The sequence below is a fragment of the Hippoglossus stenolepis genome, chromosome 2, assembly GCF_022539355.2.
Source record: "Hippoglossus stenolepis isolate QCI-W04-F060 chromosome 2, HSTE1.2, whole genome shotgun sequence".
Lineage (NCBI taxonomy): Eukaryota > Metazoa > Chordata > Actinopteri > Pleuronectiformes > Pleuronectidae > Hippoglossus > Hippoglossus stenolepis.
The window spans coordinates 25962358-26034446 of NC_061484.1; the positions used below are offsets into that span (position 1 = coordinate 25962358).

A 72089-nucleotide genomic window follows, 5' to 3' on the forward strand; every position below is an offset into this window, starting at 1 on the left:
ACGGCACAAAGTGAACCTCCTTTAGTTTCAGTCGCAGCTTTGAGAAAATAGAATCATCTATAGTTCATGTGTTATATATGAGAAATACTCAAATCCAACGGCTGCACCATTCCAGCATATTTAAAAGATTGCTAGATTGTTTTTAAATGACATTTTATAAACAGTGATCCCTCTGATTTCATCCCCAACGTATTTGGAATCTCCACGTGCTCCAGTAGAACTATTAATATAAAACCATGTTTGAACCTTTCTTGTGTTTGTAGAGTCGCACCAGTCGGACCAATGAGGCTTGAGAGATTAAAGATAAACTCCCCGGTTTGATGTCAGAGCCTCCAAATCCCCAAATTTCCTCCCAGATACTGTTACTGTTTTGAAACTCAACACAGTTCGGTCTGAAAACATCAACATTGCTCTTAGGCATCATAGAAACCATGAAATATCTTCAACTGTCTAATAAAACTACATTTGATGCTTTTGAAAGTAATAAACTTTTTCATAGTTTGAATATGAAGTAACATCTGCTCTCAATATCACATCGTTTGGACCAGAACAAGCTTTTCCAAAAGGCAAAAGATCCTTTAGTCTTAAAACAAAACCCAGAGTCCACAGCCACAGACTGAATGGACGACCCGTCTCCACTATTTAGTGATGAAGCCGTAACATCTGTGATCACGATGTTTGAGCCCATTTTGTAGATCATCCAATAACTAATTAAAACCAAACCTACTGGAAAAACAAACACTTAACTTGACCAAACGCCTGTGAATCCTCTGAGCGGAACCATAAAGTGTCGTCGGCAAACAGACGCACTCGAGACGAACACTGCCGCAGAGTCGTCCTCCTGAATCCCACCTGCACGCGTGTTGACACTGAATGAATCCCGTGTGATGAGAGCTAAACAAACAGGTTGACAGCTCGGTAAACTGAGGATGGATGTGTCGTAAACCTTTCACTGCGCCGGGCTCTTGTTAAAACGCCGTGAGAACCGTTTTGTCCTGGTGTGTTTATAGACGCCTGGAAAGAGGAAGGTCGGATGTTTGTCTCACAAACAAGGCGACGAAGGTAAATCTGTTTGGGTCGCCATGGCAACAAGCACCGCCGAGCTATCTCTGGACTCCGCATGTTTCAGGCGAATGCCAGAACTGGATCATTTTAAAAAAACAGATGTTTTTTTCTCCTTGGAAATAAGAACTGCTCGGTGCGGACTTGTTAAAAATCAATCTGGCCAAGTCCCATGAGTGCGTGCATGTGTTTGAAGCCTTGCACTTTCCAAAGGTTGAGAGGTAAAAGTGAAAAAACAGGGACCGGTACTGCTAATGCATGACGGACAAATGCTTCTCATTACAGAAGATGAAGTGGGTCTTGCACAATGACACAGTTTCACTATCGGACCGATCACCTGCGGCTTTCCAGAAGTGGAAAGGGCCAAAGATTTCTGTGTTATGACTTCAGGGAGACGAGAGTCCGACCAGATCTCACATGCACGTCTCTTGATTGCAGCAACAAACCTCCATCCAAGTTGATTCAAGGCAGAACTTGGCAACGGTTCCCAAACGTCTGAGCTGGAACCTGACCCTCAGGGCGGCTTTTCATCAGGGGGAGAGTTAGAGCGTGCAGGCGCAGTTTGCAGAGTGGATTCAGGGGGAACTTTCGCCTTTTCTCTCTCTTCTCCCCTCTTTCCCTTAACTCTCAGCCGTCCTCGTGGTCAGTAATTAGCATGTAGCCATTGTATATACTCTATTTAAAGAGCCAAAATTATCCACCGCTGGGAGATGGAGGAATGTGCACGCCATAAACGAATCACGCATGTGTTTCTCTTCCCTCCTCGGTGCAATCAGGATAATCAAGACTTCGATCATATAAAACGGCCCCGAAGCAGCAATATGTTAATACTTGGTGATGACTTTCTCTCTGCTGTCTTGTGTTGTAACAGCTGTGGTTACAGCACACAAGAGGAAAAATAAACCCCCTCTGAGTCCAGTATGCAGCACATTTCTCTCCTCTCTCTCTCATCCTCTGTTTTTCTTCCTGCTCTCTCTCCTCTTACATCTCTGCAGCAACATCCATTGTTTACTTTTGCGTGCAACAGGTCACGTATGCACTTGAAGTCGAGAAAAAAGGTAGAAGCACAGTAAGTGTGAGACTGCGAGAGCCCAGAGACGCGTGTGGAGTTTTTTATGTAAAGTTTTCCCCCAAAGCAAAAGATCAGTAATAAAATAAAAGGTACAGAAAGTTAGTATATCTGTAATATCTGTATTCTTTTATTTTTTGATTTTAAATAAAAGCAACTGTGTGTGTACATATATACATCAGAGAGTTGATACCTGACCTGAGCCGGGTTCGTACTCAGGGACGCGTTAACGCAAACTGACAAACTCACCGTATTGCCAACGTTTGCAAAAACTTGCTTCTCAGTCTCTGAAGCAGATACAGACGTGAAATTTAAAATAATCATTGGCCTAAACATTTGGGCTTTCATTGGAAATCACTTCCTTGTCATCTGTACATTTTTATAAAAAGCAACAAATCTGTCAAACTGGCGGAGATTCCCCTTCTTCATCCTCCTCCTCCTCCTCCTCCTCCTCCTCCTCCTCAATCACGTCTCTTACAAACTGAGCCTCGGTCATCAGGCCCATCGCACTGGATCTGAATCTTACTGTTATTTTCATACTGTCCACTCATCTACTTTAATCGTCAGCCATTATCTGAAATGCTGCTCTAAACACTGCTTTGCAGGCGAAGAGCGCCAACAAACAATCTACATTTCCCATAATGCATTCCACCTCTCACAAGTATTTCAGCGAATCACGATGTATTTCACATGAAAACATTTAACATTGTGCTCTAGAGGGAGAAGCATGTAAACGTGGCACCTGGTATTTACACATACATGTCACATCCGGTCTTAATGGGTCGACTGCATCAGAGTCAGAACAGAATCCCTGTCGGGTTCATTCACACTCACTAAGTCACTCACTCCTTCACTCCCACTCTCTGCCTCCTTCTCTTTTCTTACCCTCCACCTCCTTGTGTTACACTTAATAAGCTCTAAAGCAGAGGCGGCGGAGACATGTTGAAACGTTGGGCCCGGGTTCAGATTCCCTCGTCTCTCCTGCCAACGCAGAGTCCCGGCTGCGAGCAGCGTTCGATCCTGCGTAATTCAAACACGTGTACAAACATCCTGCTAATTAGGTTCTAATGACACAGGCACATATGTGAAGGGGTAATTATGGTCATTTCATGTGTTGACAACACACACAGAAGTGCACACAGAAGTGCACACATACACATGACAGACAGGCTCCAGACATGGCGTCAGTGGAGAAGCAGAGGGAGGCGGACGGAAAAATACTCTACACAAGTGATTCACAACCATGTGACTCTGAGGCCCAGGAGCCGGCAGGTTTACACCAAACACCTCAGAGTTAGAATGATATGAACTTCAGCCACAAGAAGGAAGATATCAATCAAATCAGCTGTTTAGAATTTCCACCCTGTGGTTTTATGGTCAATAGCTTCAGTCATCATACTTTTTTTATCCAGTCTCATGTGAGGTCACCTTGACCTTTGACCTTTGACCACCCAAATCTGATCTGTGACTCTAAGTGACCAATTGTGCCAAATTTGAAATTCTCCAAAGGCGTTCTTACGATATTGCGTTCAAAAGGAATACATTCGTGAAGTCTCAGTTGATCTTTGAGTCCAAGTGAAGGTTTGAACCAAATCTGAAGAAAGTCCTTCTTGGTGTTCTTGAAATATCATGTTAACAAGAATGGCCCCGATGATTCTGCGATGGCACGACACGAGAGCGGCGTTGAGTTCAGTACTTAAACCGATGAAACTGTTTTTGAGGAGTTGTGCAGAAACATTATAAAACTCCATAGACGGAGCCCAAAAATGTAAAAAAAGCACACTTTAGCTTATTTTATTGGTTTGGAAAAAGCCATGGGGCACAGTGCCGACCTATTTCCACATCACCAGCACCACAATCATTATTCTTTGGGTTTTATTGCTTTCACTTGACTTTCCACAGCAGTAAAGAAGCCACAAGGAGAAATGAGTCAAAGAAAGAAGAAGTGTTACACGCTCTGCGATGAACTTTAACATGCTTCACAACACTGACAGATATTAGTAGTTTTTAGATGATGGTTGTGCGGAGACAGAAAGAGACAAGGCCATGAAAATAAAGTGACAACAAGTCAGTCGGATGAGTAAAAGGCAGAAAAGGTGAGAATAGATAGAATTATAAGGGAGAATGAAAACAAGAAACCAGGTAATATCCAGGACCCATCAGAATAAAGAATATTAAAGACATTGATCGAGACGTACTCAGTTAAAGCTGCACTTTCATACAATACTCAGTGATGGTAAATAAAGGGGGACGTTGTTGTCAACTTCCTCCTGTTGTAGCTGCAAAAGCCCCAAAAGGATCAAGGTGATGCAGGTTTAACTGTGAAAACTTACAAAGGCAGAAAACCTGAGGTGAAAGACAAATTCTGACAACTTCTATTAACAGGTTGCCCACGAGCAAGGCGCCCTTCCTTCAATCGGTCGAGGTTGGTTGACAGTGGATCAGTCGCTGCCGGGTGTGAATATGCGTGACTGTAAAACAAGGCGTCTGTGTTCAGTCAGTTTGAACCGGAGCGGCTGCGTCTCGCAAATCTCACCTCCCTGTCACCACCACCCCCCACCCCGGACCCCCAGCCCAGTTGTGTTTACACCACGGTGTCAACATCTGTGTGCGTTTCACCCAAACAACGGCTGCAGCCAGCGCGCCACAGAGCTGTGATGACGGCAGACGTGTGCTGCAAATCTGACAGGAGAGGAGAGAGAGAGCAGGACCCTCTTAACCTCGACTCACACTGCGCGTGCACACACACACACACACTTTAATCAAGTCTACAATGGGAAGCACGAAAGTTTGAAACACTCACACCCTTAATTTATGCCAGTGACATTTAAGTTGGTCGTAAAGATGACACACACACACACGTGTAAACAATAAAACCACAAGTGCTGGATGACAGGTAGTCACATCACAGTCTAAACATGTTGTCATCAGAGGACAGAGGAGGATGCAGACGTTGTGACGTTGTGCCTCAGACCAGTTTGACATTATTTTAGCCTTTACTGTCTGTCATGTGGTAGATGTCGTTTTTTTTTTAAAAAAGGTTTATAAAAGTAAAACCTTTATATGACTCAAAGTTTATGTCCTCAAAATATAGTTGAATCTGTTTCTCAGTAAGACACTTTTATAGAATATAAAATAAAAATTAATAAGCAAGGAGGAGGCAGAGTCACTAATCCAGATGTTTTGGCTTCAGTCTCAGGAGCCGTCATTCATCGTTTCCACTGGAATACATCAGAATATAAAGCTTGAGTTTAATACTGTCTGTCGCTTGATTAAACTTGTATTAGGTTGAACTTTAATCAATGATTTTGAAATTTTTATGATCATAGAGGAGGCGTTTTATTAAGAAAACTTAATCAAATGGAACCTCTGAAATAGACAAATTCAACTTGTATTCAACTTTTATTGCTTTTGTAGTTAGTCGGCTGTGACGTCTTGTTTGTTGTTTCAGCATAAAAGTTCCTCCTGCGTATGAATTTCACATGTTTGTTTTAAAGCTCATGTGCACATCCATTAATGATGATACTGAAAACCCCTGGCGCCCGTGGAAGTGGCTCATGTGTGTTGGTAATAACTATAAATAACTATAATGTGACGTACGACTACTCTGGACGCAGCGAGTCGGAGGTAAAAGGTCATTTTGAGGGTTGTGAGGTTGTTCAAGGCCACGCTGAGCTGCACTTGTAGCACGATTCCCACGCCAAGGGGACGCCGCTTATTCAAAATCACCCAAAATGCAACTTTGGTCGAGATAAATGACAAAAGTTCAAAACTTCCACACATTTTTTTTCCCATCATAAAGAGGTTTCCACTTGTTCTCCATGTTTTGCCGATATCTGAAACCACATTAAAGAACCTGTGATCTTCCCAGTTCACAATAAAAAAGAAAAATATAATCTGGAATGCAAGATACTGAGGGGATGAAGAATGTGGATATTTATAAAGTTTAAAGGCGGAGACCTACAGAAACATCTTAATAAGAACACGGTCACTGTACAGTAGAAGATTTACAGAAGTTTAACCAACGTCTCCGTCGGCAATTTAAACATTTATACACATCTGAAGTCCAAATGACAGAGTCCACGCACCAAAATGAGAAAGCAAGAGAACATATATTCTTATTGGGCTTTCTGACACCTAAATAATTTTAAATAATCTATTCGGAATAACACACAACAGACTATTTCCACTCCGGGTAATGAAAGACCCTCGTGTCTTTACGCTTTCATGTTCCTGTAATTAAAGACAAATTGAGGAAGAATCTGAACACGAGGCCGTAAAGCGTTGGTTAGTCTGGCACGCCGCTTCGCTCAGAGTCCAGTAATTAAACACGACAAAATAATGGAGAAGAAGAAAGATGATGATACTAAAATAGACGGAGACGACTTTCTTCACAGGAAAACATGAGAATAAGACTCTGGTTGGTCTTTAAGTTTCTTCTGAAGACCCAATTCTGCAGACAAGCCTCCAGAGGCCATGTTTGAAAACGACTTTTATGATCCAATTAAAAAAGTTAAATATTTGCGCTTTTTACAGTTTCTCTTTTGGTTAATGATCAAGTTTCCTTTTTTTAAACTTTTCTAATCTTTTCAACGTTCATCCTCAAATCTCTGAATCTATTTTCACTCTTTAGACGTTAGAATCTTTGATTAATAGACCAGGAGACGTGCTTCAGGTCGTTAAATGCAATGAGTTTCAAATAAGTAAAAGGAAAAACTGAAATGTTGTGTTTGTCTCATCCAACAAAGACTTAAAACGAGTCGCTGCAGCTTCACTTTGATTTTCTTCTGTCGTCCTCTGTCAGCTGCTTTTACTCTTCCCCCTTTCCTCTGGTTCCAGACAGTTTTTCTTCTCATACCAGTTCATCATTGTGGCTGATTTGTTCTTAATCAACCTCCCTGGTTAAATAGGAGGTTAAAAATATGTGTCTTAAAAAAAAAGATGCATGTGGAGCAGGACCACACCTGCAGCATGGGAACCATCAGACTGGGCCGGGTCGCGTTCCTGACCCAACACAACAGTTCTGGCTCGATGCTGGGACGATAAATCAAACACACCCACCCTCTGCAGCCAGAGACATGTCGGCAGCTGCTTTGGAAAACCTGTGATTGCAGTGACTGTAGAAATAAGATGAATTTTTCATGGTAGACAGAGAAATAGAGATTATTTTGTGTTCTTGTCCAGGCGGGGCTTCCTGACAGAGGTGAGATTAACTGAGATTATGATTGTGTGAGCGGAGCATGGGAAGTCCCTCTGGAAGCTGCTGCAAAGTTAGAATGAAAACGATCAAAGAGGTAAATGGTGACATCGGAATTAAACATTTCAGGTTGTGGGTTTAGAATTGTGGTAGTGAGTCATAATCAGACTATGCTCTGTAACATGGATTATTCTGAATTACACCTTTACACTATATAGCATACGCACACACGCAATAACCTGAAAATTATCACGTAAAGTGCAGAACTAGTAATTTGCAGCTACAGAGTTAAAATGTACCCTCACTATTTCAACATTTAGCAAAACATTACATCACTTTTACATTTAGGATAAATTATATGTATAAAAAGGTCCTTATGTAATGTACATATACTTATTATATACACACACAGCTACTTTAGTCGAGTTCAAAATCATTAAAGCACATTTTGTCTTTGGTCTCCCAGCAGCCGCCTCCTGGTCTCATAAGAATCATCCGACCACGAGAACCCAGGACTTCACCCTGATTTCCTCATTTTCACAGCAGGAATATGAATCAACCCAAAACCTCTAGATGTATGTTTTACCAGGCTGAACAGAACTCCTCAGTCAGCTTCACGGATCTGAGGGACACGTCTGCAAAACATTAGCAGGCATGAATTTGTGTTGTGTTGTCTGTCATTGTGTTTCTGTAGCGGGGTGAGAGAGATGGAGTCGAGCCAGAGCATCAGCCAACCGGCTCTGGATTGATCTGGAACGAGCATGTGGAAGACATTTGGTCAATCTGGAAATCTGAGCCTAAATCTGGGGTCAGGCTTTTAATAGTGGGCGAGTCAGGGAACATCTCCTTGACCCCCCGAGATGGACTTAAATACACATACGTGCACGCTCACCCACACACTCGCACGTGCACACCCACACCGCTGTCGGCCCACATGCATGTGGCAGTGATCTGGAACCCCAATTAGCAGAGGACGGCGGTGGAAGGAAGGGGAGGGTGAAATTGGACAAGAGGTTCCTCTGATTGAGGGGAAATGGGAAACAGACAAGAGCCGATCCTGCCCTTTAGCCTCTCACTCACTCACACACACACACTCGGAGTAGATGATGGTTGCTGGATCAGTAGTGAAATATGTCTGAGCTGGCACGCTGCTCGGTGCAGGTCTGTCCCATGTGATTGTGGCCCTCCGGTCCCTGGATGCCAATATGCGTTGGTCCGAAATGAAAGTGAGTTTGGAGGCTGTGATTAGAGAATGAATCCCGGACTGATGTGAAGTGGATTAGTCAGTCCTGCCTCTTCTCTGCGCTCTGTGCTCTCAAGGCACTCAGATGACGGGTGGAATAAGCTTTTCGTACAGCTTAGGAGCCGACACTTCTGCATCTACACAATTACCACCAATGAGGAGGTGGAGGTCAAACCTTTAAACACAACGTTCTATGGCAGCGTAGAACCAGATGAGTAGAACCAGGTTGAAGCGTCAGCCTCCTTCCTGCTGGAGTGCCCTTAAGCATTACAGTGATGTCTGCCAGCACCAGGTTGTTCTGCAGTCAGCCGTGTTCTGTGGAGGAGGCAGCGGAGAATCGCTTTAGCAGCAGAGTTAAAAATAGCTGCAGGAACATGTATATAAAGTTAACACGGCACATCTGTGGAGCAACTGACTCGTGCAAAACTGCCAAAGCTTCAGGTGGGAGATAACGATGCATTCAGGATTTTGCTCAAGCTTCCAAGATGTAGACGTCACATGTTTGTGGCTGTAATGTCTCCGCCTCTCATTCTCTGCTGAGGAAGTTTAACAGACTCAAAAAAACGTGATGATAAACGACCTCAACTGAGACGACACCAACAAAAGTCTGAGTTTTAATCCCTGCGGACTCTGAAAGTGTGGTGGTTGTATTTCTATATTCTGGCATTTATGTATTTTATATAATTATATAGACCTTTGAGTCTGAATTAAAGCTGAACTACATGTAACATACATTAAAATTTATATCGCACAACCGTTCAAAAATGTAATAAACTTTTAAATCTGCGTTAAAGGGAAATTTCGGCACATTATGAAAGAAATATTTGCTTTCCCACTTGTTGCGTGAGCAGAACGATCCCGCTCATGTTTGTCCATTAAATTTAAAGCCACATCAAACAGACATTTGGCCCAAAGACTAGAAACAGAGAAACAAACTGAAAATCTCAAATCTCGACAATAAACGCTCTGCATTTCTTTCGCTTTATCTTGAAAACAACAACAGTTTCACAGTATTGTGCTGTTTACCAGACGATCTCTCCGAGACCAAACACAGCCACTGACATGAAAGAAAAACTTTGCTGGCACTTAAATCTGCTGTTTTTCACAATAGTTTTTTCATACAGATGAAATAAACAAGATATCAAGAGTTCATTTGTGAGTTGTGAAGATGCTGGTACGTGCAAAACAGGCAGCTGTGTCCCCATGTTTTCAGTCTTTATTAGTTAAGTGTAATAAACAGTCTCCTGTCAGGGCACAAGCTTGGTCAGTCTCCTCTGAAAGGCATTGATCGTTTTGGACAAAGACAAAAGTGACTGAAGTAGTTTAAGTTCAAATTCTCACGGGGATCCACGTGTCAGAACAGAAAAGTTGTCAGATAAAAAAACTCGGGGAATCGGTGTAGAGGGTGGACTACCCAGGCCAGGACTCGTTTCTTTTATCATTGTCAAAAGTTTCTCCAAAATCTTGTCCCTCTCTTTCAGATTCTGCATCTTCACGTGCGCATTCTATCTAATCGAGATAAGGAAAGGCCAGGGAAGGTCAGCCATGAGAAATCAAGACCCTGACTCTGCTCATGAAATGTGCAGCTTGAAGGAATCATATTCAGAACTTAAGATATCACAGCGTCAACACTGAGACATTAAGCCCCATTGATTTGGGTTATGTACATTAAGAAAACACTTTTTCTTGTTTGCAGGTCGTTCACAAGTTAGAAGGATTATTCACCATCCAGGTGTCGTCCTCTGTCTCGCCTTCCCCCCCGGGACGAGGAGCCTCGGGGCCCGTCTCCAACCTCAAGTGTCCTCAAGACCCCGCGTTCCCACTGGGAACAAAGCGGACAAATCCCAGGCTTAGAGCTGTCCACATAAAACAAACCCTTCTCCCAGTGAACAGATGAGCAGCACTGAGGAATAATCCTGGTAAACCAGGCTTAGGATGGGCTGCTTCCACGGAGCCTCCTAAATCTCACACACACTTGTCACCAGCTGGGAGACGACCACACGCTCTACAACGCAGCTTCCTGTCACAAATTACAACGAGCCTTCAATCACTGTCTCTCTGCAAATACAATTATCCACCCGCCTGTGATAGTAACAGAAGAGCACCAGTGGAGCCTCTTTGTGCTGCAGTGAGAAGACGTTTGTACTGTGCTGCTAAAGTGAAAAACTCCATTATCGCTCCACATGATGCCTTCCAGCTTTTCCCAGTTACTCCCAGCAACCAGCTGTCAGTCACACATGATTGACAGCTGGGACCTGTCATGCATTTGTATGGCTGAGGGTCGAGATGTGTTTCTGCCTTCATGGCCACACAAGGTCAAATGAAGTCTTTACGCTGGTCAGGCCGGACGAGATGTAAACTCCTTTTATTGACTTTTGATAAAGTCTGACTCTCTGCAACAGAAGCTGTCACTTCATCATGTTGTGAAGGACTTTGTTGTTTGTCTGTTCCCACTCACAACTCAACATAACGCAAAGCTGTGGGTTTGAATCCTGAGCTTTTGGGCCAAAGCCGTCTATCTAACAAACAAGTGAACTTTTCAGGAAGTTGTTTTTGGTTTGGTGTCCAATTTGGTTTGGAACGACTTTCAGCCGCCTGAAAGGAGGTCAAAGATTATTTGTGCCCTCAGAGGAACATGCATTCGTTTAATTAAAGAGAGAAGAAACAGAAAGTCACTTGTGTCAAGATAATTACAAGAGTGAATGAAACGCCCGTGAATAAAGTCACAGAATAAACTGGAGCACATTCCTTCGCCAGGACTGAATAATCTATACATGATTGTGTAGTTCTTATAGTAGAGATATAAAAGGAACCAGAAGGGAGGTCGGAGAGGACATTCCTCCACCAAGGCTCATTCTATTACCTAGATACGTCCAATTTTAAAGTTATCCCACCAAAAGAAAAACACACAAACAGACCCACAGTAATAAAAATATATTCTTCTAGGCAGAGCTAATGAAACCCCCTTAAATAATGCTACAGGATAAGGAAAAGCCAGTCGACTGATAACTTAAATTATTTATTTGTCATAAAACATTGTTAAATAAAGTGAAAACAAACATGTGATGGTTTCATCCCTCCACCAAGTTTGGTTAAAAACACTTTTGCACTTTTTGTGTAATCCTGCTAAAACGGATAATCTTAATAACCAACACACATTTCAGGCTGAGTTAAATATTGTGTATGTATATAGACAAACGCACACTTGTACCACACAACAACATGGAGTCGCTGCAGTTCTAGTCGTGTAGTTAGGTCGGACCATCTGGTCGTAACGACAACTTAAATTCTTCGATCTGCAACAAGACCAATGCCACCGACTTTCTTAGTCATTTTAAAGGGGTTCGGTTCAATGTAGCCCCCCGGTCTTTTTTCCCTGTGGCCCCCAAAGTCCCTTGAAACGCTCCTGCTAACCATCATTCCACCTTGATTAATTAGCTTAAGGCTAAAGTAGCACAGTGACCACACGTTGTTTAGCAGGATAAAATACTGATAGTTTGCAGTGTCATCGTTTACGTCGATAATGGAAGAACTAGACGTTAATTTATTATCTTCACTCAAACTTTGAATCACCTTAAGTCACCATGAGGTTTGTCCACATCCATGTCACCTGTCACGGCTCCAAACCAGGAAGTGAGATCATCCAATGAGCTTTAAAGAGCAGGTGACCCAGACTGTACCATGTTGGTGAGAAAACAGGGGAGTTCGAGGTGAGGAGGTAAAAAAATGACTGATTCTGGGTGAGGAATATTTTTTTTTAAGGAGGAATTATCAGAGGCAGAAAAAGCTCTGGCATGAACCTAAACTGCTTGTGTGTCAAGTTTTATTATCATCTGGAGCAATATTTCACCCGTAAACCGACACATGCTCTGTAGTTGTGGAAAGTTGAAGCTGTTCAGTTCCAGCGGAGGAAAGAACATTTTTGCCTGCTTGAAAATAAAAAAGCGTTTTATGGCCCATTGTCCCAGTTGTTGTGGCCTCGGAGCGAAGCTTTCCCTGAAAATGTTGCAATCTGTCCCTCGTAACCTAAAACAGCAGGCGGGCAGATGACTTCAAGACCTCAATGTTTAACAAATTTAGTTGAAAGTTTCGTATTTGTTAAGTTTCTATGACTTGTCTTTCATCTTTTTTCAGTATAATACTGTCGCTTGCATAATACAAGTCCATGTCCAATATGTGAGCGGGTTTTGACAGCTTGTTTGACAAAAAATACTTTGGAGTTTTCTCTTTCACGAAGAACATTTTATATTTAGAAACATTAACACGCGAGAGAGTCCCCGGTTCTTTCTATGAGGAGTTTGCTCGTTCTCCCCACGTCTGCATTGGTTTTTCTCCATCTTCGTCTCACGGCTTCTCCGATATTCACCAGGAAACTTCTTAAATAAGAATAATTCTACCAGCTCTTCTGGTTCAGGAGGCCGGGGATCGTTCAAGTTGTGTCTCAGTTCAACCAGTTCAACCACAGACATGGAACAAATCACCACGTGTGGCTGCAGAGGGCGCTGTTGCTCTGTAAAAGTTACAGAGCGTTGCTTTCAAAATATCAAAAAGGCATTTTTTAAATGAAGAAAAACAGATGCAAATAGAAAAAAACACACTTAACAAATTAAGAAAACGACTTCATGACACATGACAATGAAGTTATGTAAGTCTGTTACTCGTCAGTGGTGATGGAACTTCACAAAGCACTGAACTACAGCGGGTTCATCACTTTTTTTGGGTCCCCTGGAAACATTTCCATTGTCGTTTCTGTATTTGCAGCGCATGTGTGTCGTCAAATTGATGAAGTTGTTTTCTTAATTTGCACGTATTTTCTATTTGCATGTTTTCTACAGCTTTCTTACATATTGATCTAGAGCTGCAGCTTTAAGCATTTCCAACTCGCATGCTAAAAGGAACAGATAATATACTGTGGCAAACTGTAAAACACAACCACTGGTCTGTTCTGGCTGCCAGTATGACTTCATATTAAATCATAAGTCTCCGTTGGGACGCACCACAAGTCCTGTTTGTGAAGACTGACCACTTTTGAGTCTGAGCACAGCTGGAAAGCCCCTGGTCTGAAATGTTCCCGATGACCCTGACACACGCTTCTGTTCGCTCACACTGTGATTAACTGGGAGGCCGGAGACATCAGATAGTGGGAGTGTGAGCGGGTGAGTGGCAGAGTTAGAGCTGCAGCCCATCATGGCAACACTGTCCTCTGTTGGTGAGCTGCGGCACTGCAGGTTAACGTCCACAGTTTAAAAACTACTTCACTGAGATAAATGAAATAACACTTTCGATACTTGAGCGTTTATTTAGAGTTTTCTTGCTGCCACACACGGATACAAGTCTCAGTCTGGATCTCACAGAAACAAATATTCACAATCATGGTTCCCACTTTGTACGTTTTCATTCCTTCATAAAAGGAATATGTGCTCAGTCAACAGTACTGCAACGTGTTTATCCAAGGACCTCATGAAGTGGAAATGTGTAACACACGATTACATGTCCTGTTACTTCCTCAAGAAAGGATGTGATTCGCCAAGGAGGGCGTTTGTTATTAAGCAGGATTACACAAAGCTACTCAAACGTCCATGACATATTGTGGAGGGGATGACTCGAGATAGATGCCACTAAAGTTCAATGCAGATCCAGGAATTATTTTTTTAATTTTCATCTATTTGTCAGAGAATAATTCATGGATCTAGATGAAAAAATAAATATGAATATTAAGGAGACTGATATTTATGTGTGTGTGAAACTTGGTGCAAATCCTGATAAAATATTATATTTAAATCTGGTATTAAAAGGGGACTTGGCGGAGGTTTGCCCTCTACTGTTATTCGAGTTTTAGAGGAAACAGAGAATCTCCCAGGACAAAACACAAACTCCCCATTAATTTACCCAGATTATGAGAAAGTACCAGTAAATTATTAAATATTTAGTTAACTCTAGAAGAAATAAGAGTTTGTTGATTTTCAGAGACATTCTTCTGAAAGAACCGTGAAAATCTTAACGACTGGAAAAACTTGGAGAAATCCAATAAATAAACCCATGTAAATATTCATTGATTGTATTGGCAGCGTTATTCTCTACAGTTGAAGAATCGAGTGCTGTGGAAAGAATGTTGACGCTGAGCTGATTCCCTGTCAAGGTTCAACTAGAAAATCAATTCAGATGTAATATAATGAGAAATAAATTAAACGGACCTTTCCAGGTACTTTCTAAACAACCTCCATTGATATATCAGGTTTCTACAACACTGTGGTTCCAATAAACAGTGTTAGAGATTAAATAATAAAACAGTACTGGTGCAATTTACTTCCTCAAACCCTTTCAATGCGTTATTGATGTCAGTAAAAAACTGTCCTGGCTGACTGTAAATTCCTGTTTCGCCATTTTCCTGGCTCATCTGACAGGGTTTTATTGAACAGAGTGACGGACTGACGCCTCGTGACTCGAGGGGCGGGGAAGTTTCAGTCAGCGGAGTTAGAAGAACAGAGTTCAGCCACAACAGTCGTCCGTCGCCGTCGCGTTTCTCGTCTTTGTCAGCGCAGCACCTGGGTGTGGTGACGGACCAGTGGGTGTGTGGGTGGACGTGACATCTACGTGGCCTGTTTGCCGAGCACAGATTCAACAATGTGCGACTGTGTCAACACAAAACTCCCCAAGCCTCTCTCTCTCTCTCTCTCTCTTCCTCCTCCTTGCTTCATCCCCACAGGAGGAGCGGGCGTGCAGGAGCAGTCAGTGGATTTATGTTCTTCCTTCTCTATGTTTGTTTTTTTTTACCTGTGAAAGAAGTAGAACATGTTTTAAAATTATACAAAACTGAAGCAAACTTTAGTTACTTTAGAGTTTGAGCTAGCTAGAAGTAGTTATATCTTGAATTTCTATAATGTAAAACTATGGAGAGTATGAAGAGATGGACGACACCCCCACACTATATAGAAATTAAGCCAAAATCTATTTTTTTATATATAAGCCAGACCTATCCTGCCACCAGCCACCAGGGGGCAATTGAGACACTTTGGCTTCACCTTTGGGGGAGCTGTCATATAACCCATCTTTATATATGGACCAAGTTTCCTGTGGTCACTACTACTTGAAGTAAAGGGAAGAGGATTTTTGAAATATGTTTGTTAAAAGTTTAACGCTGGACAGTGGGAACATGAGTTTTCATTAATTTAACAGTTTTAAATTATGTTTCAAAGCTGAATCATCATCTGTCACTGAATCCAAAGAGAAGCTGGGAAATCTTCATATTGTAAAGTTCACAGATTTGTGTTTCCTCTCGGATTTTAATGACATTTTGAGTCCTTGTATAAAAATCACTGCTTAACTTTAGTTCGCTCTGTTCACAACAATCAAACTCTGTCGTCTTTAACCTCACACCTTCTCTGCAGCGACACTAGATCCATTCCTGGTCACAGTTGCTGTTTAAACTCACTAAAGACTAAAGCCTGTTCATGTTAAAGATAGATCAACAAGTCTATTGATGAAGGAGTGAAGTGTTTAAAGCTCCCACCTGCAGCCTGAGTGTCAGCTAAACATTTTCTTTAGTTTAGAGAAGAATCCTCCCTCCTCCTCCTCCTCCTTCTTCTTCTTCTGCTGCTGCTCTTGCTGTCCCTCCTCTGAACTGGTCCCCTTCGCACCAGATCCTGGAGCGCCGCTGCCCCCTCCTGGACACAGACACATGCACATGCACTGGATCAGCTCAACTACTAACGCTACAACTGATGGCATCACGGGACCTGAGAGCACAGAGACTCTGACTGGTTCTGTCTGTGTGTCCCCCCTCACACACTAGGCTGGAGAAACGTCTCCATGTAAAAGGTGGAGTTGACCCTGACCTGCTGAAGGGTCGACGCCGTTGACGGATCCCTGCACGTCCGTCTCCTCCTCAGCGTAACTCAGCAGCAGAGAGCGCTGTCGACGCGTCAGCTTCCTGCGGCAAAACAAAACAGACCAGAATTCAAATATACAAATACAAGCCGAGTATGTAGACACATGTTTATGATTTCACTACAACATTATGTGAGACATTCTGGGTATTTTGTAGTTAGCTATACATATCAATCTAAAACCACAAAGATTACTGAGTAGCTCCACAGAGATTTCTTGCATCTCTTTGTGTGTGCATCTTACTTGGGGACTCGTATCTTGATGTGAACGTAATGATCTCCGTAGCCGTAGCTGTTCATCCTCCGAATACCTTTCCCCTGCAGCCGGATCACCTGATCGGCCTGACAACTGCTAGGAATCTGAAAACACACACGACGAACGCACATCAGCGATTTGGAAGAAAAGCATGTGGTCTTCATTCAGCAGGAAACTGGAAACACCACATCACTGCCATACTGCTCAAAGGCCCTTTCGGATACAACGCCCCACTGTGCTCAGAGATCCGTTCTTGTTTTCTCTGCACTGGCCAAAGTGTTAAATCTGAGTGTGAAACCAATACAAAGAAAACATTCAGCCATGAGAGGAACGCACAATGAAGGAAAAGCTCATCTTGTATGTGTTTCAAACTCTATGATACGAGTTTGCGTGGGTATCGAGACCCGTGGAGCGAAGCTGCAGGATGGAAACACATTTCAAGGCAAGTGGGCACATCAGGTGTGTTTTAACTCTCAGGTAGCTTAGTAAGTTAGTACTTAGATATTATGTGTTCCCTCAATAGCTCCAATGACCTATTAACATTTCTTAATTGAGGTAATGAGGTAAAGATTTCATAGTTTTCATTGACGTAGTTCCTTCAACTCAGTTGCCCGTCACAACCGACTCGTCGAATCTATCTAAAAGCTAATGTTTTATCATTCTAAGGGGAAACCTGAGAATTGAAGCTGTGTATCATCATCCACACACTCTGCTGGTTACTCACCACCATACTGATGGTTTGGTAGAGGCCCTGTGCGTTGGCCGTGCCCCCCAGGATGGCTTGAGCTATAGAAATGGGCACGTCCGAGTGGATGTCTGCTCCACTGCGCTTGAACACTGGACTCCTCTGGACCTGCACACACACGTTTTTACTTGTAACACATCAAATTCAGTGTCTCCTGAATGCTCCAAATGGAATAAATACATATTAGAGTGAAATTGTATTTAATATATAGACATGACGGACTAATAACTGGAAAAACTTACCCTAAATGTAATGAGGATATCTCTTTTACCCACTGGCATGCGCACTGTCTGACCATCTTCCACACCTGTGAGCCAATTATCAGATGAATAATTTTTCATAATTTAACGGCAAATTCATGCCTGGACCATTTAAAGCAAGATGCACAGATTCGCAGTTTTTCACAAAGATTAAAAAACACCCAGAGGATCGATTCGTTTAGCACAGTTGTCAAAGACATTAGCGTAAAGTCATCAGCTGTTTCCCTCCAGGATGAGAACCTACCAGCAGGTACGGGTACAGTGACCGTCTGCCTCTTCTTAGTCTGACCTGACCCTCGGCACAGAGCGCAGGGCGTGGTGATGATGGATCCCTTCCCACCGCAGCGTCGGCAGGTGCTGCGCATCAGGAAGGGACCAGTGTTGATCGACTCCTGCAGGGGGCGACACACACAGCGATGTATGGATATGCTGAGAGAAAAACTGACCGATGAACAGATTGAAGTGCCGGTGTCCTGCAGACGACCTCACACACACACACACATCTGGCTCTGGAACTCACCATGCCAGTGCCGTTGCAGTAGTGACACTGTGACACCTTGGTGCCCGGCTCACTGCCCTTGCCATCGCACCTTGTGCACGAGTCGTCGATGTTCAAACTCAGCTCTTTATTCGCTCCCTTTGCTGCCTCTGTAAACGTGAGCTCCATCACAAACTAGGGGAAAGACGGAGACACGTAAACTGATATTTTTTATTATGTTTAACTACTTATTCACTTAATTGACAGTAAAAAGGTTTAAATAACAAAAAACACAACTATACATTAAGGTTAAATCTTAAAACCCTGTAGATGCTAATGGGTTCTTACCTCTGGCCTTTGTTCGAACATGTTGTTAATATCTCCGAAGCCCATTCCTCCAGTGAACTCTCCAAAGATCTTCCTGAAGAGCTCCTCAGGATCGATATTCGTGCCCGCGGCTCTGTAGTACTGCTGCTGGCCGGCCCCGGCTCGACTGGGGTCGAATCCCGCCGCTCCGTACGTGTCATACTGCTTCCTCTTCACCTCGTCGCTCAGCACCTTCACACAAGAAGAGCAAATCTGAACAACCTGATGCTGCTGCTCATCTTCTATCTTCTTCTCGTCTTAGAAGTGGGGAGGATATTCTTGACGTTTTTTTTTTTTTTTTACCTCATAGGCTTCAGCCAGTTTGGCGAACTTCTCTTTGGCGTCTGGGTCGTCTGGGTTCGTGTCCGGGTGGTACTTCTTTGCCAACTGATGAGAGATGATTTAACATGAATGAAAATGCAGAGAAAAGAGAGAGAACAGACAAGAGCAGGGATTCAACAGCTTTTTAAAAGTCTCCCTCACGATCCTGTTGCTTTATTACATCTCAACAAAACTCTTTTTCAGCCACATCCCATCTCTAAAGTGATAAACGAGAAACTAGTTGACTGTGTAGATGTTAAACGTGCGTCTCTGACCTGGTAATAAGACTTTTTGATGTCCTTTTGTGTGGCGGCGCGGGAAACACCCAACACCTCATAGAAGTCCTGCTTGTTTCCCAGCCTGCTGCTGGTGTGGAGGGATCGGCAGGTGGTGACATGAGGGAATCTCACCGCTGCAGAGAAAAGGATGTAAAGAGGAGCTTCAACATTCAAAGTACTGATGCTGATGAGATGCCTGAAATATTAAATCATCATTTAGGATAAAACTAATTACACTAATGTCTCAGCACATCATGCAGCTATGGCTCAGGAGTAAGAGCAGGTCTTTCATTGCTTCCTAACTTGTTTCCTTTAGCATAAGAAACTTCAGACCATAGAAATAGTCGTAGTTGCACCGGAGCAGAGCCACATGAATATAAAATTAACAGAACTACTGTTTGTTTTTCTGTTATTCTCATAACGTGATCCAGAACTGATGTGAATCCTCAAGTGATCGTCTGAGCTCCTGAGATGATTTCTCTGTCACATCCGGCCAGTCGACAACAAGCTGGTGGAACTTATAGTTAAAAACATCATCATAACAACTAAATACAAATATAAACATGATCAGAACTAAGTACAAATATAAAAGTCATTTCAAACTCCTGATTGTGGAATGGACACACTAATATTTCCCCCCTTCTATAAGGTTTTCTTCATATTTATCCCTCACGTCATTATATTATTTCACTATTAGTGTGTTTTAATTCTTTTATTTCTTTCTATGAGCTGAAAACATCTTCTCTCAGGACGTGTCATGTCCGTTGTGGACATGAGACCTGACTTTGACTGTCAGAGGACATAGTGTCAAACTGTCTGTTTCTTCCTTTCTCTGCACCCTGGTTCTCCTCTCCTAACTCCTTACAGTTTCTCCTCCTTTCCTTTCCTTGACCCGGTCATGTTGTTCCATTAGTGTGAAGGAATAAAGAGATGAAGACAGTTTTTAAAAACGCAGCCTCCAGATGATGTAACATCAGCTGATCTCACATCAGTTACATCAGACCCACGGGACCTTGATCTCCACTGTGCGTTTCCTCCAAACTGCACGTGTTCACGTCACGTCCGGACAAGTGAACGAAGTGATCAGATCTCAGCGTCACTAACTTTGACTGTGATGCTAGCACCGTGCAGTGTGTGATGCTAACACTTAGCATCTCACCCGTCTCTCCCCTCAATGTCACCCCGCGTCCGGGTCTCCAGGAGCCGGGGCTGAGCGCCGCCCCTCCCCGGAGAGCCGGCGGAAGCGTGCCCGAGCAAAGCCCCGCATGTCCGGGGGAGACGACGAGGAAACGGCCGCTGCGGTTCCCAGAAGAAACAGCTGCTGTTAACCAGCGTGTAGCGAGCCGGGCAGACGGGGACGCCATTTCTGCGTCACTTCCGGTGTGAGAGCGGAAGCAGGAATCACCAAAATAAAATATCGCTATGACGTACTGCTTTCATAGTATTTATAGTATTCATAGTACTTTTACCACAGTAATACTTCTATAACTGTGGGTTTCCATGTTATGCTACTTTATATCTGAAGTAAATTACATTACAGATGCAAATATTGTGTTTTTGTACAAATACATTTAAACAACAAAGTCTTTTTCGATTTCTGACTTCAAAGCATTTTAGTGTAGTAATAAGAAAACAGGAAATAAGCATTTGCTTTATTCTTTTGATTTTTAGGGTTTTTGTGTTTTTTAAGTATTTCTATTCATGTGTTTTTTATTTGTGAGGCACTTTGCAACTTTGTTTTTGAGAAGTGCTTTTTGAATAAAGATATTCTTCTTGTTATTATTATTATTTTTATTATTATTAATAAGTTGGACAGTTACACAGAAATTAATGATCATCACTTGAAATGCAGATGATTCAAATATTTTAAAGCACAACTCAGAATTTCATAATTTCAGATTTTACTCATTTCAGTTCCTGTAAAATAATCACCTGATCGCAGGGACTGCAGGATGAGAAGTTTATTTCTATAAAGACAAAACGTGTTGTAGCAGAGAGATTATTTTTAAATGACCCTTGCTTGTGCACTTTAGAGACAGTAGGAGGCGTTAGTGAGCTTTAAACGACAGACACATCAGTTTAATGTACTTGATTTAATTTGGAAACATTTGTAATACTTGATAATAAGATGTTGACATAGCAACAAATATAAAGACATATCCCAGGACTCACTTTGCTCCCTGCAGTGGTCAGACTCACATTTTCTCAGAGCTGTGATGGGACATTGACCTCTGGGTGCGAGGGCGAGGGTTCAAAGGTCACTGAAAGGGTGGTGGGGCGAGAGCCATGTTCCTCTGCATCAGTCGGGTGTCATGACATGTTTTGTTCATCACAGCGACTGAAAACTTTATTATAAAATGTAACAAAATTTCCCTTTAGCTGAAGAAAGGTTTTCACAACACCCACAAATTCATTCAACCAGTAATAATCTGTTGATTTTAAAAGCCAACGAAGCAGCAGCAGCGTGGAGGAATAAAATCAAATTTACACAATTTCTCTCATATTTGTTGAACAACAGAGCAAAGAGACGCAGTCCATTGAAGTGACAGGACGGTTTGACAGACAAAGAAAAGCAAAGTAGAAAGATCAAGACTTCCGTGTTACGTCGGGGTCTTTACGACGCGGACACGCTGAATGGATGTCAGCGAGTGTGACCTGATGAAAGAGAAGCTCGCTCTCGCTTTCTGCTTCCCTGCCATCTCTCTCTCATTCCCCGCCGTCTCCACGACGACCTGCAAAGCAGCATCCCAGCTGTGTTTGTCTGTGTGGAATCCAAAAAACCAGAGGAGGAGGCTGAAACTAGACACTAACTAATGTAAATGTCTTATCCCAGTTAAGATGCTCTGACCTCCAGTACCTGACTCAGATATGTAATAGTGTGTGTGTGTGGATGTCAACAGGTTAAATATAATAAATGATGCAGGATTTCGGAGATTTGAAACATCATCTGAAGCTTCGCTGTTCATCCGCTGGTCAGTCGCTGCTTTTTAATCTCTCCATGCAGCTTTGGAGATGGAGGGTCTGAGGTCAAGTCAGATCAGCGGGAGGTGGGGCAGCGGTGTCAGTCTTCGCTCAATCACGCACACGCACACGCACACACGCACACACACACACACACACACACACACACACACACACACACACACACACACACACACACACACACACACACACACACACACACACACACACACAGTCGATTCTCTTCAGAGGACATTACATTGACTTACATTGATTGCCTGGAGACCTTCTCTAACCCTAACCACAGTGACTAGTTACCTAACACTAACCAGAATATTAACCTAAACTTATGCCAACTTTAAAACATGTCTTCACCTTAAAATCGAATGATTTACATCAAGGGGACTAGTTATTTGTCCCCATAAGTAAGACAATTTAGAAGTCTCCAGTTTGGCATTCTGTCAAACGCCATTTGAAACCAGAAGTAACCATATTTGGAGGAGCCAGGGGTGGAGCCTAACTGAGAGGGCGAGGACACTATACCAGCCTACACCTGCACCCATTGGACGGTACAAGCTGTCATTCACACTGTCCCAAGGCCTATAGAGCTTTATTTGACTCTAAATGGACCATCAAAAATAACAGGAACATTAAAACGTCAAAGCTGTATGGAAGAAGACTTGAAACCAGAGATTGAGACATAAGCTCATTAGGAATAAAATGTATTGACGTTAAAAATCAAATGAGAAGTAGCGTCATCTCTTCTCATAGCTTTCTATAGAAATAATGGTCTACGTCCATTTTTATATACAACTTATGCTGAAAACATGATTAATATCTTTCTCTGTGCTTTCACTGTCTCACACACACACACACACACACACACACACACACACACACACACACACACACACACACACACACACACACACACACACACACACACACACACACACACACACACACACACACACACACACACAGAGAGTCATAAGGCACAGGGTTCAAAGCGGTGTTGCTCTGTGGTTGTAATTAGTGTGTTAGAGTTATGAGTTATGGTACCAGAGCTCCATATATCAGCCCAGCTGTCAGACCCCAGTACGGCTGCTTCTTAACCTCGAGCCATAACACAGACACACAGGGACACGCCGTGACTGACCCACATTGTTGCTGCTGCAGCTCAAACAAACGCACAATTGTGAGGAAAATACGATGTTTTGGCAGAACGAGCCACATACGTCAAAATTCTGACGTCAACCCCCGCACATCAAGACGACATCACACCGCGGTCACATTATACCGTGGCTAACGGATATTTCTCTACTCTGATTGGCTGGGAGACGTGGATAAACTTCTAATGCAAGTGTTTTTAATAGTAAAGTGACAGCGGGGCTAAAGCTGTAGGTTATACGCAACCGAATGAGAACTGTTACCCATCACTCGGATTGAATTACTGACAGGGGAACAGGCTTGAGTGATGCTACAGAGTCCAGGGATATTGTGGCTGAGGAGCTTGCTGAGCGTGGAGGTAATGGGGGGGCTCCTCAAGCAGCAGCAAGGGTTGGACGTAGGCAGAAGAACACAGGTAGTCAAGGTGTTCCAGGTGGGTTAAGGTGTGGAAAGAGTTTTTGTTTGAAAACACAATTTTTTTATCAAAAACTTAGTAGTATGGAGTTCTGGTGGAGAACAAAATGCAGAAGAACCAGGAGGTCACCAGAAAACCCACAGTTCTCACAATCCCGACACTTCTCTTGTTTAGTCTGGTACTGTCGTCATGTTCTACTGGCATCAAGTGAACCCTCCACTCTTCCACACTTTGTCTGAACTCGTTGTTTTGACTAAATCATGTGACTGCAAACAGGCTCTCTGATCTGCCATCCGCTCCCTCCGGCCTCTGGGACATGGTTTCATGCCACAAACTAGAACGGTTTGGGCCAAATTGTCTCATTTAATTCAATCAAGCTGCACCAACTTGAACACACTCATAGATATCTGTGTATAGAAATCTGTGAAAATCCCAAAAGACACATCTCGCATATCCTGGATCCTCCCCTTGGTCCAGAAAAATGTAACGGGTTCTTTCTTGGCTCATGTCTCATCCTTCCACCGAGTTTCGTGGGAAATTTGTTCAGTAGTTTTTCCGTAATCCTGCTGACAAGAATCAAACAAAACAGCAAACAAGCAGACGGGGTGAAAACATAACCTCCTTGGCAAAGGTAGCAGACACGAGGGATCAGAGAAAACCAGAAACGATTGCATAACCTCTTGCACATGACCAGTCAGTGTCCTGCTACTGGTGTGCATGTCCAGATGAATGATGTCAGCCAGAGGAGGCTGCACATCTCACATTCATCTTTCAGAAACACACAGCAGCTGCTATCGCTCCGGGGCAGAGCGAGTGTCAGCGACGGCGAGCGAGAGCGAGCAGAAGCGAAACGATGTCCAGCGTGACACTCCACACTCGCCTCTGTTGTGGAGATGATGCAACTGTTTTGGTTACAGACTTTGCCACTGAATTACTGAATTGTCTCTCAGTGTCTGTCTGTGTTCATCTACTCCCACGGTTAGCGATGGTGCAAGAGGAGACTGAAAACTAAATTTGTCCGAATTTGTGTGCAGACACTTTAATGACCTCTGTCAAGGAGATAATGTGCCACTTTGTCTTTCTGTCTGTGAGCAGGATTACACAAAAACTACTGGTCGGATTTCCACAATGGAAGGATGTGGTATGTTCCATGGAAGAACCCATAAAATGTTGGCGCAGATCTGAATAAATAACTTTTTTTTTACTTTATTCTGCAGCATTTCTCACAGAATTCCGATTCAGATTCAGACAACTTTATTGATCCCAAGGAGGGATATTAATCTGATGAGTCCCATCGAACCAAAGTCAAATCCAATTATGTTTTTATTATAAACCTGCTGCTTGCCACTGTTTTGAAGCTTTATCTGCCAAGTCTGGCCCCGGTGAGTATGAACACAACTGCAGTAATAACCATGAGGTCTGACTGTCTGCGTGGACGGTAAAAACTAAATGGATGAGCTGCACACAGCTATACAAGCAGCGTGGAAGCAAAACCAAGAGATGTGCTAGGTTTTTATGAGGAGGGTCAAAATGTTGTTTGGTTCATTATGAAGCTATGGCAGGACAAATTAGAATATGATGAACCCCCACACAAGAGTCACTGCATTGAGGTGTGAGACAGGGAATAAGAGGTTTGTCCTCTCAGAAGAGTCTTTCCAGTTTGTTCTTTGTTAGCAGGATTATATAAAAACTACAAGAAGATGAGACTGAACAGCTCATGCAGATTACAGGCTACTGTACACTATACTTTCAGAAAGTGAGAAGTTCAATGATTTCAACAAACTTGAAATTACTCAAGAGGAAACAGAAAGAGTTTGGAGAGTTGCTGCATTAACACCAGCCGCTGTGAGGGTGAGACCTGCCTTTTAGCACCAACATGACACACATGACTGCTACGTTTATATAGAAGCTTAGTGTATCTGGAGAAAAGACATATTCTGTTCAAGAAATCACATTTTCAAATAAACACATTTCTGTCTGTTATGTCTGTTTGGTTTTTAAAGCCACTAAATGAAACTCTTGGCCTCAAAGCCGATCCTGCCCTCGTCGGATGTCCAGGTTTCCACTGCACCACGTATTGTTTTAACACTTCAGTATCTGGACGGGTTGTGTGACGTCACCGCTTCACTACCGTACGTGGAAAACCGTCAAAGTTGTGGTGTGGAGATCTGATGTTCAAGTCCGTTCACTCTGCTGCTCTCGCTCATGTTCACCGCCGAAGTCGAACAAACTGCAGCGGAGCCACTTCACTGACACTGGGAGCAAAAGAAAATAGATTGTGTAACTCTGCTGTGGTTTCTCCTCCGCTCCCTCTTCAGCATATTCCCTGAGTGCAGCAGGGAGAAAGGCGGCCTTTGTTTGGTTATATTAAGTCACTAATCTGTGGAGTCAACAGACGGAGGGTTTCTCTGCCCCTGCGGTTCTGCGGCGGCGGCCCTGTTTGGGTGATGGCTGCCATGGGGCTGCTCGTAAATGTCTTTATGGTTTTCTTCTAATTCTCTTCTTCCCAAGCCCCAGCCAGTGTGTGTGTCTGTGTGTGTGGGTGGGTGTGTGTGTGTAACTGATGTATATCTGCAGCTTTAAATGAGAGGGTCTCTCCACTAGTGGGACTCTAAGATTTTGACCTAAAGCAAATTACTCTGCAACCAATAGAGAAGAATGACAAAGAAGAACAGAATGAGACTATTTAAAAGTTGTTTTCATCCAACATTGTCGTGTTCAGCATTTTATCCAATCAGGTAAAACAGAGCAATATAACAGACATGATGCAGGTCAGTTGTGTCCAGGTCCAGGTACTGGGAACCATCACGACCAATTGTCTCCCAATTACTCTATTTTTATAGCATAGAATTAAAACCAAACTTACCAGAAACATGGAGACGAGAACAAACATCAGTGTGATGAGAACTAACTGAAATAACAGAAACTTATTTTTTACTTTTTAGTTTGGTCCATGTCATATATCGTCTAACATTGATGGGGTCGGGTTAATGACCTATACTGCCCCCCGGCCACCAGGGGGCGATCGAGATGATGCAGGGCTTCACTTGTAGGAGTTGATCATCTCTCTGAACCAGGTTTGAACCAGGTGAGACTTCCAGCAGGGATCATGTCTGCAGCTGATTTATTCACAGCTCACGTCCAGGCTCGTTCTGTAAAGTGACGTGTGTGAAAGTGGAAGTTTAACATGTGGAGGTTGAGGTGATGGATGAGTGGACTGACAATATAAAAAGTTTGATTACAGCTGTGAAGTATAATTAAAAGTAGAGTAAGTAGAGTAATAAAGTGATTTAAAAACATCCACAACAAAGTGATCGTGATCCGCAGTGTTCAAGGTTCTTCTGTTTACAAGCGTGTTTGGTCATGTTCAAATTGAACAACTTCTCTTTTCATTATGCCTATTTCATGTGAATAGGCACCTTTGTGACAGTCTGATGAAAAATCCTCTTTGTGTTCAGCACCAAGTATTTTCCTCGTTCCTGTTTCTCTCCCTCTATCTCTCCACCAAACCTTATCCCTCTCTCCATCTCAGCCCTGAAACCCTCGAGCGGCGCTGTGACGTCTTGTGGTCGCTGGTTCAAAGCGTTTGCCAGTCGCGCTCCCGGTTTAAGGAGAATTTATGTGGTCGGCCCATTGGTGGTTTCCACAGGGAAAACATTTTCTTATTAACTGATAAAACCTCTCAATAAGTGGAGCACACTGAGTAGACTGTGTGTTTTGTGCACATGCGTGTTGCCTGTCACTGCATGTTCATGCACACAGGAGAGGCATGGTTTATGAAACCATATGTGGTTCTGGAAGAGGCCACCCACTCAGAAACTTGCGGACTGGGCTTTTCCCAAGACTCGTACCCGGGCCAAACTTATCCCGGGCCAGTTTGAACGGCTCCGTCCTGGTCCTGGGAAAAACGCTGTACCTGCACTAATGAACACTAATGTGTTTTCTCAAGCTGTTTTCACAAGTTCTCCCAATGCTGGTTAGTTATGGACTCGTTTTAAAATGCTGTGAAACCATGTTTGGTTTCAGCACCGCCCTGATTCACGGCCATTCAGTTCCACAGAGCTGCAGAGGAGTCACTCTTCTTTTCCTCATTAGGTTTTCTATGTTCACACACTGTGTTAAAATATAACATCTATCTATCTATCTATCTATCTATCTATCTATCTATCTATCTATCTATCTATCTATCTATCTATCTATCTAATCTATCTATCTATCTATCTATCTATCTGTCTGTCTATCTATCTATCTATCTATCTATCTATCTATCTATCTATCTATCTATCTATCTATCTGTCTGTCTATCTATCCATCCATCCATCTTACCAAACCCTTATTACAATTTTATTATATTATTATATTTAAATTTAAACTTTATTATGACTATAAGTAGAAAACAAACCAAATATGTAGAACTTGAAATAAGTCAAATAAAATGCCTGTTTATTTGTGGTTGTTGACGTTTTTCTGCGTGAGGCCTCAGTGATGTGATGATGATTGGACCCTGAGTCACTGCAGCCATCTCTGTTATCTGAGGGTCAACGACTCTCACCCTCTGTAATTTGTAAACCTGGGTGTGTGTGTGTTCCGGACGTGCACCGCTCCCATGCTTCAAACCGTCCATTTCCCAGGAAGTCTCTATCTCTCCGTCCCATCAGCTCCGAGTAACAAAGCTGCTTGTTCACACCAAAGGTCTGAGTGGAGCTCGGGGCCGTTTGGTGCTTCATCACCGCGTCCTGGTCCAGACCCCCCCCCCCCCTCCTCAGGCCACAGCTGGACCATGCAGGGCAGCGGCCCACCTGAGTGCAGCCTCTGGCCACACGTCTTTGCTGACAGGGGAAGACCTCACTCAGATTAGAGATCAATCAGGACAAAGAAAAGAGCAAAACAGGTCAAAGGCAGAGAAACTAGAGCCGTTTTCACACATGAACTCTGGACCACTGGTTCGATATCGGTCCTCTTCTGTGTCTCCTGCATTAACGACTCCTCTTTTTGGAAATATTTCTATTTTTTAGTTTGTTTGTTTTTTCACTTTCACCATCAGTCTCGTGTTGGAAATGTCGTCACTCACTGGCTCACTACCGGGGGCTGGCAGATCAATCATCCGGAGTTTGTCTGCAGCAGCTGACTCAGATATTTGCATTCTTAAATACAGCCCCTGTGGTTCAGTGCAGGTCTGAAAGCAGCTTCATTGCAACAAGCATCAGGGAGAATAAAGAAAAGTCTCTGTCTCCTCTTCCCTTTCTTTCATTCTCCCCCCCGTCACCTCTCAGACCACCAAGTCTCCGTTTTATCTTCGGGAAACACGTCTGACTTTGACAAGTTCACTTAAGCCTCAAAGCAAATCGAGCGCGGCTCCATTAGCGAGGGATGAGAGATGTTTGCCGAGGGGAGGGAAGGTGGGAGGTGGTGGAAACCACAAGTCTTGGCAGGATGTTACTTTCTCTGAGCTGTTTTGTCAACAGGTGAAGACGCGATCGCAAACTCCACTTGTATTGTTCTTGTTTCAATCTTCTGGAAAGAACGGACGTCTGAAGGAGAAAGGAGAGCAGGAGGTTGTCAGAGCGGCCGATTGTGTGTTGATGTGACAACACCGGCTCTTGTCTGTTTGAATTGTTGTTTGACATGGTTTAAGCAAAGTAATACCCATAATTCCTTTTGTTCGACCAAGTGTGAAAATGAGAAAAAGGGGCGAAACCTTGATTTCCATGTTTTTTTCCCCCCGAAGAGCCAGAAACCAAAATGTTTATAGTCAGAAATCAAGTTATGTTTTTATTTTTTTTGTCAGCAGGATTACAGAAAATACTGGAATGATTAACGTAACTTAACATTGCGAGATAAGCCTTTCAAAAATATATATTTTTACCAATTTGCAGAGAATAATTCAAACCAGGCACATATTGGAGAGTGAAATCTATGAGTGGGTGCAAATGTGTATCAGTTTAGTTTTTATATAGTAACTGCATGACTAAATTTAAATTGAGGAAGTAGGGATTGAAAATGTCTGGAAAATTGGGTCAGGGAATTTTCTAGAGTTTAAAAAATCTCCGGCAGAACGTGACTTATAAATTCTTCTGCAGAATTTGTTTTGTTTACAGCAACATTGACATCGGGCCTTGTTCACGTCTTCATAATTTCAGGAGAACATCAGGATGGAAAACAGCATCAAACACACGTTGTATGAGCAGTTGAACTTTCGGTTCTTGGGCCTAAATCAACTTACAAGAGGTACGAGGTAGAATTTCTTTTTCCTCTAATGTACAAAGAAAATTATGGCCTCAATAAATTCAAATTGTCAGGGCAGCCATAAAACAGCAACAGATGTTAGAGAGCGGAGACGTGGAGCGGAGATGAGAGGGGAATTAAAGGGGAGATAAATTTTGGAGGGAGGAGAAGAAGATATGAGGATGAGAGAAGAAAGAGAAGATGATGGAGAGGTGAAGATGAAGAACTGTCAGTTCTGTGGGAAAACCTCATAAACTCCGGCTGATGTTACCTCTGGGTCGAGGGCAGCACGTTGCCATATAAGTAAATCTTTGCAGTCAAGTCAGGAAGAGGTATCCAAAAACCACACAGGCTGAAAAACATAAAGACACAAAGTTAACTAGAAACAGGTGAAAGTAACCGAGGTGCGGCAGGAAGGCCGACAAAGACAGGAAGTGAAGTATTCTGAAACGCAGGTGACCACAAAATAAAACAGGAAGTGATAAACTCACAGTAGAAATAACTGAGACACAAATAAAAAAAAACACGGCTTTAATGCGTCTTTATTTCATCTCTGAACATGGCAACTTTAGTGGTCAGTCAATCATTAATTGTCTCATTTAAGAATATTTTTTCTTGCAGTATAAATGTATTTGCTATCATGGGTTTTGTTTTGTTTATTTATGAATTGTCACATGGGCCTGAATCAGGTTGTCTCACTGGTTGTAAACATCCCGGCCCTGACTTTACACCCTGCAGCCATGAACACACTGTATAACTGTCTCCTGCTCTTAAGACTCCCCAGGCTTACAGGAGACAGAGAAACACTTTGCTCTTCACTTCCCCGACGTTTGAGAGAGACTGTGCCAACATGAAAACAAAACAGAAATCCACCGCTGCCAAGATGGAAACCTCTTGTTTTTGAAGTCGGGGATGATTCCCTCGCCTCAATCCCTGGATTTGAGTTTTGATGCTGTTATTATGTGGCGCGTTGAGAGAGGGATGAAGAGCAGGAGGGGAGAGCGATATGAGTTCCTGCTGAGGAGGAGGACAGCCGTAGCAAAGCCAGTGGGCAAATATGATTTGTGACGGGACCTGCAGAACGTCCGTGAAGAGCGATATCTCCGCGTGGAAGTGGTTCCACTTTGATCTCGGTGAGGAGCGGCCGACAAGATGTTACAAATCAAAGAGGAGGTTTGAAGAGAGGGAGGCTGAACGACATCATACTCCCCCTTCAAATGTTTTGATGTCTTAGTCTGAAGCACGTCTGAAACTCTCCTGCCAGGAATGAAATGTGAAATTAGATTAAAGGGCAAATAATAAAAAACATGCACGAGTAGAAAAACGTGTGTGTGTGTGTGTGTGTGTGTGTGTGTGTGTGTGTGTGTGTGTGTGTGTGCACCATTCACAGGATATGGACAAGGGTGTGTGATTGGTGATTTCTCTCTCTTTGTCCTGCAGAGACCCAAACCCCCTCGGGTGAGAGCATCTTGAAGGAATCTGGATCCCTGTGGAAGGCAAGCTGGCACCTGACGGCCGGACAAAGCTGAGGTCAGGAGGTTGTGAGTCAAAGGTCACGAGCAAAAGGGCGCGATGTGGATGCAGGAGAAAGATCTGTGAATCACCTCGGATCATTTTGTCTCCTTCTTATTAACTGTCTCGCTCCTGTGGAGGCAGGAGAGCAGCTGCTCCTTTCTTCGCAGAGGGGGAAAAGGTTCGGCTGATTGATGCAGGGGCCGGTGGCTCCACAGAACTCACATGTTTCCTGCTGGTGCTTCTCGTTTTCTGTCTGCGACGTTTCCCCTCATCAATTTGCAGCTCGTTATGTTCAGTTCGTAACTAAGGGACCTGTAGGAAAGAGCGTTTAAAGATGGACGACGCAGCTCCACTTCCTCTCTGAAGCCAAAATATCTGGAACCAGCGTCTGCGGAGTATTGAGATCCGACCAATGCACGTGCTCGACCAAATAACTGATTTAGGCCCTTTGAGCTAAATGCTAATGTCATCGTGCTAACATGTGGACAATTGCAATGCTGATGATATGATGTTTAGCAGCTTTATTGACTGTGTTCACAAAGTTAACACAAACCACTTGAGCTCTTTTCTGGCACAAACTCTTGAAAGTGTTTGTAAAGTTGCAAACCCAGCAGGAGATTGTCCGGGTCAGACGCGTTCACAGCAACAGTTAGATGTCATGCAAGTGAGGGTGGGGGGGGGCACCCAAGTAGAGGAGGCAGGACATGACGTATAAACTCAGCTGCAGATAATCACATGACAACATATCGACAGTGACGTCAGACTTTTCTTGCCCAAAGCTCTCGAAGTCTGTTTCAGTCCAAGTCCAAATCTTCGTCTGCGTCTTCTACGTGTATGAAACCTCTTTTTCCTCCTGAGATATTTGTATCTTCCAGTTTTGCCTCCACTCGTTTCTTTTTCTTCTGAAATGCGGGAGTCAATCAGGAACATGTTGAATTTTAACACTGAAAGCGACAAACTTTCCTCTAACTTTTATGAGAGAAGTCCTGTGCATTGTGTATTCAGACCGGGACGGTTTACGTAATGGTGCTGGTGATAAAGAGGGAAGTCATTGTGGTGTTGGTTGGGTCACTGCGTGACTTCCTCCCTGAAGCCAGACCTCCCTTTATGCAGCCTTGAATGAAGCACATTTACCGGCTTTGTCATGTGATGGTCATTTATTTCTTTTATGTTGGTTGCGTGTCTTCCAGGGTCAAATAAACACGAGCGCTGCAGCTTGGAGCTCTTCCTCTTCTCGAGCTTTTAAAAGTGTTGAAATACCGACTTGTGTCTTTTTGAATCAACTCTTGTTGGACAAAGAAGAAAAATAATTAACTTGCCTGTTAGTGTTGTGGCAAATCATCAAACTGTCAGAGTGCCGGATGGTTTGAATCACTTCCCCTGGTCAAGTCCCTGAAGCATGTGCCTCCTAAAGCTCATTCAATAATAAAAGCAGATTTACTATCTGCCCAGTGGACGCTGTGGACTCTTTCTTCCACATTCACCTCCTCATAAGCCCCCGCTCCCCTCCTGCAGCCTCTTGATGCCTCTCCCTCTTTTCTCAGCGCTGACATGAGTTCTACTCAAAGAGGCCTATAATTCAAATGAGCTCAATACACGAGTGAAGAAAGAGCCCGACGATGGTGGCACCTCAACACAAGACGCACAAGAGAGCCAATGAAAAGCTCTGAATGCTCTTTACACAATCATGAGGGTTCTTCTCTGTGCTTCTCAACCAGGCTCTTATTCCAACACCCTGATGATGGCTGTTAAAGTTCCACAACATTTTCCTCTTCAAACAATTATTTTACAGACAAAGTTCCGACTGTGCATCCACATAAACAAAAGCAAAGTAGTTCATTTTAAGACCCAAACTCAATCACCATCATCCACTCGCATTTAGACGTTCTAGTCTTCAACCAAACCTCTTACGTTGTGAACCTCTTTGCAGGAAGTTAGCAGCACGGCGCCTCGTTAGGGGATTTCCTACCGCGGTGTCATTGAATTGAAGGGGGTTGGCGCAAACTTCTTGCTGCCGTGGACTAATGTAATCGGCTGTTCTCGGGGGGGCCCCCTCAGCTTGGGGTCCCCAGGCAACTGCGTGATTTGCAACACCCCTGCTCTTGTTTCAGCAGTGAATGTTTATTTTGGACAGATCCGTTCATTTGAACTCAGATTTTCGTGTCATTTAATTGTCAACACCATCATTAGGAGTCATGATGCAAAGGCAAACACGGAGGAAATCAAATTGGCAAAGGTTTGTGTTTTAGTCAATTAAAAAATGAATAAGCGAAAAAATGTTAAATTCCCACAATAAAGATTATTAACTAACATTTTCATTATGACATAAAAGTGCAAGAAAACACTAAATAACCCTTATTTAGGTAAATAGCATGTTAAATATACTATGACAGAGTATCCACAGTGTGCAGTACTTAAATATTCATGCATGTGCTGCACACAAAAGGCATGAAGAGAGCTGCAGGTCTCGCATGTACAGTAATATTAATCCACTGTCATCACAATGGCTCTTAATGGCTCAGTGGTAAATGAGAACACAGCGGCCGGGGGGGATTAAAGTGCGAGAGAACACGAGTCACATAAAAATAACCACGATCGACAGACTCTGCTCACAGCTACATGTGACATCGGGTTTAATCTCCACGCACGTCAGCCACACTCCTGCAAAATAGGTTAGAGGAGCGCCGCGGCTCGTCGGGTCCGTGGAGGCCGAAGACGTTTTCCCAGCCGTAACGCAGACGGTGTTTGGTTATACGAGCCGGGAAACGCCACACACACCTTAATCCTTTAACAATCCAACTCCCTCCTCCAGTGAGTACATCAAAAAGCACTTAACCCCCCCCGAGCTCATTCCCCCGCTCTGTTTTTATGTCACCGCTGCTTCTCCCTTTGCAGCAGTGGCGAGGCCTTTCGCTCGGCCCAGCCAAAGACAATGGCGGAGCTGCAGGGGATGGAGACGACGGCGGAGGGGGAAGAGGAGGGGGGGTTCTATTTTGTTGAGTGATTTGGAGTGGCTGACAGCAGGACAGCTTTTTTTTTTTGTTGTGTTTGTGTGCGAGTGGAAGAGGCTTATGACTTTAAAGAGCTGTTCTGAAGTCAAGCAGAGAACTGAGGAGCTGGAGTTGTGAGGTAAATTGGTTGTTTGGGGGGAAATTGTTGATCTCGATCGAGCAGCCGTCATGGAGACCTGCAGGAAGTCCGATGGTTTCAAGAAGTCAAAAACGCAAAAAATGTTTAACTGAAAAGTGTAAATAACTCATATATGCTGCTTATTGTCCGATTAATAATTTTAACTGGAGTTTCATGCTCTGACGTTCACTTTCCTCAGACTCCATTGCTGCAGCTCCTCTATTCAGCCTCTGTCTGAAACACTTGGTTCTAGCTCCTGTCTCTTTAAATTAAAAAAACACAAAGAAAACAAATATCTCTGGTAAAAAACGGCAACACACACGTACAAGACACAGACGAAGATGCCAAGAGGGTTTGCGGTGATGTAAACATGATCACATGATCTCTGCAGCGGAGTCAACACGTCACTTCCTGTCTCTGTCTGCTGCACCAACCTGCTCCACCTCTGGCCAGGATAATGTGGAGGATTTGATGCTGTTGTGAACGCGTGCGTGCAGAAATCCTCCCTCTGGGTTGTGCATGTGTGAAAGGAAAACTTCGGGTAAACTCATGTCTGAAAACGGCTTTTGTTTGAGAGTTGAACTCACAACAGCAAAAATGTGAAGCAACATAACAGTAAAACATCAGCATCATTGAACCAGCCAGAACATTTTAAGGAACTTCTATCAGATTCTATGCCTTTATTCTGCCGGTTTTACTTTTCCACATAATTTCATTCAACTCCATCGTTGTGTGAGCTTTTTACTTCCTGTCACATAAATACTATGCCCATTATAATTCAACAACAATTTGCTGTGGCTGTTTTTCTCCTGAGACCTGGGATCAGTAATCTGGTAACTGGGCATTTATGTTGTGTTTTCAAGCCTCACTGGGACAAAATGCTTCACACTTAGTTACTAACACAACCATGCAGATCACTGGGCTTCCAACTGAGACACATCAACTGTTGAGCTCGGGATTAAACACCGAACCCGACAATTAATGGATAACCCGCGGTTCCACCTGAACTGCAGGGTGGAAAATACGTGAATATCTACTGGATGACTCAAAGATTTTCCTGACAGGAGCCTGGTTCTGGTGGCAGCCGACGGCCCTGAAGGAGCAGAACAGGAAGGAGGAGACACACAGGAAGAGGAAATGGTTCTGACTAACAAGTACAAATGGATTTGTTCCGCTGCGCAGAAAGAAAGTTTAAACCTGGAGGGTGACGAGACAACAACACAAGACAGAGAGAGCGCTGATCTTTATTACAAACATGTGGACACCAGCTGAAAATTAGCATCATGGGAAAACAGGTTATTACACAAATGCCTTTTCTACCTCGTAGTATCCTCGTTCTCTCTTCCTTTCTTTTCTTTCTCGGGACAGGAAGAGTCTGCATCACTGGACTCAGCAGCAAAACATCAGCCTTGACCACACAGCAGTAAATCCTCCGGCAGCGATGCCAAACCTCCACGGTCTGCGTCCCTGCTGCAGCCGCGTCAGACGAGGAGGTGGACGCCTGGACGGACGAGCGTTCGTTCCGCAGCTCTGTGTGACACAATGAGAATGAAGGGAGGAAATCAGAAGAGAGAAAGAACCTTAAATTAAACGTGCTGGACTCTGGTCTGTCTCTGTTGTCCTTTGCCAAAAGACAATTTCTCTCTGACCACCGCCACAGTTACATCACGTCTTTGTCCAAGTTCTCCTACTCCACAGCTACCCTTGTTTCAGGGCCACCCGGCTTCTGCAGGGACCAGACACACAACTTCACAGGGTTCTGGAAAAAGATCTCCTCAGTGCAGGGACACGACACTGAAGCCAACATAACACAATGTGTCCATTAGCTCATGGTATGTTGCATTATGCCGACAACTGTGATCGGTATTACAGATAGACTGTCGATAAAGATGGATGACAGGTCTGCACTTCCTCTTCCACTTCCTTAAGCCAAAATGTCCCAGATACGGGCGCTGCCATCTTGCACTGGTGACGTAATTTGTCGCCAGAGGCTGCACAGAAGTGATCAATGGTACCAACGTCCCACTGATACACAACCAGCGTGTCCTAGTCTCAGCTGTCAATCATGATGCTTCACCTGTTTTTATTACATCAAATAACTAATTAAAACCAAAGTCACCAGAAACACTAAACAGAGGAGCATACATCTGTAAAAATTCAGTTTTATGCAGTTGATCAAATGCTGAAAACAATCTTTCTGAAGAGACCAGTCTGGCTTCCACTTCTTCAAATGAAAAGTGCAAAGTTCCAGAATGAGGGTAATGGGGGGGGCGGATCACTCCCAAAGCACAATGTTGGAATCATAGTGTCTTTGTTGTGGTGAGCGGCTGTCGTCTGGTTTGTGTTGGACAGACCCACAGCGGCAGGGGACTCCACCACAATAGGTGTGAAAATGCACAAAAAAAGGATCCTGACACCAAATCAGCAACAACAGGACCTGGAGGTGTTTAAACCAGTGAAAACCACTGACCCAGAATCAGGAAAACCTTCGGCTTCTCAATCGCAGGAGTGCAGGAATCCCGAGGTTTAGTAATCTGATCTGAGATCTGTCGTCGGACTTTCCACCAGCTTCCATCAGGTTGTATTTGACCTGTGGAGCGTTCAGCATTTTAGCAAGCATGTTGTTAATCTGCTTAACTGAGCTTTAGAGAAAGATGGAGGCTCGGTTTCACACACACACACACACACACACACACACACACACACACACACACACACACACACACACACACACACACACACACACACACACACACACACACACACACTTTTATCCACTCCCACACACGAAGACACACTTTCATTGTGTCTCATCTGCACACACACACACACACACACACACACACACACACACACACGCTACCATCCTGTCTGTTTTCATTTCCTCCCTCTCACCTTTCAGTCCCTGTTACACAGTCTTATCCCCATCTGTCTCCTCTCTTTGTTCTCCCTCAAACAAACGCTCCCGGTGCATTATTCCCACACGATTCTTTCCCCTTTTACAAATGCACATGTTGGTTATTTCTGCTGAATCCTGACGAAACTGCAGCGTTTCTCTTTCTTCTGCAGATTTCACAGACGGAACCCAAAACCAGAGTCTTTGGACACAGTGTTGTCTTTGTGCAGCTCACGCAATTATGAAATTTATGTAATTTGAAAAAACTACCCACTCTGGTTTTAGCGTTGGCCGACGTCTCCGACATGGTTTACACCAGCTCCTCCAAGAGCAACACGCCAGTTATGCAAAGCCACCTCAAGCCTGCACCAAGTCACCCGACTGTCTGCCTCGTCTGCCCTTTCCACGCCACAACCAACAAACATTTGTTTTGTCCGCAGTTTGTTACGCGCCCAGTCGCCTGTCGAAGCATGTCCCAATAAGTGTTTAACGTCTGAAACACACAGAGCCGCTTGAGGCCGCGACCGCAGCGTAATAGTCTAAACAGCAGGTTTGTGGGATGCCAGCAGGGGATGGAACCGACTCGTGGCTTCAGGTTTGGACGACAGGAAGAAAAACCATCATGTCTTCACCACCGAGAGAAGCAAACACAGTCCTCTCTTTATTTAGCTGTTTACTGATTGGCTGCTTTCCCCCAAAACCAGTGTTGTTGTTACGTAAATCCCATTTTACTTTTGCAGAACGAAACAAAGCAGTTTTTTTGCAAACATTTTACAATCGGACAAGTTTATGTTGGCGAATGCATCCGGACGTTAAAGACACCTGAGCATGTGACACCGGATGAAGCCAATGAGATGCAGTCAAAAGCTCTGCATGAAGGCCAATGGGTTTATGGTCAAGAACAAATCTCCATGCTCTAGTTCCTTGCATCTGTTATTTGTGTTTGTCTGGTAGATACAGTTTCGTAAGACTTTACTGAGGAGACTCGTGGTTCTGTGTGAAATGAAAAATGCAGTTGACGTTTTATTGAGACGTTTTTTTTTAAACCACTGCTAATCATCCTCTGCTTCAGGTTATAGAGTCATTAGAAATCATTAGGCCACTGCATTTCATAACCTCAACCATAAAACCACTTTATAACCTAACTGTTGCCATGTTGAAGAATGTGAAAAGAAATCCCTGGATCTGCCCGTTTATTCAAATCTGGATCCAAATTAAAAGGAGACGTGAGTTGTGTTGTCTCCTTTTCTGTGAATATAAAAGTTCTGCAAAGTTAAAAAAGCCAAAAGTCTGCGGTAAAGGGAGCTCCTCTCTCTCAGTGTTCAGACAGACACTTCCAGGGACGCCCCACAGTTGGCAGGCGTAAAGAGACGGGAGCTAAAACCAAGAGCTTCACAAAGATTGTGTTTGGTACATCCAGTGCACATCAGGCACCGGTTCCTACATGGCCGGCACCAACCGGACCGAATCACAACACAGATTTCGGGCACCTCTGCATTTTTAGCTACATGGCTCTGGCAGCAAGTAAGACTGGCCTCCAACCTCAAAGTGTGGCTGTGTTTCACGTGAAAGGATTCAGACCCCGGGGCGAGCAGCGAATGTTTGAACACTAGACAAGAGCCACCGACATCTTGAAGTGTTGGTGGCGGTCTGCACCTTGTGGTGTTGTGTGCCACCCGCCATGTAAACCAAGAGAAGAAGAAGAAGGAAGGGAGGAACACGGCAAACTTAGCGAAGCACCTGGCAACACACGGGAAACATATGCACATCCGTTTGGAGGATTTTGTTGTGTTAAGCACTGAAACTGTCATTAAGTGTTAAATTACCGTAGTTAGGTTTGGTTTTATTTATCATTTTAGATTTTTTTTTTATTAAATTTGACCTGGTCTCGTAGAAGTGCGAGAGTTTTTTTTCTGTATGAAAGCAAGAGAGCTAATGAGAGTGGACACTAAATGAGCAGCTGACAGATGTGTCGTGTTTTGATATGAGGTCACTTCACGTCAACGGGATGAGGTCGCCTCTGAAAACATTTCCCTTCCAATTAAACTGAGGCCTTTTGTCATTTCCTCCACACGAGTTTGAAATAACAACAGTGAGTCTGAAACTTCGAGACGAAATCACCTGTCGTCAGTTACCCCACGTCTTTCCTTTAGTCCGGTTTTTATACGTGTGTTGTTCTCAATTAGAAATTCACAGGGGTTTTAGCTTCAGTATTATGATCCTGCAGATAATCTCTCTATCTCTCTCACACACACACACACACACACACACACACACAGACACACACACACACACACACACACACACACACACACACACACACACACACACACACACACACACACAGCAGTTCAGTTTCTCTTCTTTCCGTTTTAAATTAATTCTTAAATCCGTCAGTCACACAAGCCTTTTATGACAAAGCTGTTTCACGAAATGTTTTTTTCTTTAACGCTCAATACTCCGATTTGTGTTTTCATATAAATAGTTTATTAGTATCAGTAACATGTGAGGAGGATCTTTGTCCCTCCATCATGTGATAACATAGAAACAGACAGCCATAGAAAATCAGAGGTTATAAAAATAAGAGGATATATTGTGTGTATATGCGTGCGTGTGCGTGTGTGTGTGTGTGTGTGTTTTGTAAATCTTTGAGTACAAAATCTAATCCCAGTCACTGTTTCTAGAAAAAGGATTCCACCCAGTTTATAATCCCAGTCACTGAGCGGTTTATACTCAAGACGCAGACATTAAGTCCTCCGGTATCCCAGAATCCACCTCTCTTCGGCTGCGTTGCTCCGCGTTCTCAGTTTCTAATCTCTTCCTCTCTCCGTCGAGGAATCAAAGCGAGGAAAACCCTCTCTCCATGTTTGTGATTCCTTTCTGTGTGAGACAGTTTGTTGCTCTCAGTTTTGTCCTGTCAGGTCGAGTTGAGGTTCAGAGTTTCTCCATCAAACCTCCAGAAAGATCAGGATATATATTCCATGGAATGGTTCAGTCCCCTGCTGCCAGGTGGTGAAGGTGTTAGAGGCAAAAGGTGCTTGTCTTTGTTTTCTGCTTCAGGCCGGCGTCCATTTTTCTCTTCTCCACTCCTTCATTCGTCCGTCTCTCTTCACCTGATGCCTGTTGAAAGAAAGAACAGGGGGATGAAGTCATCTCTATTCACTCAGCTGGGTCAAGGAAAAACTCTAATGGGGGTGTTGATGATGGACAGGAAAGAAATAGTCAAACTAACATTCATTCAATAAATTGGGATTTCCCTTTCCCTTTGTAGTTGAGCTACATATTCCCAATTTCATGCAGTTTGCCTCAGTGACAATCAAAACCAAAGGAACTGAGTGTTGGAATGATTTTTGCTGTAACGATGTGACCTCGACGTGGCTACTTTGTAATCGATTACCTCCGCTCTGTTTGTTTGCTAATATGCCTTTTAGGATTAGCATGAAACTTGGTGGAGGGATGTGGGTCAGGAAATAATCCATTACATTTGGTTTGGATCCAGGATCTTTTTCCACTTCAACGTTGTGAGAGGGCATTTTCCAACACTTGGATGGATCTATAAACAAATCTGGCATGTTTAGGGGATTGATATTTATGAGTGTGTGCAATTGGATGGATCTAGATCGAGAGATTTCTGGATCTAGTGGATTTAAATGTGGATTCATAAGAGGGATTTGCACTCTACCGAGTCTCATTCTAGTCGATACTTTTTTCTCTTTGTGCACATGAGGTAATGAAGTGATCAGTTAATGGTGTTTTTAGATCACGTGACATCATCCTGATACTTATGACGTAAGAGTACGTGAAACTGAGGCATTCCGACACGAGGCCTTTGTGAGAAATTACAAATTAATGTACATGTCTGCGTCCTGGGATCAGATCTGTGTTTGTTTGTTTTTAGTTTATAATCATGACACACAAACATTAACAAACACACACAAAACTATTTATGAATCCAACTTCACTCAGTGTGGTTTTACTACCTGTTGGAACTGGGAACAAGCATTTTATAAATTCTGCAGCCGGTTGTTGGATCTAGTCCACGAGAGAGAGTTGGATAATAAGGAGGGTTTGGGAATGTGTGTGTGTGTGTGTGTGTGTGTGTGTGTGTGTGTGTGTGTGTGTGTGTGTTAGTGTGTGTGTGTGTGTGTGTGTGTGTGTGTGAGGGTGTGTGTGTGTATGTGAGGGGGTGTTGCCCTGAGGGAGGACTAATTGAGGCAAAGAGGAAAAACACAGTAAATACCTCAAATATCTTATCAGCTCTTCTGGTGTCAGTAGACACATTCAGACAGGAACAACCTTCACATGTGAAATGAGCCACACACACACACACACACACACGCACACACACGCACACACGCAGCTGTGCACTCACCGTTGTCTGTGTCTGAGTTTTGGCTGATGTGGCGTTTGTTGGTGCACATACAGTCCAGATGATCCTCCAGCTTCACCTGCACCTCCCTCAACTTCGGGCGCTTCCGCACATACTCCACCTTCGCTACCTGAGAGAGAGAGAGAGGGGAGAGAGAGCGAGAGAGAGAGAGAGAGAGAGAGAGAGAGAGAGAGAGAGAGAGAGAGAGAGAGAGAGAGATGGAGGAAACAAAAAAATATTTTCAATTCACACAATTCAACGTGCAGCGTTTTCTGGAAATGTTGAAATGCTAATTCGATATCTAAAGCTGATAGAATCCATGAATGCACCCTGAACGTAAGATATTGATTTTAAGGTATTGATTGCAGCATATCAGCACCTTCTTATTAACCTCTTCTCTTAAAACCCTGTCTTAACATTGAGAAACAAAATCATTGAACTGAACATTTCAGTCTTCATGAAGGGAGGATTCGTTACAGGACTGTTGGAATACGCTGAGGTGTAGTGTGGTGAACCTAATAAACCGACGACTGATTGGACAGTCTGCATGTGTCTTTGATATTTTGACAGAAACTCATCAGCATGAACATACAAACTGTAACGTACAGAAACAATAACACAGGGATAGACTTCATGCTCTGTCAAGGAAGCAAAGGAGGGGAGATCCAAGTGTGATTGCACAACATCTCTGCTTCAAGTCTGAACAGACTCCGATGAGTGGAGACTGAAAAACAAAGCAGCCGAGGAGGTTCAGCTCAGGTGAGGAGCTGCGCTGCTGAGGCACCCATCAGTGCTAAGAGGATAAGTTCTGACACCTATAATCTGAGAGTTTTAACTTTTTCCCACAGCTGCACTCGAAGGTGGGAGCAACCTAATATTCAAAAGATCTTTGCGTGTTTCTACATTTGTACATTAACCATGAACAATATTAACATTCTGCATGAAAGTGAGGTTTACCTTGTCATTTAGATAAAAGTATAATACAGGCAACACTACAGATTTTATAAAACATACTTGCTGATACAACACTGATAAACCAAGATCCTTCATCTCAGGTTCAGCTCACACCTAAACAAGTCTGATACCAGACTGATGCTGCACCAATCCACTTGTTTACCTCACGCTCCAACTAACATTCACACGTGCAAGACCGTGAGGACGCATCTTGCTTCAATCCATCGTTATCCCTCGTCCCACAGCCTCAGATTCAGTGCAGACTCTCACCTGCTGCACTCTCACAGCCCGATACACTCAAAGTGAAGTTTACGATCGCGGAGCCAATGTTATCTTTCTCTCTGTCTCACATATGGACCCACAGCAGCTAAACATCCGCTCTGCCATATCCCCTCCGGCCGCGTGCGAGTCCATCTTGCAGCCGTGACCCTCTGAGCGCTGGATCTCCGCACATGTGAGTGACTTTAGTTTTGATTTCCTCTGTGAGCAGACAAAGGACGAGTGCTTTCATCTTAGATTGTGTCTCATCAGGCCAGAGCACAGAGAATCAAATCTGCTCCTCTTCCTCCCCTTCCTCTCAACCTCTGGCTACACAAACACCTGTTCTCATTTCTCCATCTTTTATTTCCCACTCTGTCTGAACTTTGAATAAACAGGTGAACGGCTCTTTGTTTGCCGCAGCTCTATTACTGCAGTTACAGAAAGAAAACTGCAACCAGCATCATCACAGACCGAAACAAACAACCCATTACAAACAGGCAGGTTTAGACTGGGCGAAGCACTTGTGACACTGATAGTGAATCCATACACACACGCACCATACACACACACACATGCACACACGCACACACACACACACACACACACACACACACACACACACACACACACACACACACACACACACACACCTTGGGTCTGAGTCCAGTTGGCAGGGTGTGACTGTGAACCAGTTGGGTTTAGTGAGTCTTATTTCCAGCTTTGGCAGAGATCAAAAGGAAGCTATTATGCTCTTGATCGACTCACTGCCAGACTCTCAGTCAGCAGCACACACACAATCACACACAATCACACACACAAACACCGACACAATGGCTGAGCTAGCAGCAGTAATTGTTTTTGGCAGGTGTGTAGTGTACCTCCAGTAAGTAGCTGTGTGTGTTTACATGCCATTATTCATTTAGTATGTGTTTGTTTTCGGGGTCGGAGCCACTTAAACACAAATAACAAAAGGTGTTTTTCAAAATGTCTGTAGAGCGGACACACATATTTGTGTTTCCTACCTTGACCGTGCGGTGGTGCTTGCGAGCTGCCTGACACCTCATGTTGCTGGTGTTGCAGCAGCCGGTGCAGCGTTTCACCTCCACGCAGGGCGGCCAGATGATGAAGTTGGCCGACGTGGGGTCCACCTGGCTCCGGGGGATCTCATAGATCGTCGTCCGCACTTTGCAGCCCGCTGGCAAGGCCTCTTCCACCACTGGAGGGGAACACAGCGGTGAGGTTAAAGAAACGTGGTGGGGAGAAAACGTGACCAAGAAGGTTATGTCCTCCTTTAACATTGTGCTATAGGGCGGTGTTGACATTTATTTCCCAGGAAATAATTCATAGATCTTGATGAAAACAAACTCAGGCACATTTAGGGGACTGATGTCTACGAATTTAAGGACCTTGGCGTCGGTCATCGTGATCATTTTGACGGATAGATAATCAGGTACAATTCACAGAGTATACAAGTGAAGATGTGAAAATGTGTTGTCATGGTGGAGGCTTTTGTGTTCATTTTTCCACTGTGCGCCAGCTTCTGAGATTTGCTTTGTGTGTTTGTGTGTGTCTTTGTGTATGCACATGTATTGTGTGTGTGTGTGTGTGTGTGTCTTACCAGTGCTCCGCCTGTGTCTGGTGTGCGTGTGTGCACTCTTCAGGTCGAGGAAGCTGTGGGAGAAGTCCTTGTGGTAGATGTGTTTGGTCTCCTCGATCACCTCGTTCTCTGGACGGAGACAAAACAACACACACATTCAGAGGTCACACACACACAATCTCACGGTTAACATCACCATTCACAAATATTCCCAGATCCTTCAGTCAAACACACCGACACTCTCCGAGGCCATGGGGGAAAAAAACACTTGGCTATTTCTTCATTAGACTGATTTATTTAATCTAATTTAGTCTAAAAGAAGGTCAGGGGGTCACATTAAACGTTAAAACTCCTCTTATCTACACTATCAACATCAAAAACCTGATTTTCAAGAGTGAAATATCTTGATGACTAAACCAACAACAAAGAAAGTGAAAAGAGAAAATCGTTCACATGCTGCAGTAAGTTGTTTGTGACAGACGTCTTTCAAGTCTCCCCTCCTCAGACTGCCGGCCTAACCTGGTTACTCTAACTGAGTTACAGGGCTTCTATGTGTTAGTGTGCGTATCAGATACAATTTAAATCTAATACACGTAAAGAAAGGAATACGTGCAGCGGGAGTTCACCCCGAGGTCCACACCACTCTGAGGCGGAGAGAATGTTGTTTTCTTGGTCCAGAAGTTAAATCTCTTTAGAAAAGCAAAGACGCTGATTTAAGGGACTTCAGATACAGACTGACCTTCTGTCTGAGCTTCTTTGTTTGGAGAATCGGACGGAGCTTTATTGTGAGTTCACCTATTATTGGATTCTGTCTGTTGAGATTTTCACATGTGAATGTTTGATTCTACATCACAGAAATCCACACAACCAGACAGAAATGTTAGTCTAAGGTCAAGACTCAGAAGTCGTACTCTGTGCATATTGGCAAGTTCAGCCTGGAGAGAATATTCTATTGTTCTTAGTGTCTTTCTTCAACTTAAACCTTTATCTGCCCAAAACAAAATGCATAGAAGATCCATCCATCCATCCATTGTCTTCCACTGATCCGAGGTCAGGTCATGGTTGCGTCCGGCTAAGCAGGATGCTCCAGACATCCCTCTCTCCAGCTACGCCTTCCATCGCCTCTTGGGGGATCCCGAGGCATCCCGAGGCCTGATGGGGTGTATAATCCCCCCAGTGAGTTCTGAGACTACCTCGGGGTCTCCTCCCAGTTGGACATGGGCGATTCAACTCAACTGGTCCCTTTCAACATTAAGGAGCAGCAGTTCTACTCTGAGCTCCCACTGGATGTCCAAACCCCTGAGCCTGTCTTTAAGGCTGAGCACCGCCACCCCATAGAGAAAAACTGTTTTCACCAATTGTATCCATGAAGTTGTTCTTTTAGTTATGACCCAGAGCTCATGACCACAAGTGAGGGTCAGAATGTAGATCGGTTGAGAATGGCCATGAACAACGCCTGCCTTACTAGTGAAGCCCTGTGTGTGTGTGTGTGTGTGTGTGTGTGTGTGTGTGTGTGTGTGTGTGTGTGTGTGTGTGTGTGTGTGTGTGTGTGTGTGTGTGTGTGTGTAGGACTGCAGGGAAAAATCAACATCCAGTAAATGAGGTTATGGCAGTACTCTTTTAATTCGATTTGAATACCACACCACCCTCTTATTGTTTAGACTTTGTTTGTGTGTGTGTGTGTGTGTGTGTGTGTGTGTGTGTGTGTGTGTGTGTGTGTGTGTGTGTGTGTGTGTGTGTGTGTGTGTGCCCATCTCTCTTACTGCCATGTGTGTGAAAGCAGTCACACACGCACACGCCTGCCTGTGTACACACAATGTGCTTCGGCAACACAACAAAGTTCCACCTCCAACATCTCCCCTCTCTCTCTCTCTCTTTCAGTGTGTGTGACTCTCGCTCGCCCTGCCACGCAGGAATTTGAGCATGAATTATACATAGCGACACAGCAGCCTTCCAGCGAGCCCTGCTCTCAAACCAATAATGGGCAGCATGACAACAGCATAATGAAGTGAGCCACTTGACCCCCACCGGGCCGGGGAGCCGTCACACTCGACATTTGCATCTCAATGATGCCAGGATTAATGGTGGCACCGCTCTGAGCAGCAGACGTTAAAAAAATGAATCAAGTGTTTTTCACAGGCAACGAGATGCTCAGAGCGGAGGAGAAGTTTCCCTGGCAGAAAAGCCGAGTCTGACTCAAGGCATAGATGCAATTAATCCTGTTTTATGCAGCAGTTATTTGCTCCTGTCTCACCTCACTGATTCAATCTGCTCTGATTTATTACCTGGATAATGAGCACTGGCATCTGCTGTGTTTACCGAAGGAAAACACTGGTGTTGTTTAGACTTGTAGTCAATTCACTTTGGTGTAATGTTTATTTTATTTTCTCTTGGGGTGTTTTTAAAAGTGTGTTTGTTCTTTTTTACATATCTCAGTTGTAGCTTGAAGCCGAGATGCCATGGAAAGGAGGAGCGAGATGTTACAGTTGAGTTTTTAAGAGGAAAAATGTTTTTACAAAAGGAAACATGTTCTGTTGAAGAGACTTGATTTCCTGGTGTGAAACTTTTACTTAGTCAAAAATACTGTTTTGTGTAAGTTGTTTGAAGGAATTTATGTCCTCTGTCAGAAAAGATTCGTCCAATACCTCCAAATATTTCACATTTAAAACAAGTGTCAACCCAGTCCAGCGCCATATTGGTTTATTGAAACCAGAAGTAACCATATTTGGAGGAACGGGGGGTGGAGCCTGACTGAGATCTCAAGGACAATGCACGCACACCTACACCTGTACCCATTGGATGGTACTGGCTGTCAATCACACAGTATTTACACCCCCAAAGCCTATTTGACTCTAAATGGGACCATAATTTACTAAATAAACATCATGCTCTTTTGAAGAAGGACCTGGGCCCTGTCCCAATTCACCTCTTAACCCTTCCACTTCCTTTGTTTTGTGCGTTGTCCTGAAGGGGTAGTGTCAACCCCTTTCTCTATGTGATGTAGGGGTAGAGGCCATCTAGCCCTTCTAACACCCCTTCAACTGTAGTGTATTCAGGACCCCCTAAAACGAAGGGGTAGACGGAAATTCCTACTCCTATAGGAAAAGCCCATAGCACTACAATTCCCAAAATGCAACTGCCTCTTCATGAGACCCTCCATGCCCATGAGTGTTCACAGCTTTAAAACTCAACACCATGTGTAGTTTCTAATGCAGACATCCCGACAAAAACAAGACTAGAAACCTCAACATGTTAATATTTTAACTTATAAAAGCTACACCAGTACCTTATACCACAACTGTTTTGATAGGCTGAGCCGAAGCGGAGAAATATACCCAATAACCTGGATTTTAAGCATAAAATCAAACGTCTTACCCAACGCCGCATTCTTAGATTACGATTAGCAGTGCCTGATACCTCCGAGTTCATGGAGGGTGTAAAGAGCAGAGACGGGCTGTTGGTCTCCTGGCAACATCCACTGAGGCATTTCGGTAATGAGATGAGCGGACAGCATCCTCTCACTGTGCACTGAACCAGATGCAACTAATACCTCGATTCAGAGTCTTGTCAAGGAGCAGACGGGGAGGGAGGCTGCGGCTCTGACCACCACATGAGTCTGAAGTAACTTTGCATCGACCTGCACTACTTTTACTTCTGTCAGGCAGCTGTTGATGACATGCAAAGAGGATTTTCATGCAACTTCTGGTTCGAAAGTGAGATTTGAGTTCACACACACATTTTCATCAATAGGCTTCACTTTGAAAAACAGCCGAGTGTGTATGTGTTCATTGTGCTGCTCGTGGATTACCATTAAACACTAAGAGCCTATGAACTGATTGTTCTTCCGCCCCTTTGCTCGGTATAGGCTCAGTAATCCAGCCCTGGTCAGTGAGAGAGAGTTGTATTAGAATGAAGCGATTTACCTACGGAGTCTAACTCGAGCAGCCGCTGGAGGTCGCTGATGCTGCGGATGTCGCTGCGGGAGAGCCGCTCCAACAGCTCCCGGGGGAGAGGAGACTCCTGTGGGGAGAAAGTCCATGTATTACTGGGTCTTCGTGCGTAAAAAGGTCACTAATAACTAATTAGCAACCTCAGCTACAGCCCCTGTGTTATCACACAATAAATGGATAGAGCTGATGCCAAACTGCGCCAATGGAAGAGGAAACGTGCGTAATTACGCAGACGTGACTTGTATCTGTTTTGCATGTGCCGCCTTCAGTGTTTTGTTTCTGTTCTATTTTCAACAAATGGGTAAAAACCCTTACTTTACCTCAGCAGCGGCGCGTAACAGGCAGAGGCAGCCGGCGAGGAGGTGGAAAACCTCGGCTCTCATCTCCTCTCAGATCCGCTGCATAGGCACCAGGACGAGGCGGGGGTCCACTGCAGGAGCCGGGCTGTCGCTCCCTGGCCTCGGGAGCCCACAATCATCCCTCGGGAGAACAGGCCACCACCACAGTGTCAGTAAAAGAGCGAACCAGGAACTTATAAGACTTGAATGATCTTTAAACTCCTGCGTGAAATGAAGATGAGGCAGATTCAAGACGACTCTGCTCCTGCAGTCACCGTAAAGAGAGAGAGGTTTCTTATCAAAGGAAAATCAAAGGGATATGAAAACAAGTCGTCTGGAGCATGAAGCTCATGAAACCATCAAATCTGATCGAGGTCAAGTTGATGTCCAGCTTCTCTTGGGTTTGGCTTCTAAAGAACAGGTGTCCGGTGGAAGAACGAAAACTTTTCTTCTACATTCACACATCCAGCAGTATCCATCATGTTCTCCTCAGTGCAGCTCGTTTAAAATCACACTCTGTGCGTCCTGCAGCTCAGCATCTTCGAAATGTATCATCAAATCATCAGAATTTATACAAATCCTTTCACGTGAAATTCCCAGTTTGCAGTTTCAGGTGGAGGAAGCACGAAAGAACGAAAACAGAACAAAGATTGGCTCCAAAAAGCCCCGAGGAGTCTGATGTCCGCTCCCTGTGGTCGTGTGATCTGAGTGAATGAAGTCAGGACACTCCAGTCACAGGATATAGCCGTGCGCGTCACCGTGGCAGCGCAGTGAACGCGCTTAGCAGAATAGACCAACACACACACACACACACACACACACACACACACACACACACACACACACACACACACACACACACACGTGTATATATGTAATAGGATTTACTAATTTACTTTTCTAATAAACAAATGTATGTTTTACACATAGGTTATATTAATACACTGATATACTAATAAACTGACGGATGATGATTATGATAATAAATAAAAATCGTGTACATCAGGACTGAGCCTGAGAACTCGTTTAGTGTCAAAAAAGTTATTTCAGCTGTTAACTGTATTATTTTACAGATTTTTGTTTATTTCCTATATTAAATGTAACTGAGATTTACACAGTAACTTCCTTATTAAAACTATTAACCATAAAATAAAAGTTCCAATCCATGAATTAATACAACAGGAGATTATAGATTTGTTTTCATAGGATTATTCATTTGAGAAATGTCCTTGAATGTAAAATTGTATTGGACTTTATGAAATAATACAAGAAATATAAACTCTTTGCTGAATGTATGTATATTTTTATGAAGAGTTAAAAAAAATCCCTCTAGAATAACTTCCCTGTTTTTTTACCGTAATTTGAGAGTAATTCAAATTGTAGGTTAGTGTAGGTTAATTCATAACCTCCCTAAAAACATTTGTGAATCAGTTGCTCGTCCAACTTCTCCCTAGAATTATTGTGTGTGTGTGTGTGTGTGTGTGTGTGTGTGTGTGTGTGTGTGTGTGTGTGTGTGTGTGTGTGTGTGTGTGTGTGTGTGTGGATTAGTGGCCCTGTCAGTGTTTAATTGCTGTGTAATAAAGCTCATTAATGAGTGTCCAGACCGGAGACTGACCACCCTGAGAGAAAGAGAGACGGGTGGGTGTGCACTATACACAAGGTCAAGGGTTCATCAAACTAAAATCCATCATTTACAAAAGCTTCTCAAACAGTTTACTAAGAGGAACCTCAACAACAAACGGAACAACAACAGGATGGATGCAAACATGTGTTGTTACGTCCTATCCAGACGTGTGACCTCCTGTTGGATCTGTGGTGTGACGGCCCCCAGGATTGGCCCCTGGCCCTTAAATAAGCATGTCAAACGTGCAGTACACCTGAGGAGTTCATAAATCAGACCAACAATAGCATCTCATGGTTTTGTTACAGGAACACGCTTTGCTCCACACCAATCATCATCACACCTCAACTGTATTTTTCTACTTCACAAACTGAATTAAAACATTTGACCTCTGACAATGTGAATATTGACTTTGACACAGGAGTCTATACTGTGTGCATCCTGTCTCATACCAACTGAAAACTTTGGTTTATTCTTACCTTTGCCTAACACTTAGTTTTAAATTGCCTTCCGAACCTTAACTGTAGATATAAAAACTCGGAAAACATCCATCCGTCCTTTATCCACACCGCTTATCCTTTTCGAGAGGCTGGAGCCAATCCCAGGTGACATTAGGCTGCTAGACAAACAACCATTCATACTCACACCAACTGTCAATTTAGAGTCTCCAATCAACCTGCATGTCTTTGTGTGGGAGACAGCAGGGTCCATTGAAGCGCTCCTGGGTGTAGACAGTTAATGACCGTAGACGGGCAGCACCACCAGTTCGATCCTTCAGTGTGTGTAACTAAGAATCTGTGCCACGAGAGGAAGTCTGCACTCACCCATTTCTTAGTCAAGTAAATTGTTGAGGGAATGTAAAAAAACTTCCCTGAGCTAAAGCTTCATAAAGCAGCGCTGGAATCTGGAAATCCAGCCTCAAGCATTCAAACATGCACGTACACATTTAGCCTGTCTCACGTTCTCATTCACATCTACTTATCCAGTGCCCTTAATATGACCGCTCATGGTTATTTAAAATTGTTGCAGGTTCCTGTGAGGACAAAGAAACGAAGAGAAATGGAGAGAAGGGAAAGTAGGAAGAGAAGAAGGAGGGAAAACTAAAAAAAACAGTGAGAGCAGATGAAGCCTATTCTGGATGAAAGGAGACGACTGTGAGTGAGTGTGTGTGTGTGTGTGTGTGTGTGTGTGTGTGTGTGTGTGTGTGTGTGTGTGTGTGTGTGTGGAAAATCCCGCCTGTGTTGCACCAAACACTCCCCCAATTAAAGCCCATTTAGCCTGACAGAGGCTAATACCATCACAACAGAAATCCACCCGTCTCTCTCCCTCCACCTCCCCAGAACGGCCTCAGTGTGCCCAACACACACACACACACACACACACACACACACACACACACACACACACACACACACACACACACACACAAAGAACCGGAATAGTGGAGGTGAAATGGGTCAGAACCGATTCGGATCTTGAATGGTGACACTCGTGCCATGACGCTGTCACGTCCTCCTGGCAGCAGCTTCTCCTCTGAAGCATTCCACTCGTTCTTTGTCTCTTCTGTTGCTTCTGTTGTCTTTCTTCGGGCCGTAGTCACTGTTGTGGACAGAGAAGAGAAACTACAATGCACGGTAACATTTTGTTGCATGTTTTTGCCTGGTCACACCAGAAAGCAGCTCAGTAAAAAGTAAATACAGATGAATGTCATGACAGTGAAGCCAAAGCGTCTTGGTTGCCCCCTGGTGGCTGACTGCAGTATAGGTCAACATACTCCATGTGAGCAGATGTAGCGTTTGTGGAAAAATAATTTTATTAACCTGGGGACGTCAAAGAGTTTTGTTTATGCCAAAAATAAGATAAAATGTGTATACATATTTGTTATCTTATCTACGCAAACAATATTTATCATCAGATGAAACTTCCGAATTAACTTGATTTTGCATTTTTGATTTTATTTCTATATTTTCTATATTCTGTGGATTTTCTGTTGTACTAAAAAAAAACACCACTTTGAAACTCTTTTCAACCCCAAAAAATCATTCTACCATCTCCCCCTTTTTCTCCCATAACTTTCTAACTGGGGTAGATATTTTATAGAGTTTATTTATAACAAGCCAGGGAAAAGTTTGTTGTATCACATCTCTTCCAGTTCTTTTCCTGGCAGCAGACGGAATGCACCGTACTGGGTTTTGGTGACCTTGCTCGGGAGCACTTCAGCAGAGTCTGGTACAGTCAGCGGCTTTCCCACCAAACATGCTGTCCTGTGGGAGAGGGGAATGCCAGCAGTGGGAATAGAATCAGATGAAAATATAATAGTCTAATAGGCTGCCAGAGATACCAGCAGGAATAGAAAGGGTTTAAAAGACAGAGAGGCAGTAAAAGTTACTCCAGTGAGGGATAAAAACTTTTACCAGCAGGGTGGTGGTTGAGGGCTATCCCCGAATTAATTCATGAAACCACCACACAAGCACATGGTGGAAAAAAACCTTCTATACACTTTACCCTCCCCTTCTCTTTTCAGTCCAGCCAACATTAATTATTAAAGCCTTTTCCAAAAAAGTCAGAATGGATTTCACCCTAAAAACCCAGAGTAAGTCCTTGACTGGACAGCTGCCAAATCCTATTGTGCCACGCATGAATGTTTGGTCATCGGCCAACTGCAGATTTATCCAGGATTACCATCTCAAATATGCCAGCATTTACCTATATGTGATGCCGCCCCCAACCACCACCACTCCCACCGCCCGCCCCGCCCGTCTGTTCATAAAGGCCCAGAGAGAATGCTTTATTTAACTTCTGTCAGGGAAGGAGAAAACACTGGGCCCTTGTGCTGTGTTAAGTCATAGTCATGAAGACAGAGAGTTAGCTTAACTGGAGGGGGTATACAGTTAAGTACCGGACCTCCCACCAATCTGGTTCAGATTTACTCTGCACTAAAGACTATACTGGGAAGCACTGAGACAAATTCATATACTGAACGAATTGCTGCACAAATGTCTAGTTTTGAATAAAGCGAGATTCACTGGATACAACCACATGGCATCCGTTTTGTTTTTGTGCAGTTGTAGAAAAATATTGAACATTTTAAAAATTAAACCATATTTGAAGGAAATAGATTACATGAGTAACAGTAGGAATAGATAGGTAGGTAGGTGGGTAGGTAGTTAGGTATGAAGGAATGTATGTAGGTATGTCGGTGTACGTAGGTAGATTGTAAGTAGGTAGGTCGGTAGGTAGATTGGTAAGTAGGTAGGTAGGTAGGTAGATTGGTAAGTAGGTCGGTACGTAAGTAGGTAGGTAGATTAGTAAGTAGGTAGGTAGGTATGTAGGTAGGTAGGTAGATTGGTAAATAGGTAGGTAGGTAGGTAGGTAGGTTGATTAGTAAGTACATTGTTTATTCTGTAAAATAAAAAGTTATCATATCTGCAACCACTGATAGGGAAGTGAAACTAGCACAACAGATTAACACTACCACTGTGTCCACTGCATGATTCAGACAAGAAATATTAAAGAACTCATTCATCACATAACAAAGCTTTGCTGATCTCTGACGAATAAAACACAGTTCAACGTCAGTTCAGTTCAACTTAATAACAAGAAAACTCCACCCCACAATCTCCACTTAAAATGCTCCATTAAGACATAGCAACAGTGGAAACTTCTCCAGGATTCAAACCGAGGTGAGGAACACAACAAAAGCAAAAGACTCATAACAGCCGGTGCCAATGGTGAAGGTTAAGCTCATCTTGAGTTCAATAGATTAATGAGACTAATTGCGTTTGTCATCGTTGCCAAATGGATCTTATGTTTGTTGAGCTAAACAGCCCTGTTTGGAATAAACTGAAGAAAAACTACTGTAATGATGGAGGAAAAGAGCTGCAACAGCAGAGACTTAAAAATCAACCACAGGAAACACATGGAGAGAGACGTCACAGAGATGATGACCGGTGTTTATGTTGATCACTGTTGTGGAAAAGGCAGAAATACAATGGCCACTATAGTAGCTTAGTGAATTCTAATTCAATGCCAACAAGCCATTTTGTTTATCGACAAAAGCTCTCATATCTCAATTTCTTTCCAGGTTGACATTTTTATCACCTTCTTCAACGTGTATGGCTCCTCTTTCTCATCCTGAGATACTTTTATTTTTCACTTTTTTCATCCGTCCCGTTTCCTGCTGTATTCTAACATGGGCTCACTCGGACATTATCCTCGGATTTTACGAGGTAGCTGGAAGGAAAAGGTCCAGCTAATGTCCAGAGCAACTGACGCTGACGTTTGCGTTCTCACATCCAGCCCCTCCGCAAGATTTCAAGAAAATGTCCAGACATATCAATGAGCAATCTGCAGTCTCCAATGAAGCTTGCAGGTCTGTGGGAGGAATGAAATGCATGTGATCGTGAGTTTGACACTTGGCCATTTCCAGCCAGGTGCAACAGAAGGTTAACACCACTTCCCCTTTCCTCTTCCTCCAATTCTATCACCTCTCCCTCTAATGTTTGCCAATTGATTCATGTGATAAGGTAAGCATTAGGGAAGAGGAGAAGAAGAAAACACAAACCACTCTAGTTTGGATGGACACGGGCTGTCCAGCTGACAGCTGTTAGGGAACTGTGACTGTGTGAAAACAGGCGCCGCCGGATCATCTGACCAACGGAACAGTTGAATCAAATGTTTGTTCGTCCCCAATTGTTCATCGTTTCAGTTGGAAGATTTTAATCTCCTCTGCGGAAATAATTGGGAGCCAGTGAGGGAGTTAATTGTGTTTTCCGCTGATGAGTCATCAGGAAGAGTTGGTGAACCCCGCTGACCACACACACACACACACACACACACACACACACACACACACACACACACACACACACACACAGACAAAATCATGCATAGTCTACATAGTAACACACACACACACACACACACACACACACACACACACACACACACACACACACACACACAGGCACTCACAAGCCTACATAAACACACACACACACACACACACACACAAACACACAGGCAAACTTCATGCATAGCCTACATAGTAACACACACACACACAGAAGTACACACTGGCAAACTTCATGCATAGCCTACATAGTAACGCTCACACACACACACACACACACACAACACACACACACACACACACACAACACACACACACACACACACACACACAGAAGTACACACTGGCAAAATTCATGCATAGCCAACATAGTAACACACAAACACACACAAACACACACATAAGTACACACAGGAAAACATGCATATCCTACATAGTAACACACACACACACACACACACACCTAATACAACACAGTTGCACAGTTGAACAGGAAATGCCTTATATTCACAAATGTACCTGACCACACATACACACTAGGGGAAACCACATATGCACAAACATGTCCACCAGACACTCTCTCTCTCTCTCTCTCTCTCTCTCTCTCTCTCTCTCTCTCTCTCTCTCTCTCTCTCTCAATCATTCTCATTTTCAACCTCTCTCACCCTCGCTTGCTGCGCTCTTTCGCTGCTCTTTCAAAAGACTGAGAGGCCAATTAGTAAAGCTCTCACGGGCGTTATTACCACGCTGGGAACTGGAGAGAGAAGAAATCCCCCTCTCTCCTCTTCCAAAAGAAGGATTTCTCCCTCATTGTCGCCGGGTTGAGAGCGAAGGATGTGGGGTGTATTCTGAGGGCTGCTGATGTGGTAATTTTGGCTCGTAAACAATGCTATGCTGTCTAAAGAGGGGTAATGGAGGGAAGTAACGGAGATAGTGTTTACCCTGTGTTTGTGTGTGTTAACATGTGACACACACACTCACAGTGAGGTGACATCATGGCAGTGCTCTGAAGGCCACGCTGGCTTCCAGATGGAGGAGGAAGCGTTGAGTTAACTCCAAATCAGGACGTTGACGGACTCTTTGTGTGATTGTAGCAGGAAAGAGAGAGTGGAACAGAGAGGGAGGTTGTTCCTGTGTGACTGCACCTCAGTTACTGTGAAGGTAACACCCCCCCTCCCTGAAAACCTACAGCATTTACTTTAAAACACAATCACACTTTGCTGGAATGGAATAATCTTTTAGCGTAAGCATCATAATTGAAATGTCTTGTTCAGAATAGGGTCAATAGTCAGATTATTGCTGTCTATGTAAACATCGCCATTTTGTTTTATCTGCTCGGCCCCAAACGCTCATGAACGTAGCTTTGCATTTAGCAGCTAAAGAGCTGATGGTGGAGTTTTCCTCTGTGTCTGCTCAGTGCATAATAAGTTCATCATGTCATTTTTATGAAGTGTTATACAGTGTGAATGTTGCGTTTATCCCATTAACACAGGTTCAACAAATAAAATTATCTGTGTCTATATTTGAAAGCTGTTATGGTCATAAAACAAATAGCCCTAAAAGTTCAAAGTACAATATGTCTGTTTACATAAAGGTCTTTTTGAAACAGATTCTGGGAAATCACTGTGACGTTATCAAACTTCAATTTAAATCGAGATGTTATTGTTTGGCCTCTTGATTAGATAAAAGTTCACCTTGAAATATAGATTTGACATGTGAACCTGATAAACTGTATAAACAGATGCAGATATGTGCCAGCCTGCACAACACCTGGGTCCTAGCACTGTTCGTACAGCAAAGGAAGCCTAAAGTTAATTTCCTCCGCAAAGCAGATTATGTATTCATCAGTGTTTGAGTTTGTAAATTAGCAGGATTACAGATAAAACAAATGAACTGATAACCATGACATTTTGTGGAGGGGTGGGACGTGGCCAAAGGAAGAATACACACAGGAAGTTTCCCACAAACTTAACTCAATACGTATATGGTTAATTCCAAGTGACAGCAAACAAGCACACAACTGCAGCTGAAACTGAGGTCTGACTGACTGCGTGGATGGTAAAAACTTTAGGGATGATAGTGCAAGCACATGGCAAATAGTGCTGCAAATTGCACGACACAAAACGATACAATGCAGCAATGTGGCAAAACACCAATCTAGAGATTCCATGTTATAACAATAAGAGAAGCGTAAAAATGGTTTGGTTGATTATGAAAATGTGGTGGAACAAACTACAATCTGGTGGCTGCTACCGTCTGGATAATTAACTGGAAACGCTGCTTTGACATATTACATAATACTTATTAGCCTTGGTGGAGGTATGGACTGTCAGAGCAACATTCTAGTTTCAAATTAGTTTAATGTTAGAAACAGCTAAGAAACTTGTTAAAAGGCAATGGGAGATGGAACTCTAGGTTTATTATGTTACATCCAAAACACTCCCATGATTATTAAGAGACTATTGCTGCTCACAAATGAAACTTGTGAGTTTGTTGTTATGACGTCATGTACATGGTGTTTAAGTTGTGAGAACATTGCTGCAAGGTAAAGTTTTATTGACGTTACTGTCAGTGTCTAGAAGCCACAGATACACAATCTAAAACGTTAGCAGGCAAGTAACATAAAACAGGATATGCAATGAGCTCTTTTTATGAGGAAGCGATTTTTTCAAGTTGAGGATCTGATAAACAGTCTCACACAGACAAACAGACCATTCTGACTTCAGTCTTTCATTTTCTCTGTGATAGATTTTTACCATTCAAAGTTTTTTTTTTGATGCTTTCATTTAAAGTCATACTTTCTGTTGAGAAGCTGAAGACAACACTGGCCATGTTGTCGGCAGGAGCTGAATGTGTGTTCATGGGTTTGTTCCTGTACATCTCAGGTATGAATGACCGTTTATTTCTACAATACTAACTGTGAATCATAACTGAACCATGAGAAATTTAAATTTTATCAGCATATTAGTCAATTGTAGATTGATTGGAAGAAAAAAGATAACGCTCAAAATATTTTCTCAGATTCTGCTCTTCACATATATTACAGCAAATCGGTATTTACAAAAACAATTAATGTACAATTTATCTACTAGAAGTTAAGAACTATAAAAATGCTTTTCTGTTAAAGGGGTTGGAGCAAACAGCATCTGTGCCTTAAAAGGTTCATCAGTGGATCTACACTGCTCAGCTCAACGTCCCAAATCAAGCATGAAATGGTTCACTGTTCGCTGGGAGGACAACAAGAAGGTTCGAGATCAGATCTTTGCAGATGGAAAACGTGTGAACATATCTGAAGAGAGCAACTTCACTATTACGATCAATGATCTGAGAGAGAGTGATAAAACACTTACTGCTGTAGTGATGTTATCAGACAAACAAAATAAATGCCAGGGGGAGTAATTCAGCTCCTTGTTGCAGGTACAGTGGTTCAGTTATTTATTATTAATTGATCACTGCAAAATAACATCAGTGCATTAATTCTTGTTTTATTCAACATCCTCTCAGGCCTGGTGAAGGTGTTTCGCTACAGGAGAAAAGACGGTGTCACTGATGCAGCAGCAGTTGTCCTCTGACTGAATGCCCTGTGGCTCCCATCTGGCACAAGAACACAGAGTTCTCTCATCAGGACTCGGTCTCCTTGGTACCAGGAGCTAATCAGCATGAGGAATCAGTCACACACTGTGCTCTCAAAGGCCAGCATCTCAGAGCCTCGAAGTCTCTCAGTGGGTGAGTGACAACATGTGGCTCCGTATCCTGGTGCTCTTGAATTATAAAGCTTGTGAAAACTGTTCACCAGAATGTCGCTCTTTCTTTTGTGCAGCTTCTCTCACATCAGCCTGCTCTACCGTGACCTATGCTAAAGGCAGAATGTGTCAAGTCAGCAGGAGACTGAAGATGAGCCGTGCTCCATCACATATCCCAGAGGCAGCTTCATTAAATAATTACACACAAACACACTCCCAACCCCATACGCCTAAACTTTAAATAATGTTTCTACAATTTAAAAGATCGACAGTGTTTCACTAGAGATCGTTAGTTACCTTAAGGGTTAGCCCGTTACATTGAGGTCCTGGTTAGGGGACCATGAGATATGAGTTTGGGTTGAGTTAAGGTTCGCATGAATTGGTCACTAATGGAAACATGTGTGTGTGTGTATGTGTACAACTTAACTGTAAAGAAAGCATGGCGGATTTTCTACTCATCATTATGTGGCAGGGGATTATCCAGTAACTATTTGGTCACTCAAGCATAGCCCATCTCGATTAACATGGCAGAGATGAAGTGGTGAGGAAGCAGTTTGTTTTTTTCATTCTCCCAACAGAAGTACATGTTCAAAAGACTAAAGTCTGTGGATTCAAACTGGCCTGTAACACCAGCTGCCCAGACGGAAGTCAAACCATCACATGGTACAAAACAGACGATTGGAGCAGGAAACTACAACGAAGTTTCCAGCTCCTCTCCTCACTTACTCCTGTGCTGTAGAGCACTTGCTCTCAGATGAAGTTTGTGAGTATGAGCCCCGTTTTGTGGTCTGTTATAATCTATAAAAAGATTTGAGTCAAGAGCCTGTAAAGGGAGAAAGATAACTGTTTGATGATTTGTTAAAATCTCTGTTTCAGGTGTTCAGGATAAATACTGCTCACAGTGAATTATGTCAACAGGAGGATCTGTGCTCTGCAAGGTTCTCAGTGAACATCTCCAGTGAATACTGGATCCTTTCAACCAGCAGTTGAAGTCTAAATCAGGGTATAAGAATAGGAGAAGTGATATGGCTGCCGGGTGAAGAGGATAACGAGTACAGATCGTATTGCTTCATGGAGTGATGAACAGCCACATCCTGACAATCAATAACCGAACAAGAATGACTCAGCAGAATATATATTCAGAATAGGAAGAGATGCAGGAGATGGCCGGTTGTTCCTTAGGTGACTTTGGTCGTCACAGGTAGGTACAGTATTTAGATTAAATACCTGCATACTTATAGAGAGTTACTACTCGATAATAATAAGGAAACTGATTCAACAACTAATTCCATTTACCCTTCTTGGTTATTTGGGTTGTTTTAGAAGACACTTGTTCAGGAACGTCTTTGTCAACTGACCAATCTATCTTTCAGATCTGAGAGTAAAGTTTAGTCCTTCATGGAGGAGGTGACCTAGGGCAGAGAGTCACTGACCTGCAGAACAAGCTGTCCTCTGACGGGCAAAGGGGCCACAACTACATTTGGTACTTGAACAATCAACCTCTGAATCTGACAAAACACAAAGCAAGTACCTTGGTTCTAGACCACGCAGGGAATATGCAGGAAACTACTCCTGCAAGGTTAAAATGCTCCAAAGAGCTCGTCAAAAGATGCTCACTGTCCACAGAAGAAGGTAAAAGGACTCTGCCAGCCAGGAATCAAGTTGCTCTTCTCCTGGTTGTACACTCCACTCTGTCTTCTTGTGAATTAGGTGAGTATCACTGTGCTCTGCTTCGTTAAAGCAATGACTTTCACATTCTCTTTCACTAACCTGGCTTCACCTATTCATTTCACTTCTAGAAGAAAGATGACTTCTGTCCAGTCTCCTAGAACTGAAACCTCCTTCAACTTGGAGGTAAAGCAGAGAATTTTAACAGTTTCTTCCATTAGACAAACGTCCTCATCTATTCAGAGAGTTCAACCGAGTCCAAACAGCAGCTTCAACCATTGTTCTAATGAAACAGAGATGCATTGTCCCATATGTTCCATGAATGTTTTATTTAACAATAATGTACATAAATCATGTTTTATTTGTCAGTACAATTCGCTTTTTATATTTATGTACATCAAGAGTTATTCCAGGCAAATGCAGCTATATTGAACCCTCCCATTCATTTGACCTCCATTTGGAATCTGTTAATTTCATTCAGAGAATTTTAAATACACAGAAATATTAAATAAAAATGTTTCTCTTGTCTCTTCATCGGATAAGCCCTGGTCAAGTGTACGAGAACATCTCGGCCCACCAATAGAGGAGGATGATATTCTCTAGCAGCGTCCAATTCCCAACAACAGAGATGCTCTACTCACAAATCCAGCCACATCAGCCCCAAGAAGAAGAGCAGTCTCTATGCCGTTGTCAGGTTTACACCCAAAACAACACCTGAGTAAACACAGTCTATAAATGCATCATTTCCACTTTCTGGCAAACTGGCCTGTTAGTGGACTCAAAATTAATACATCGCTAAAACAAAGGCTTTTTTATCTGATATTTCCATTAAAAAAGAAATCTCCCCACCACGAATTTTATTTTCCTTAATTTCTCTGATGGTATCTCTGTCACGACGAGCAACAAGACTACAAACACTAAACAAGCATGCTGGGCCAGTAGGTGGCGATAAAGTCGAGGATCAACAATCCACCAAACAAGGACATTATCCGCTTTGTAAAATATCAGCATTAGCATGGACAAGGTGATGTATGGAACATGATAACTGTCTCTGTCATTATCTCTGCATTGCACTTACTGTACGTTGAGGGGCACTTGTTTGCTGTGCAGCTTTCCTGTGATGCACATCTCCAGCTTCTGATGCCTCAACAGCACATTTGAGAGCCCTGACAAACAGTCACGCCTGTTTTAGGGAAGCAGGAAGTTTTAGTTTCCAGTGACCAGTCTGTTAAAACTACATTACTGACTGGTACTCTTCACCGTGCATCAACAACCCTTAAAGAAATACTACTACTTCTGTGAAATGCTGGATCATGACTTAATCGAGGTTACAACAAAACGCTTTAGTACCAAGTATTGATTATCCTGCATGATACAAAATACCCACGCTCGACACACAGGAGATTCTAGTTCATTGGGGCTCCCAAGCAAAGATCCCAGGGGGCCCTCAAACAGCGTCATTACATTATGTTATAAATTATCTTACATCAACGAAAGGTACGAAGTGTAAACAGTTGTTTCATTTCAAATGTTTTCTACTTACATCAGTATATTTTTCTAAAAACTAAAACAAGAACATTCCAAACCTTCTAATTTTCTGAATATAAACACAAATAACCTTAAAAAACATCAATGAATAAACGCTGTAAATGTAACGCTAGCTTAAAATTTAGCCAATGCTAATGACAGTATCCAGTTAAACTGTTATACTTAATTATCTGCCTCACTTACCACGGTCGTATTTTCTTCCAGCGAGATATTTTACATGTACCATCTTAGAAATTAATAAAATTCTTTATAAACGGGTGGCTGTATGTTACACAGCAGCACGGTTTACCAGATCAGAAATCTCCTGGCTAAAATGTTAACTAACTTAGCCGATGATAGCTAATACTAATAGTTATATTACTTCTTTCTCTAACATTAGATTCAAATAAAGAACTTTTAAAATAAAACTGTTTATGTTCATATTTACTTGGGTAACAACAGATCTCGCGCTACAGGAAGCAACGTGATTTGGTTCTTTGAAAAGAAGTAAACATTCTCACCCAGTATGAAGTGACTTGTTGATGCCTGTTTTCAGCGATCAAGCAACTTTAACCATGCTGGCTAATGGTCGCCTCTAAATGTCACTGAAGTCAAAGGCATGAAAAAAGATGCAAGTCAGTAGTCTTTCTTACACATTTACTAGCCACGTAGCTACGCTCAGCTGTAAAGACAAATCTTTAATTTTGCTAAGATGGGACTTTTGTGAAGTCATGCTAGCAAAAACCGTAGGCTAAAGCTAGCGTTTTTAACTATTTATTTCCTAAACAATTAATTTACACTCGGCTTCTGTTTTAAAACACTTATTTGGGTATCAGCCGTTAAGTTACAGAAAGCTAACGCCAAAAATTCGACATCAAAGGATTTTTCTGTGTACTATGCTATTGACTGAAGCTAATAGGCTAACATTTTGTGTTTTTAATTGTTTGTGGTGACTAATGTCAAGCTAAATGTGTCTATACTCTACATTTCATTTGATTACATCATATTTTGATTTATATAACGATGTATATATATATCTCTAATGAAATGCCTGCTATGTCATCTCTGGCTTCACTTACTAAATATTTTTACAGCACCAGAATTAATAAATATGTTTTTATACTGCACCAAACTGTTGAATAGTTTTTTACAGCACCAGTGTTTAATATTGTTGTTTAACTTGTTTGCATTAAAATAAACTTCAGATTAATAGACAAATTTGGATTGTACCTTAAATAAAGTCAGTCAGATTTCTTCTTTTACTTTTTTAATGGCCACAGTGATTAATGAATCAACATACAGGGGCAGAAAGACGAGAATGAATTAAACTACAACCACATGGATTAAAGAAACAAATCAGTCATGGATACATCATCTGTAAATATTAATATATTTTTATTATCATACCAGTATACACTTCCAATTAATCCACATACAAAACATAGGAACTGAATTTGTTGCCTTTGCTAAAGTTCTGCAGGCTGCATTGAGTCTGCCTCATCTTTTTTGTCTTTTCAACTCAGCTACAATTCAGTCTAGTCTCCGTCCCATTATAGTAGTTAAATATTTAAAATATGTCGCTGTGAAGTTAGATAATTCTGTTCAAAGTCAGTATGAATAAATTATAAAGGCATGAAAAAGAAATTGTGACATAAGGAAATGGTTTAAATTTGGGTCCTGCAGACACATAAAGCACTTTTAATATTGCCCATGACTACTCATGCTTCATTATACACCATATCACCTCATGGAGAATGGCTAGGAAGAATGTGACGCGTTTTAGTTTAAACACAACCAATCAGAAATGGATTAGAACCTGTTCACTCTATTTGAGGCCAAACACTGCGAAGATCATAAAACCACAGTTATGGACATGTGGTGATCCTGTCTGATTTGGCGAAGTTAGATCACTTTCCTCACAGCCGTTGAGCTCTGTATTCACATACTTCTGAAGGCTAACTCTACACTCTGCCCTTCACTGCTTCACAAACAGAAAACTTGATAAACCACGCATAATGAGGCGTCAGTGATAAGGTCACATGGATGCTGCATAACTTGGCTGTTTATTACGCAATGGTCAGCTGCTCTCCATTGATTTCAGTGTATTTGTATCATACCAATGGCTTCGTGCCTTGACCAGTTACTCTTCATCCTCCTGATATGCACCACTTTCTGCCCTCGTGGTCCTGTCTTCTCAGCCTCCATCTCCTGCGATTTTCTCATGCGGTCATTTATCCAGGAGCAGATTGGCCAGGGATCGGAGGATATCTCTTCTCATATAGATACATCTGAGTTTCCCACAGCATGTCCACACTCAGGACCGCGCCACCACCTCATCCAGCACTCCCGTGACAGCTGGGGGCTCAATCTGCACAAATTAACACAGGGTTTGTAAGAGTTACTTTCAGGTTCACAGACATTACGTGAAACCATGCAAATGAGCCACAACACTGAGGATAATAGGAGTTATGCATAGCTCTGCATACTAATGTCCATAGAAACATTTACAGTATATGAAGGGCAATGAAATGTAACTCATATTCAAACCAGGAATCAAAGCAGACAAGAGGATTTCTGAAATCCCAGATAGATTTTCTGAAATTATTGCATTAATAAGCTTCCAGAGGACTGACACACTCACATTTGACAACTACTACGCTTACGTGAACACCAATATTCCCAGCTACTGAATTTAATCAGATATTATTTTGATAGATAAATAGGTAGTAGAAAACTCCAATAGGATGTTATGAAGTAATTAAGAAGTAAACATGTTCATGCCGAGGACTGCAATATTTCAAATGTCTTGATTTTTGCTTATTCCGAGTATCAGTAAGGTTAAGATAATCAGAAAATGCTGTTTACATGGTGCAAGTGTCTTATTCAGCCTATTGTCTTAATCAGATCAATATCAGAATATTGGTTTGTATTAGCTATAGCAGCTAAAATGTTTACTCTTTGTCAACCAGAAACCCAAGGTCTGTTACATCGTCTTTATTATTTAAAACACTGTATAGAAGCATCAGAGTATAAGAGAGAATGAAAAAGTGCGCCACAGAGAAGGTGGTGGATGAAGATGTTTTGATGGAATAAACGAACGAGGGCAGAGAGCAGAGTTAGTGGTGAAAAAGAAACCAAAGCACAGCAAGTTCATTGTCAGCAAATCGGTGATAGATGGTGTCGATCATCTCACACCAGGCTCTTGGCTCTGTCCACGCACAACCATCAGAGTCTGTGCACTGCCCAACAGAGAGAGAGAGATACCAAAGGCTACAAAGATGTGAAAACACAACTCTGACTCATGGGACAGTAGAAATCAATGGTTAAGAGTCCACAGGCTTTTATTTTAACTACAAACAAAGAGTTGAGACTGAACAGCGGCCGTAGCTCTCAACTCACAGTCCACCAGCATCTTGCCCAGCTCCTTGGCTCCTACAAAGCTCTTGGCCAGCTCCAGAGGATTGAGGGTCGGAACACATCCACAGAGCTCACCACCACCTGAGGGGGTTTACCTGCAGACACACGGGAGCACGTTTTATGATGCAAGTATTCACTGATCTAAATTTATTATCACTGTACTATGAAGATTTCCTGTGCAACTAGGCAGAACTGCTGCAGGTTTACACTGAACCAAACACGCTGAGATATTGCGCCCAGTGAGGGATTTTAGACAACATGACAACAAACGATGCCTACACCCCCCAGTCCAACTTAGTACCTTTATATAGACTGGACAGAGGAATAAGGCTAAAGGAGATAGACATGCCATTCATGCTCCTGCCAGCACAGTGGTTGTTGACACTTTCAGATTAAAAGTGATCTTGACTTCTTGAATTTAGCCTCCAGACGGAGCATGAAATATATTATTAGTTGCACGAGACACAATGAAGTGGCTCACCTGTCCCAAGGAGATGACTTATACCTAACTCTTGATTTCTCCCTGTGGCCCTGAGAGGCAGGAGTGAGCAGATGAGTTAGAAAGGAGGGAAGATAGATGAATGACAGTTAATGAGACAAATATACTTAAATAATCCATGCAAGAAGGATTGAAATGAGCAATTAATGGATGGGGGAGCAATAAAAATATGAAGCTGCTGTCACGCTACCTCCGCTTTGAAGGCTTTGAGCGTTGTACTGATGGATTTCGACATGGCGTCCAGTGTCGGGTTATTGGCCAGCAGCCCTCCATCCAGAAAGCGGCCCAATGGTCGGAAGTGCAGGTGGGGAGCAGCACCGCTGGAGCGGGCAGCCTCGCCAAGCAACAGTTGTTCTGATGCAAAGACAAGAATAAGGAGAAATGGTTTGGCAAGGCAGTTTTTAGACTCCAAACTTCAGAGAAAGATGCTGAACGACTTAATGGTTAATTTTTTCAAACTGCCTTACAACAAACAAACACATTGATCGATGGTGGTGAGAAGGACAAAGAGCTGAAACGTATTTCTTTGCTGCTGTGCTCATAAGTAATAATGATGTTTACACATTAACGTATTTCAATTTAGGAGTTAATAAACTTAAATTTAAAGACAGAATTAAACTCTTGTAGTTGTTCCTTGCAGATGCCTGGCTGCCTCCTCATTCACACCCATACACCTCATCTGTCACCTTCCTACGCTTCTGGGCGGCCTCTGCAGGTATCCCACTATCAACACATCCTCATCCTCCCATCCTGCAACAACACGGCAACAAGTGCATCACGACTTGGACACAGTGACACACAAACTCACATGAGGGATTTGCATTCACGCAGAGCTTTTTCTTTGTTTTTACTATTGAGATTTAAAGTCACTAAAGGTAAGATTTGACGCCATCCAGTGGTAGTTTTAATGCACCCATTATTCTGCACTGGTCTAAGGCCAACACACACAAGTGGTAATTCTGGATTACCTTGTATGGTGATTGCTTGAATGTGGCAGTGGTGGCGATGGGGCTCTCTTATGGACGGAGGGAGGGTTGTAGTTCCTGAAGATGTGCAGCCTGCCTGGATGTCTGTCTGCCAGGACACTGGTCACCATCACTCCCACACAAACAAGTGAGAGGGAAGAGAAAGAGTAACTTGTCAGAGAGGAGACAGATAAAAGTGCCGCCAGCCGCAGAAGACAATTTACATCAATACATTTTTCGAATCTCTTCACAACTATTTTACTTTCTCAGTGGTTTCAGATGTAGACTTATGTAAAGCTTGGCTGCAGCATTGATCATAAACCCCACCTCCTCCATGTTAGCGGATGGGACATGGACCACACTATAAAGTCATAATTTTTCCCCAAGATGGTGTCTGTCGTCTTTTATGTACTCCTAAGTATTAATTGATCTATTTACAGTTTTTAGAGTTTTTGATTTTTAAAACCTTTGGCTTTCAAAATTTATACAAAACTACTGTCAATGTTTCAATGACAATAAGTGGATCTGTACAGTACATTCTGTGGAACAATATTAAAACCTACCTAGAAAATAATATTAAATATTAAAACATCGTCAATCACAGAACATATTACGTCATTAAACACCACTGTTTGATGAAGTCATCCATGTTCCTCTTTTCTATTTCTTTAAAAACCTTAAAATCTACCTAAGTAGACTCTGGCCTTCAGCAGCTAGATAAAAACAGGAAGTGCTCTCTGTCCTGTCCTTGTCCCCTCTACCTGTTCTTCCTGCTGCTGCAGATGGACATTTTGGCTTCTCCTACTATCCAGTTTAATAATTTCCACTTGCTAGTGTTGGATTTTCTATAACCAACTCCTAGGATGAAGGCAGTCTTATTCCATGGGTCTTCAAACTGTTTAAAAACATTCTGAAGTGTATTAAAAAGGTAACAGAGTCTTTTACAATCATAAAAAGCATGAAAAACTGTTTCTGCTTCTCCACAAAATGGAAAATTGCATTTGAATGTTGGGTTGATGATAGAAATAAAACTGTTAACCGCTAAGCAGAATTGTAAAACTTCACGTAGGTCACTAGTCCTCTTTCTTCACCTGGTGGTTTGTATAAACCCTCCACACTGGTTTGACTCTGCTGTCCACATCCAGTCTTCCTCCACATCGTGTTAGTCCTCACGTTTGCTTCTGTTCAGGTTAAAACACAACATTCATACATGGCTCTTCCTTTGGCTGTGCAGTCTTACCTGTTTCCAGTCCAGTTTTATTTTAAAAGGTCTCAGAGCTCCGCCCAGATTTGGAGAGAAACCAACTCTGGGAAAGGGTCGTTGTCGTCGGGGTTTCTGTTCCAGTACCGTACTCCTGTAGTGCATCTTTAGCTCCTGCCGTGAGTCTCTTAATCCATAGGTTTAAAATTCTCTCTGCCTGTCGCATGGACTCTGTCCGATGAGAGAAGCCAGCCGATGTCGGTCAGTCCAGACCTGCTGCATCGACTCTCTTCCTCAGGGTTACAGCTCCGGTGGTGCACAGCATGCTGGTGAGGCCTGGTGTTGAGCTGCTCTTGGACATCCAGCCTGGCTCCATTGATTAGCTGCTCTTCCAATAGCCGGCAGAGTTTGCAGGTTCCAGCCTTTTCCATTAAAAGGTTCCATGTCTTAAAAGTGACTGATAAAAAGGAGATAATCCGTAAAGTGTTAGAACCTTTAAATCCATTAAGAACAGCGCCATGTCTAACCCTAGACCAGTTAACCTCTCAGGATGCTGTTTGTCACTTGTCTCCCAAACAACATCCTTGTGGACTCAAGTAGATATTTCTGATGAACTGTAATCTAAAAGTGGCTGCCCTGTTTGGATGTGCACCTGGGACCTTGCCCTCCTCCTTTGGTAAATAATACACACTGGGGCACCCAGTGTAATCTGTCCCAAAATAAATCTGTTAAATGGCTTGTAGTTTTGTGTGAGTCCTTTTGTGGTTCCACATGCATGTGAGCTGGTGCCAGAGCAGAAGCTACCAGGCTATTGATTATTAATGTTCTGCCTCTGTACGATAATTGTGGTTTCAGCCATCTCCACTTGTTGAGTCTCCCTTGTATTTTCTCAGCCAACCCCTCCCAGTTCTTCTGAACTATGGACTCATTGCCGACATATACCCCCAGGTACTTGAGACCGTCTCTTTTCCACATCAACCCCCCCGGCAGACTGGGTAGCCCCCCCTCCCCCCTCCCAACTGCCAATGCTTCACTTTTCACTTGGTTTACTCTTGGCAGCTGACATGGTTTTAAAATCACTGACAATTTTTCCGAGTTCTTAAATATCCTTCTTGGTTTTTTACAGCACTGACGATGATGTCGTCTGCATATGCTGATAAAATGTGTTTAAATCATTTAAAATCAAACCTTCAATGTTAGCTCTTATCTGTCAGCATGGGTTCAGAAAGTGCATATAACATCCCCTGAGAGCGAGCAGCCCTGTCTCACCCCCTGTGCACTTTAAAAGGTGCACTCAGGCCTCCATTAATCTCTTCAGTACACTCTCAATGTCCTGATACAAACCTTGATCATAGCTATGAGACATGGGCTGAGGCCGAACCTCTCCAGAGTCTTCCAGAGGTAAAAAGTTTCAACCCGTCAGTAAAGCCTTTCCTGGTCTGAGAAATGAGACCAGTTTTTATGCCTAATGAACTAGAGAAGTCCACAATATCCCGAATTAAGGACACATTGTCCAGGATAGACCTACCAGGCACACAGTAGGTCTGGTCTTGGTGAATCACCTGATCCATCACCTCTCTCAAATGGTTTGCCAGCGCTTTGGAAAGGATTTTATAATCTGTGCATGGGAGCGACACAGGACGCCAGTTTTTGATCTCCTGAAGATCTCCTTTTTTTGGCAGGAGAGTTATTACCGCCCTCCTGCAGCTTATCGGCAGCACCAAGTCTCTAAAACTCTCGTTAAAAACAGTTAAAAGATCTTCGCCCAATCTCATTCCAGAACTCTTTAAAACTCCTACCGAACTCGCCGACACAGGGGCCTTTCCCTCCATGCTCTGCAGGGCCGCAGAGTTCTTGCATCGACAGGGGGCCATCCAACCCAGTGTTCACGCCTTGAGGGACTTTGGGGCAGCTCTACAGAAAGATTCATACATGGCATTGTTCTCGGTGTATTCACTTTTGTACAGATCATTATAAAACTCACGGCTCTCTTCCGGATCTCCTTGCTGTCACTGAGTTCTCTCCCTTCAGGAGATCGCAGGAGTGTGGATGAGTCGGCCTTGTCCGCTCTTCTTCTCCAGTCCAAAGAAGAATTTCGATGGTGCATCCATGAGCGCTGCCATCTGGAAATCATGACTGACCAGCACCCTGAGCCTTAGTGCTCAGTAGGTCTGCAAGAGCAGATTTTTTAGACTTGAGATCTTTACGATCTTGATTTCCAGTGGAATCTATTAAATTCAGCAACAATTTCCGTCTCTAGATCCTCCAGATCTGGTAATGTCTCTTGTACATTGAGGAGTATACTGTTGACAGAGCTGCTTTTATCTCCACTTAATAGTCTCACCTACAGTTTTAAAGAAATAAAACTCATTTTTCTTTCTTTTTAAAACCGCTCCAAAAAACTTAAAAACATCCGAAAATGTGCATCACATAAAAGAGACGTGTTAAAATGCCAGTATGCACTTCTGGACTTTAATTTAGAGATAAAACGCTAGACACAACCAGCGCGTGATCCGTAAAACCAACAGGGAGTATACTGCACTTTTTGAAGATGTTAAGATTATGTTTAAAACAATAAAACCGGTCCAATCTCGCCATGGAAATTAGATTCCCTCTGCAATGAGTCCAGGTGTATTGTCTTTTATTATCATTCATCCTTCTCCACACATCACACAGGTCATGAGCCTGCAGCAGCTGCCTCAGTGCACGCTGCGATGCTCTGTGGGGCTCTAGGTGGTTCCTGTCTAAAACATCATCTTCTGTACAATTAAAATCTCCTCCTAAAAATAAAAAATCATCAATTTTAACTTTGCTTAAAACTGTGTCTAAAACCTTTAGAAAACAGACTCTGTCGGGTCCTGAGACCAGAGCATAAACATTCATAAAGACAAAATAAAACTGCTCAACCTTGCCCTCACACCAGTAGTCTGCCCTCCACCACCTCCTCCACTTCCAAAGACTCTGGTGTGAAGCTCTGAGAAGATGATGCCCACCCCACTAGTTGTGCTTAGGTGGCCCAGGACCACCCGCCCTCCCACTCTCTTTCCAGTCATTCTCATTTTGAGTCACTATGAGTTTCTTCTAAGTTTCATTTGTTGGAACATCAGAGACCTCTTCACAGAGTCTCTGGCTCCACGAGTATTCAACGAACTAATGTTTAAAAGACTCATGTTGTAAAATATAAAACCCCACATAAAACAGGACTGATTGATAATCAGGATGCAAAACTTTATTCATCATCTTCATCATTGTTCTTCTCTTGTCTAATTCTTTGAAATAATCTTCTTTAGTCTATATATTTCCTGGTCGGTGAAGCCTCTTGCCTTTGCTGCTCATGTGCAGCCGGACAGAGTTTGAGAGCTGCTCTTATCAGAGAAATAATCTTCAACTTTCATATTCTTTGTTTTCTGGAGAAACACTTTTATTTCCTACACTGTAGCTTCTTGTGCTCTTCTTGGCTTCCTGTCCTTGAAGTTTTAGGATCTTACTGTCAGCAGAGTTTGTCTCATGTTGGACTCCGGACTCTGCTGCTCCTCTCCCTCCTCTTCACTGCCCTTTTGCCTGAGCTTCCACTGTTGCTCCTGGTCTTTCTTTTCAGATGAGGAACTTTGAAGCACGCTCCTCATCTCTCCATGTCAATCTCGCTTTACTTGGC

The 72089-nt window shown here is 43.0% G+C and overlaps 2 protein-coding genes and 1 pseudogene across 2 annotated transcripts; all 3 read right to left on the reverse strand.

Moving 5' to 3' along the window:
* Positions 1 to 13854: 13854 nt before the first annotated feature.
* On the reverse strand, positions 13855 to 20556 carry LOC118125084 (dnaJ homolog subfamily A member 3, mitochondrial). The gene is made up of 12 exons (XM_035183459.2): positions 20321 to 20556; positions 19159 to 19295; positions 18866 to 18949; positions 18545 to 18754; positions 18239 to 18391; positions 17963 to 18110; positions 17701 to 17765; positions 17438 to 17566; positions 16702 to 16817; positions 16407 to 16501; positions 16082 to 16235; positions 13855 to 15345 (listed from the first exon to the last, which is right to left on the reverse strand). The coding sequence occupies exons 1-11, from the start codon at positions 20523 to 20525 to the stop codon at positions 16096 to 16098; spliced, it is 1482 nt and encodes a 493-aa protein (XP_035039350.2). The 5' UTR covers positions 20526 to 20556; the 3' UTR covers positions 13855 to 15345; positions 16082 to 16095.
* Positions 20557 to 39936: 19380 nt separating this feature from the next.
* Positions 39937 to 49639, reverse strand: LOC118115566 (platelet-derived growth factor subunit A). Its single transcript, XM_035166811.2, has 6 exons — positions 48924 to 49639; positions 48577 to 48673; positions 44675 to 44782; positions 44079 to 44272; positions 41845 to 41971; positions 39937 to 40592 (listed from the first exon to the last, which is right to left on the reverse strand). The coding sequence occupies exons 1-6, from the start codon at positions 48984 to 48986 to the stop codon at positions 40582 to 40584; spliced, it is 600 nt and encodes a 199-aa protein (XP_035022702.2). The 5' UTR covers positions 48987 to 49639; the 3' UTR covers positions 39937 to 40581.
* A 14940-nt stretch (positions 49640 to 64579) lies between these two features.
* The window catches only part of LOC118125924, a 30355-nt pseudogene continuing 22845 nt past the window's right edge, over positions 64580 to 72089 (reverse strand).

Bases quoted from the DNA above. Each gene is read 5' to 3' on its own strand.
- LOC118125084 (XM_035183459.2), bottom strand. From the start codon at position 20,525: ATGGCGTCCCCGTCTGCCCGGCTCGCTACACGCTGGTTAACAGCAGCT. The intron at 18,755-18,865 runs GTAAAAAAAAAA...TCTTGTGTGAAG, and splicing joins AACTGGCTGAAGCCTATGAG to GTGCTGAGCGACGAGGTGAA. The intron at 16,502-16,701 runs GTAAGATGCACA...GTTTTGCCGCAG, and splicing joins ATCAAGATACGAGTCCCCAA to GAAGCTGACGCGTCGACAGC.
- LOC118115566 (XM_035166811.2), bottom strand. From the start codon at position 48,986: ATGAGAGCCGAGGTTTTCCACCTCCTCGCCGGCTGCCTCTGCCTGTTA. The intron at 44,273-44,674 runs GTAAGACACACA...GTTCCCCTCCAG, and splicing joins CAGACACAGGCGGAGCACTG to TGGTGGAAGAGGCCTTGCCA. The intron at 41,972-44,078 runs GTAGGAAACACA...TCTCTCTCTCAG, and splicing joins AGCACCACCGCACGGTCAAG to GTAGCGAAGGTGGAGTATGT.